The sequence below is a fragment of the Amphiura filiformis genome, chromosome 7 (assembly GCF_039555335.1).
Source record: "Amphiura filiformis chromosome 7, Afil_fr2py, whole genome shotgun sequence".
In the NCBI taxonomy this organism is placed as follows: Eukaryota; Metazoa; Echinodermata; class Ophiuroidea; order Amphilepidida; family Amphiuridae; genus Amphiura; species Amphiura filiformis.
In genome coordinates, this window is record NC_092634.1 from 66,393,424 (window position 1) to 66,465,512 (window position 72,089).

A 72,089-nucleotide genomic window follows, 5' to 3' on the forward strand; every position below is an offset into this window, starting at 1 on the left:
TTAAAACAAATAACATTGCGCATATTTTGGTTACTTTAATTGTCATTTTTTGTCAAACTAAATATTTTTAGGTATCAAAACGCTGTAATATATGCATTATTTAAGGCATATTTGACACATGATTGCTATTATAAGCGCATTATCTCAAAATTCACTTTTAAAACAATTCAAAACTAATCAAAATTAAATCATATTGGAAATATAGAGTACAATCAGTTAAAAATACCTACTGAAATAACAAACAAAAAATCATAAAACAAAACAATTGTTTCCTTTAGTTCATTGATAAATGTAAATGTAAATTGGCAACATAAAGGAAAAAAAAAAAAAAAAAAGAAAGAAAGAAAGAAAGAAAGAAAAAGAAAGAAAAAAGAAAGAAAGAAAGAAAGAAAGACAAAAAGAATTAAAAAAAAGAAAGAAAAATAGCATTACATGGATTCGAACTCGAGATCTCGGGGTCGAGAAGCAAAGCCAGTAACTATATGCCACCGGGAGACTGATGACAATTGCACTCGATTTCAGCGTATTTAATCCTATCATTGCAATGCTACTGTATTGTGTTATCGAGCTTCGATCCAATGGAATCATTCATTAAAACTCATGTTTTGGTCGTATTCAGCATTTATCTAACGTATATTTTGAATATACACGGTCACATTATACATACCTTCCTAACTTTGATATGTTTATTGGTAATTATTCCTCCATTTAAGCCAAATGAGCACGGTCTACCATAATGTTAAATAAATATATATTACTTTTTAAGTTATATTATTCTGGTAGACCGTTATTGCGTCATTAATTCTTGTTATCCTTGTTATAAATAAATTCGCATGAATAACAACAGCTCAACCATAGTGTAGTGGTTTGCTTACTGCCTTCTGATCATGAGGGCTACGGTTCGAAGCTCATTGTCGCCGATATGTTTACTTTTAAATCCTGCTCTTTATCTCTTTTTTATTTTTGAATACCAATAATAAGCACATTTAAAATGTGTAGTAAATTGTATATAATTGTATATACACTTTTTGGCATGGCATTGTTACGTTGAATTAGCGTTTCTGTGATGGGTAGTTGAAGGCCTATATTAAAGAGTTTAACGTGCATTCCGACAATAGCATTTGAAATAGGGTAATGAGTTTGAAAGATCAATGATGAGACAAACATCATGATTCTGTTCTATTTATTTCTATATTTTCTTAATTTCTTATTTGGTTTGCTTTTATTATGTTTGTAAATTCTACCAAAGGAGAATTTATATGTCCACTCTAATATAAGCAATCAATGTGTCAAATATTCCTTGAAAAATGCATGCATTGCAGGGTTAGATATTCAAAAAAATGTTTATTTTAATAAATTTTTTAAAAATTGGCTTATCATGTAATGCATAATGAAATTAACTTGACATCACTGAAAAAATTATGAAAATCGAGCAACGCGTTCGAGAGTTATGGCGATTTTATTGATATTAATAGATTATTTTTTCGCATCCCTATACAATCAAGTGCAAATTTGCTGGGACACTTTCATAGTTCAATGACCTCCCGCACCCCTTATTCAATGTTGTATACCAAACGCCTCATTTTTTAAATGGCCTATATTTTTGCTCCAACATTGGTTGGTGGGGGAGGGAGGGGATTCGAAATAGGTTGGAAACTATACAAATAAAATATCACATGGTGAACTTTATATGACCGGTTTTATTGAACAGAGGGCGCGAAATATGAACAAGTGTCCCAGGGAAATTTGCACTTGATTGTAGTTCGATTACTACCCAGCAAACACAAATATATTACAGAAAACGTTAAATGTCGGCTTAAAGGTTATGTGAGGGTCAAGGGCATTAAAAGTTTTAATAACATTAAAAAACCCTTTGTTCTAAACTTGCTGATAAACGTTCTAACACCAACACTTAAATATGTTTGCCAAATGATATTTTACTATAGCATTTCGAATTTTGGCTTAAAATGTTGTTGTATTATTATTTCAGTATAACACGAGTTTTCATGATTTTTATATAAACATACATCGATATGTTATCAAAACGTTTTAACTAAAACCAAAAACACATGCATTATCATGTTTTAAAAACATTTCAATGGAGTTTGCTGAATAGTATCCATAAGCAAAACACTTTGACAGCTGTTTAATGCACAACGAAAAAGCAAGGCGAAAAATAGCGTTGCACGAACTTCTGTTCCCCGTCCCAAACAGACAATCAGTTATACCGCATTTATGCCGTAACACGACACAATCTTGCCTAAAACGCTCTTCGCAAGCTGATTTTTGGACGGCATTTTCCACACACAAATGAATAGGCAATCTGCCCGTTCGAATTCGCGTCGAAAAAAATCGAAATTTGTTCACTTCTTCTTGTCTATACGAGATCAAATTTTAACTCCCAAAATGGATTTTATTACATGTCGGACTCTACTTGTTCTATTAGGATAATTTGATTCGTTTCATAACATGATAAACATAACATTTTTCTGCATTTTATAATGCGGTTTTTTTGTCATTTTGGAACGTCATTTTTTGCTACCAACCGCAACGTAATCGCCTTACGGTAATTCCACGATTGACCAATTCACAATAGATTTCACCCTCTAGAGGGCATAATAACAGATTTTCGACTAATGTAGCTTGCCGTTCGCGTTCCCGTGTCACGTTTCACGTAAATTTCGCAATCTCTCTACTACCTATATCTGCACGTGCTAAGCAAATTAAATTCTGTGATGTAAAGCTATGTAACTGGACTTGGGCCTAATTGAAGGATTCCCGAGTATAGGAACTTTTGGGGAGGGTAGAGAATTTTCACTTAAGGCAAGCGCAAGGCTCGAACCCTCGTCGATCGTATCATAATTATTATAACGTAGTATTATAATTATTATAACATCTTGATCATTTGAGTTATTCCAATTACAAGATTGCTTGGTTCCCCGCTTGGTTCCTTTGCAAGATCGACCAATCCTGATATGGTTTGATGATCCCAGACAACATGGTTGGGTATAGATTATTTCTCCCTCGAGTGGTATTTGAGTTTTTAAGTGTCACTTTTTAGAAATAATACATCATGGTCAGAACCTAAAGAGTATACACCTTCTTCATCAACAATAAGTTCATTAACATATTCTAATCCATTATCAGATGACAGCTTTAGTTCCTCTTCTCCAAGTAAATTTACCTTATTCATGTTATTAGCTAATTTGCAAGCTCAACCACGAATAAAGCATTTTCAATCCCGCCATCACCTACCTTTTTGCATAGGCCTACCTGAAATACAAACAACAACATAAGACAGCGTTCATGATTTGACTTACGTTTGGCGGACACACGTGTGAAAAAAGTATTTAGGGGTGAAAAGAACCAAAATTCTTGAATGTTTATATGTTTCCAAGGGTAAAATGTCATCTAGTTTCAGATTTTGGCACTTAAAACTCCCTATCTTTTATAAAAAAAAAAAAAAAATCATTTTTGGTCCGATTTTGGCAGAAAATGGCCATTTTGGGGTGACAAAAATTTTGACTTGCAGATTTCCTGTGAGTATATGAACATGAAAACTATCAAATAGTGCCTAATTTTCTATTCTAATTGTGTAACAAGGGTACAATTGTCATATTAAAAGCATTGAATGGGATCTATATATTTCTTTATTTTTGTAGCAGGGGTAGAAACTTGAGGGTTCGGGTGACAATTGATATAGAAAAATATACAATATTCACATCATTTTCAATTTGAAAACGCCATATCCCCACAATGGTATGAGCTATAGGGATGCTTTAAGTGTTTATTTGCTAAGTATTTCATTAGCTAAATGGTGATATAACAAACAAGTAAGCTAGATCTACAGAAAATAAAATAACTTGCAAAATGCTACCCCCACCCCTAAGGATTTGGAGGGCGTGAAAAAAGTCACAGATTTTGCAAAAAAAATAAGTCCTTCAAAATTGGGAGGTTTGAGGCTAAACAAAAGACATGTTGCCCTTACCAATGCCTCCCTCTAGAGCAACATGTTTTTGTTTAGCCCTGAGTATCCCCATTTTGAAGGACTTATTTTTTTGCTCCAATTTTTGCTCCAATTTGGGGATTTCGGGCAGAAATATGCCTGTACAGTGCTATGGGGAAAATTTTCAAGTTGATAATTATGCATTTTTATGTCAGATTCAGTTTCTACACAAAATTTCACCCTAGAAAATGTTCCTTTAAGTAGGATATCTTTCACTTTAAGTTTCCACCATTCTGTCCGCCAAACGCAAGTCAAAGCTTGAACGCTGTCATAAATACACATATTTTGGGGAGCACCAAGCTTTGAGTGCCAGACACGATCCCCATAATCCTCCGATCCGCGTTAAAAATCAGCGATCATGGCTTAATATCAGAAAAGCGCGCATTGTAATTACGAACATAATCATGATAATAAAAATACCGATCCATTGTCTACTCGTTACCTATTCATACAACCTTCCCTCAATTGGTTCTACTCAACAAGAAGTAATACTTGCCTCATTTATCGGATCTCTACAAATAATCGTCAGATTATCTTGAATATGAAATCGATTGTAAAGTTGCACGCCCGTGCCTTGGCTATCAAACTTAGTCAGTGATCGAATCATCCCATCAGACATCAGAAAAGTAACCCAAGTCAAAGACATCTTGCAAAAGATTAAAGAAACTAAATGGAGATGGGCAGGTCACTTATCAAGAACTGACGATAACAGGTGGACGAAGAGACTTACAGAATGGCAGTCAAGGACTGGAAAGAGGAGAAGAGGAAGGCAAAAAAGACGATGGAGAGATGACATCACCACCTTCATGAGTACAACAGCTTGGGCATCAGCAGCTAGGAACAGAAGGAGATGGAAAATGCTGGAGGAGGGCTTCACACATCAGTGGGTGAAACAGCCTGATGAGTGAGTGAGTGAGTGAGTGAATCATCCCATGGATGTATTCGCCCAATACACTCCTTGCTCACCAGAGCATATCCTGCACATTATTATGCAAATACGCTAGCTTTAGCTACTATTGAAAATATATTTTACAAAGCTTTGTACAGTTAGGAGTGAATCATCCCTGAAGTTTAACATTAGATAACAAGCATTCACCGTGTTTTTAGTGGCCACGTACAGACTTTTTATTCGACGTAGAATATTGTATGCAACATATCTACGTTATTTAATCTATTCCCATTCTATTTCCAATAATGTTTAAATTCTAACGAATGTTTGATCATGGAGGTATGGTTTGATGACATAAATCGATAATATATTTTTACTAGATTCTACGTATATACGTCATCAAAGATTCGTTAGAACCCCGGGGGCTCACTCACATGTAAGGTGGTACGGGTATGTGCGGCGGTCAAGGGTCCCTTTTTCAGGCTCTCTGACAGTTCCTTAAGACCTACATTTGCATCATGATCCAGTTCATTGAGCCTCAAACTCTTACAATTGTAACTCTTTAGTTCAAATTTGGAATTTTTTTTAATTTTTTAGTTCCAAAACCTCCAATTTGGCCCAATTTTCATAATATTTCACAGAAAAATGTTGTAATTTCAGCTCATCAAGTCCCTATTTTGCCTAAAAATCAGTTCTTAGTTCCCAAAGTTCGGCGCTCCGCACCGTACACCCCTACCAAGTTGAGTGCCCCCCCCCCGGGGGTTAGAACTTAAAATATTACTGGAAATCGGAATCAAATATTCTACGTGGAATACTTGGAGTCTGTATCAGCCCTTGATCCAAATTTAATAGGCCTATTTCAGCCGATTTGGGTAAAGAAAAATAAATTCAAATTTGATGGAATCGTACATTATAGGGCCTACATGGCTTTGAAGACTTTTGTATATAATAAGCACACTATCTATTCAATCTATGAGCATACCTAAGGGTATACCGGTACGATGCATGTATTGTTGGTCGAAGCAGCCTAAAAAAAGTAGTTCGCAGCATCTTGTGAATGGTAGTGAGCTTTAGAAAAAAATTGCATTGCTCAATTCATAGCGAGCGTGTAGAAGAATTCAAATATCACAGACATACTTTTGTAGGTCCAGTGGTTCTTGAGTTATGTTGAAAAGAGGGTTGAAACAACAACACTTTTGTAAAACGTATACTCATTAACAACAATAAATTAAGCAAGTTTTCAAAGTATATGGTTTGTAGAATGAACTTTTGCAAAACACCAAAGTGTTATTTTTCAATAATATATTGATTCAGATAATGAATTTTTTTTTTTTTTTGGCAGCTTCGACCAACAATACCTCATATATCCTTAAAGCACTTTTGCCAGCATTTTTTTAATGTCGAGTACACTTACCAACTCAGTGATAATAAATCATAATAACAATATAGCCTAAATTAAAAGAATTTTTTGACTTCCTCAGCCGGATGTTATGGCTCTGATGGTTTATAACATTATAGCCTATCGTATAAATATGACAATAATAAACTGCATTTATATAGCGCATTGTGAATGTAAAATAATGAAATATGAAGGCCCTGGATTTCCAAGAAATGAATAGGCTTAAAATACTACACAAAGGCCTATACATGATAATATAGGCCTATTAAAAAATATCATAATAATAATAATACTGAAAGGACATTCACTGTTAGAGATCAGGTTGATGACTTTATATCTGGCATTGTTAGTTAGAGAGCCTTCCCCTATTCACACGCTTCATAAATATATTGTGCCTCTGGTGGAACTGTCTCTTTTGACAGACTGCTAAATTTCTAAATATTTTACAAACTTTGCTATGGCGACAATGTTGAAATTCTTGCGAGGAAATCTTGTTTTTGGAAGGAGTGTTGGCAAACGTTTCATGCATTCATCAGCGGTATGCATGCAGGATATGGGGATTCCGTACAGGTAAGTCAGTTTAAGGGGGTACTACACCCCTGTCCAATTTTGTGCATAGTTTTGCATTTTTCTCAAAAATTTTAACGCATTGGTGACAAGTAAAATATGTATATTATAGGGGCAAGGACTACAACTACTGCACTGAAAATTCAGCAACTCAAGGCAAGTAGTTATTGATTTATTGATCAAATACTGGTTTTCCCTCATTTTTGACTGTAACTCCACAACTGTTGTCTGTGCTGAAATAAAATTTCCAGTGCTGTAGTTGTAGTCCTTGCCCCTATAATATACATATCTTACTTGTCACCAATGCGCTATAATATTTGAGAAAAATGCAAAAATAGGCCCCAAATTGGGCAGGGGTGTAGTACCCCCTTAATGCTCTGTGAGTGCGAGCCAAAAGTACTAATTCTGAGATATCGAGGGTTGACAAACAGAAAGCCTTAACTCAAAAAGTGCCTTTTTGAGAAAAATGAGTTAAATAATATTTTACATTGAAATGTGACCAAGTATTATTGTGCTATAGATGCAATAGGAAGTTGATTGAGTTAAGGCTTTATGATTTTAAGAATCTGTGGGTATTACAGATTATTTTGGTACCAAAATCTCAAAAAAATTTGGCCAAAAATGAGTTAAGGCCTTCTGTTTGTTAACCCTCGATATTTACTCTTTCTCAAAATATCTCGAGCTATCTTAAGAATAATTGAACCAATACCAGGCTTGACTCATTTTAATGCATTTGTCATGCTTTTCAATATGGTCTTAAAAATTAAACATTCTGAAATTTTTGAATTGAAAAAAAAAATTGAAACTTGTTCGCAGTCGAAGCGCAATCGCGGCCGTATAGGGGCCTACATAAAGGTGCAGTATTGGTCTTTTTTTAAATATCGTCACAAAATATCGGCGATATTATCGTTTTAAGGGAAGGGGTATGAACGTTTGGACAGTATTTATTGTGGGACATTAGAGCACATCAGACATATCGAATTGCATTCTGAATACGAAGAATGTCCTCCTGATATCAAATAATTTTGATTTTTTGAAATTCGCAATGTAATACACATTTTATGGCAAATCATTAAAAATTGATATTTTTGATATTTAACAGTACTCGAAGTAAACTTTATAAATCTGATGATTTATACTTAAAGTGTATGTAGGTGGGATGAAAAGCCGACGATTGAAAATTTTGACCTTTCGTATTGAAGATATGGATTTTTTCCCCAAAACACCAAAAAAAATGAGGTCTTTTGGGGAAAAAATCCATATCTTCAATATAAAAGGTCAAAATTTTCAATTGATCGTCAGCTTTTCCTCCCAGCTACATACACTTTATATATCATTAGATTTGTAAAATTTACTTCGATGACTATTATATATCAAAAATTTGAAAAATATCAAATTTTAGTAATTTGTCATAAAATTTGTATTATATCGTGAATTTCAAAAATGAAAATTATTTGATATCAGAAAGACATGCTTCGTATTCAGAATGCAATTCGATACGTCTGAGGTGCTCTCATGTCCCACAAAAAATACTGTCGAAACGCCATAAACGCTCATTCTAGATCCCTTAAGGGTTGGGGTATGAACGTTTGGACAGTATTTATTTTGGGACATTAGAGCACATCAGACATATCGAATTGCATTCTGAATACGAAGAATGTCATTCTGATATCAAATAATTTTGATTTTTGAAATTCGCAATTTAATACACATTTTATGGCAAATCATTAAAATTGATATTTTTGATATTTAACAGTACTTGAAGTAAACTTTATAAATCTGATGATTTATACTTAAAGTGTATGTAGGTGGGATAAAAAGCCGACGATCAATTCAAAATTTTGACCTTTCGTATTGAAGATATGGATTTTTTTTCCCAAAACACCAAACAAAAATAAGGTCTTTTGGGAAAAATCCATATCTTCAATATGAAAGGTCAAAATTTTCAATTGACCGTCGGCTTTTCCTCCCTGCTACATACACTTTAAGAATATATCATTAGATTTATATAATTTACTTCGAGGACTGTTATATATCAAAAATGTGAAAAATATCAAATTTTTATAATTTGTCATAAAATTTGTATTATATTGTGATTTTGAAAAATGAAAATTATTTGATATCAGAAAGACATGCTTCGTATTCAGAGTCTGAGGTGCTCTCATGTTCCATAAAAAATACTGTCGAAACGCAATAAACGCTCATTTTGGATCCCTTAAGGTTAACAACTATTTTAGAATGTTGGAATTTGGTTGCTTTACATTATCTTGCGAAAGATAAGGGAACAACCCAAAAGTTCGATGAAGCCCTATAAACGAAAGTCCTTTCGTTAGAAGGCTAACCCCCTCCCCCCCTCCCTTCTAACGTAAGTTTTCAAATATCGAAAATTCCAACCCGGATTCATAGGGTACAGAACCGTCGCTATGATGGATGGGGATGTGGAGGAGTACAACAATGCAATGATATTGATCACGTTTATGGAAAGACCAATATTATATTTTATTTTAAAATATTTTTCTTCATACCTTTTTATGGGCACGAAAAAATTATGACTTGCTGGATTTTCAAATAAAAAAGAATCAAGGTGCGGTACAGCTGATTAAAAATTAACTTACAAATTGCAGGTTGCGAGTACTGCACTCTTTATTGATTTGAAATTATTTCGAAGCAACCACTGTAAAATGTCAATATCGTACTTCAGAAAATACTAAAATTTATATATTAAATCCTTAAAAAAGATCAACTTTGACCGATGTTTTAACTACTTTTTTACAAACGTAATCGGACTTTTTGACCCCTTTCCTCCTTAACGAAAGGACTTTCGTTTATAGGGCTTCGTCGAATTTTTGGGTTGTTCCCTTAAGGGCTGGGGTATGAACGTTTGGACAGTATTTATTGTAGGACATTAGAGCACATCAGACATATCGAATTGCATTCTGAATACGAAGAATGTCATTCTGATATCAAATAATTTTGATTTTTGAAATTCGCAATTTAATACACATTTTATGGCAAATCATTAAAATTGATATTTTGATATTTAACAGTACTTGAAGTAAACTTTATAAATCTGATGATTTATACTTAAAGTGTATGTAGGTGGGATGAAAAGCCGACGATCAATTGAAATTTTGACCTTTCATATTGAAGATATGGATTTTTTTTCCCAAAACACCGAAACAAATTAGGTCTTTTTGGGAAAAATATCCATATCTTCAATATGAAAGGTCAAAATTTTCAATTGACCGTCGGCTTTTCCTCCCTGCTACATACACTTTAAGAATATGTCATTAGATTTATATAATTTACTTCGAGGACTGTTATATATCAAAAATTTGAACAATATCAAATTTTTATAATTTGTCGTAAAATTTGTATTATATTGTGATTTTCAAAAATGAAAATTATTTGATATCAGAAAGACATGCTTCGTATTCAGAATGCAATTCGATAGGTCTGAGGTGCTCTCATGTCCCACAAAAATACTGTCGAAACGCAATAAACGCTCATTTTAGATCCCTTAAGGATGAAACTTTTCAGCCATGAAGGTTTTATGTTTCCCGGTAATGATTACTTCAAATGCTGACATGGGAGTCAATAATTAGGATAATCAGCTTAATTTCATCTTCTGTGATTGAATGTAGGAATTCCTTGAATCTGGGAGATTATCTCACCTAACAATGACAGATATAAAATCATCGATCTGTTCGCTTTCTTAATTATGTTAAAGTCGTCTTTCATGTAGCATTATATATTTTAATATATAATTGTAAAATTTTAAAAATCCTAAAAAAGATCAACTTTGACCGATGTTTTAACTACTTTTTTACAAACGTAATCGGACTTTTTGACCCCCTCCCTCCCTAACGAAAGGACTTTCGTTTATAGGGCTTCATCGAACTTTTGGGTTGTTCCTTAAATATCACAGATATACTTTTGGGTCCTATGGTTCTTGAGTTATGTTGTAAAGAGGGCTATAAACGTGCTCTACAATACACTTCATTGAAAGGTTTTGCATGATAAAACCTAATATAATATGAGGAATGGACTCCTATTCATCACCTGCCTAAACCAGGTGGATGTCAGTTCATAAGAGCAATGTCGGTGATTATAGATCACAATTTTTCAATCGATGGGGAGAGATGAGGTCCCACCAGGTCCGACCGAGTCTCCTACACAGGTTACGCACCCTGTGGAGGGGCGGAACCAAACTGGCTGATGTGGAGACTAAGCCAGTTTGCGTCGGTCTGATACTCGTCTATCCTCGTCTTTGACCATGCGCAGATCTGGCTGGTCAGAAAGATATTTAATATCCCGAATTTATAATATGCCTACCAGTTCCACCGTATAACTGATTTGCTAGAGAATATTTGTTCCCATGTTTAATAAATTCGTATTAATCGTATGATAAATGTGGCCAAATGTATTGTGTACATAGTGTGTGGATCCACTCTTCTACGGACTTGGCTACTAAGCATGTCGGGAAGGATATGGCGGTATGCTGACCTGGGTCAATATGTTCTGGGCAGATGAGGTCCCACCAATTGCCTACGACCTTGTGTGCGATCATGTGTGACAGGCAATTCCCGATAATAATAGAGATTCCCTGCCTAAACCTTTAACTTAATCCCTAAACTGAACAATAGCCCTTGATTTAATAATCACTAATCCCAGAACGAAATACGGCACTAAAGTTTATATAGGATTTAAAAAAATGTTATCCTGTTTTGTCAAATGAAACATAGCTATGCTTTTTAGTTCTAACTGGCAATGAAAGTTAACTTTTAATATTTGGTCAAGTTTTGGAAATAAAGGCCAAAATATGCGTCCTTATGATGTTTTTCGTATGCTGTAAACAATCCAGCCCAAAAACAGCTTTTGGAAAACACATTTTCGATTCTCTTTTATAATCGATTATTGTTATGATTGGTCATGGACGTTCTTATTTAGTACGTCCATGGATAGGCCAATCAAATGTAGGAAAATCAAGGCAGGGCACCGACACTACCTCATTTGCATAGCAAAATGACCCGTCTCCTCCGCAGCCAATTTGGTTCCGCTCCATCGAAATTAAGCTGATCACGGAGGAGACTACCCTCCTTTGTGTTTGTTCATTTGTGTATGGAGAGCCCTTCTTGGAGTCCGTAATAACTTAGGGTACGCTCTCAGCTAGAGTCCGACCCTGCATTGTACTAGAAATACCTTTTCTGTTAAATCGCTATAGAGCCAACCGGGAACACGTATTCGTTTTGAAAATATAGCATTAAAATTAGTATCACCCTTGTGGCCCCCGTGCAGTAGAAAATCTTAATTCTTTCATTAAAAAGAAATGAAAATTAAAAAAAACCACGGATCTACCTGTGCACCTACATGACCTATAAAATGAGCACAGCAATTTGTCTCAAATATGAATGAATTTTAAGAAACATATAACGGATGATGAACATTGACCCCGACATTGACCTGACGTCATGATAGTAGGATCTATTAGTCGTTTTATATACAATGTAGGCCTATATACCGTATTGTCATAATACCAATATTTGTCATAATATATAATTATAATGCGTACTATTTAGCAACATAAATGTGCAGTTCATATGCACAAACGAATACTGATCTTTATGATATTCAGGTTTGTGTACATCACATAACATGTCACATAGGAGGTCATACGTGTTGACCTTCATCTATTGTATTTGTTCATCTGTGTATGGAGAGGATTAACGCCATTAAACGCCATTAAAACTCCATCAATCGATAGTGCGGACACTGTTCATTTGCAAACCACCAAAATTCGTGATCTTTTAGCGTTGGAAAAGAAACCACGTGAATAGAGTGCCCTCTCAAGAATATCTACCACGGAATAGGCCTGGAAGCGGCGCTAGAAATTAGCATGAAGCCGCATTCATATGTAAATAGCGTATTGTTATTTAAATTTGCGCCCAGACGTATTGAGGGCGACAGGCATGTTATCCAGACAGAGAATGTCTTGATGCGCCGGCATGTCAAATTGCTGAGTGAATGTGTATAAATCCCCTTTCTGTATAGGTAATAAGCTAGTTTACTTCGTGTTCCAGTTTGTTATAACAAAAAAATAAGTATTATTTTAAATATAGTAAGTGTATAAACTTTGAAATTGACGTGAATTTGAAGTGCAGAGCTCCAAATCTAGCTAAATCGTGTAGTGTGAAATTATGCTGTGTGACCCCCTCTGCGTGGTAGAATTATATTCATAAAACATTAAATTTAACATGTAATATGGGCAGCCAACCACGATTTATCAGCATTTAAAAGATATATTAATTAACAAAGATAAATAATCAATAGTACAAATGACAATTTAACTAGCAAACAAGTCTGAAATCTTAAAATGTTGCCACGTGATTTCCCGAACACATGATATGTCACCATGTGACCATTATTCAGATTTACCGAAGTATTTGGAGTATGGTGCACGGCTTGCAGGCAACTGTGTATTTCTTTACCTCCGTATAAAATCCATAATTCATGCTGGGAGCCAAGTAACATTCTGTCTGCCTAGTGCAGTTTGGATATTTTATTTTACTTGAGAGCATATAGAAATACATAAAGACGAATAAGGCGCCATGATGGAAAGCTATGGAAGGTCAGGTCGGGTATCAAAGGTTATTTTAACTTCAAATACTACTTGTGTTTCACACCTTGCCTCTGTCACGTTTTTCCTTCATATTATTGATCTCAAGTCCTAATGTTGACTTTGTTATTGCAAAATGTCATTTCATATCAAATTAGTAGACTTTCTTTGAAAAAAACATATGTGTACATCCATATCAAAACGATGCACTTGTCGGCTGCTACATGTGTCTCATTTCACATAATGGCTAGGAATAAATGCCAGACTCATCTCCGAAGTGGAGGTCACTTCAAATCATCCCAAGTCACATGGTTTAGGAATACAGAGAACATTCCTTATACAATTTGACTTGGGGATGATATGAAGTGACCTACACTTGATGTGAGTCTGGTATTTATTCCTAGTTATTATGTGAAATGAGACACATGTAGCAGCCGACAAGTGCATCGTTTTGATATGGACGTACACATATCACTGGTGCCTGATGGGAATATCCGTCCGCCATTTCATTAAACTGGATCGTTTTCGCCAGGTTTGTGCCCAGATGTATTGGGGGCGCGCTATACTCTCATTGAACAGACAAAGTTCGCAAAACTAACAACGTTGTTATTTGCCAATATCAATTAACATGATCCAAGGGGTCGAACATGAATTATTCATAACGGATCGATAACTGGCCTCACTTTCTAGTTAGTAAACCAGCAGAATTTTTCATAAGTTTTGCGTTGCTAATAGAACAACCGTGAATTTAGTGTCACCCCCTTGTATCTACTCTCTGCACACTATGTTGTGTGTATTTAACCAGAGAAGATATGATTTAATCAGTTGAGCTGTTTTCAATGAGTGTTATCTTGGTTTAATAGCTTTTAATGGGGTTTAAGTCCTGCAAAGGTCGAGTTGAATTCTACTGTAGACATGACTGCATCATGTAATAACGTGTCATACGAGGTAATTCGTGATATTTTAGCGTTGGAAAAGAAACCACGTGAATAGAGTGCCCTCTCAAGAATATCTACGCTTCCATGCTCTGATCAAGGCTTAACCATTTAATCACCATTCAATCATTCAGTAAAGCAAATATCAAAAGTCCCCAAAAGTCCACGTAGTGGACATAGACAGTGCCTAATTTGCATAAATCCAAAATGGTCGCTTATGCAGGGGTGAAATTTCATCTTTTGTACGGTTACATTAATGACTTTCTCCACCCCGCGGGGATAGATTGAGGGTATCTTAATACCCACTAATGTGACGTATAGACCCAAACACACATCACACAGACAAACCCATCTCAATATGTAACTTGACCTTGAACGTGGTGACGAAAAATGGCTTAAAAATCTAAAATTTGGCCTCCATTTTATTCCTTCTCCTCACGATGTGGGTGATGCGGATATTATTTTGTAATGAGTGAATTTTGTCTGCAGCAGTAGAGAACAAGTGATGTAATGAAAGATCAAGCAGAATGATATTGATATATCCTATGTTTTGATAATAACACAGCGATGTGTTTAAAATTGACTTCATTTATACGCGATGTTCACACGCAGATCCGAGATTGTCCATTGAAATGTGTGTGATACTTTTCGTATAAAAAATGACATTGCGTTTTCACATTTTGGATACCTACGTCATATAAAACGCCGCGTGACGTGTTACGTGGAAATAACCTGATTTTACGAAATGTCGAAATGCATGCAATTAACGCGCCTAATTTTCAGCACGAAAAAGTCTCATTTTGAAAGTAAAATCATGCTATCTACCAATTACTGTTTTGGGGCAGCTATGAAATTTGGGGAGCATAAAAATAAAAGTTTAAGCAGCATTGGTTTTAAGTCAAAATCAAAAGCATGGTGTATTGAATTAGGCCGAGACACGGTAACCTGCGGGTTCAATATATATATCACGATGCCCTCCATCGACCAGATCAGATAAGCTCAGATCATACTGCAGTTACTGTCCGTTTTCCTATACACAATACACAGTGCTCTCACCATTGACGCGCGACCTTTACAAATAGTGTATGTTAGAAGTATATTGCGTTTGCCTAGTTAACATCACTGTGTGAAAAATAACCGGCCAATATTTAAACTATTCTCCAAACTTCTAGCAAATATATTTCTCTAACATGACCTAAAATTACAGCTAGGTTAGAAGTTCAGAAATAGTCGCACTTTCGTAGAATATGAGTGAGGGCAAAGCATAGCTAGCTCATAGCTAGCCAACTCCCCGTGTTAATTGAATGGAGATTTGACCGAAAATATTGAGCTATAATTGGTAACGGACCGCTCCGTTCTGAAGGATACCACAAAAAAACGGTACAAGCTACATTTAAACTATTCTATGAAATTCTAGAAAATATAGTTTTGTAACATGTCCTAAATTTTTAGCTAATTTAGGTGTTTGGAAATAGTCGCACTTTTGTGTTTTAGGAAGGATATGTAAACGACAGATAACACCAAAAATATGAAGAAATTATTTCCAAACCGTGTTAAGTCAACAATCATTATGTTGCTCATTTTCAAGAATGCTGGTTAACAAAAAGCAGGCCATTGTCTCATTTCGTGAACAAAGGTCCATATACCATTGTTTCCTTGCGTTTCCTTAATAATCAGTTACCCAACTGAAGCTGTATTATAGCACCTCATAGCGATACCGCACATATAAAACAGACACATGTGCACAACCAGAGAAGATCCGATTTAATCAGTTGAGCTGTTTCAATGAGTGTTATCTTGGTTTAATAGCTTTTAATGGGGTTTAAGTCCTGCAAAGGTCGAGATGAATTCTACTGTAGACATGACTGCACCATGTATTAGTCTTTGTTCAGCCGCCTTGTTTTCCTTCGTGACGAATGAGCATAATCCAGTTTGGAAAACCGAGACTAGCAATATTTAACACCGTTTTCAACGTCGTATGAACGCATGGCCCAACGTATGTAACATCGCAATCTGTCTAATAGAATAGAGAGATTGCGATGTTCCATACGCAGCACGTGGACCGTACGTTATAATGTACGTTAATACAGTGTTAAAATATTGCTAGTCTCGGTTCCAAACTGGATTTTGCTCTATCATCACGAAGGAGAACAATGTCGGCTGGAACAAAGACTATCAATATCTGATCTAGGTCGATAGCTGGCTACCGAGTCTCTGCCTAATTCAAACAGCACGCTTTTGATTTTGATTATAATTTTGACTTAACATGCTGCTTAAAACTTAATTGTATTTTTGTACTCTCCAAATATTATAGTTGCCCAAAAACATATATTTTGGTTGATTAAGGATCACTACATCCATATATCATGACTTTACTTTCAAAATGAGACTTTTTAATCCTGAAAATTAAGCAAGTTGCATGACCTTCGACATGTCGTAAAATCAGCTTATTTCTGCGTAACACCTGCGTTTTATACGACGTTGGGGTCCAAAATGTGAAATCGCAATGTCATTATTATACGCAAAGTATCACACACATTTACAATGGGCAATCTCTGCGTATGCCTGCTGTCCCATTTGTTGGATGACCATTTTCTTCTAATTTTAATAACCGTACATTAGCACTTCGTTAACAATCTGAAACAAGTAATAGTCACCCTATAATTGAAGACCGAATTAAAAAGATAAGTTTGCGTATGACGTTCTGTCGAACCAGACCAAAAATGACGTACTGAGCAGGTCAGCAACCAATCAGGTCGCGCTTTCGCCCTGACGTCAGACGCAAACTAGTCTTTTTAATTCGGTCTTCAATTATAAACAAAGAGAAACTTAAAAAATCTCGCGCACGCCGTAATAATTACTCTGTTCAACCATGTCGTTTCTTTTGTGCTTTTTTCCATAGAGGCGATTATAGTCAACAGGCAGCCGATGCCAGACGTCAATGGGTTGAAAGTGTTACCAAAACTTCTCTTAGTAGCCTAGATGGTTGGTGGGAACCAAACGACCCATTTGACGAAGAGCATCTTATTGCTAACATAGAAAACTCCATCGGTGTTATTCGCATACCTGTTGGTGTCGTTGGTCCGATTGACATTCATGGGAAGTACGCTAGTGGTACATTTTTTGTTCCAGCGTCTACGACAGAAGGTACTCTTCTTGCTTCTGCAACAAGAGGAGCCGCTCTTTTGAATAAAGCCGGTGGAGTTAAAGCACATGCGTATCGACAGCGGATCACTAGAGCTCCAACGTTATATTGCAACAGTGCAGAAGATGCAGAACGAGTTGGAGGATGGATTCAGAGCTCTTTACCAATCCTTCACGAAGTCGTGGCATCGGTATCTAAGAGAGCTCAGTTAAAATCTGTGGATTTCTTCATCGAAGAAGAGGTATGGCTATTGTACATTAATTTGTTTGTATGGTCGATTTTTAACAAGTTAAAGTAACAATAATTGTGAAGTTACGTTAATTTTCACTAATCTTTATTACAAATATTGAAGCGACTTTTCAAAAGTTTACAAAGCGCACAAACAAACAGCAGGCAAAACATTTGCCATAAAATCATTTGAAAAAAAAGAGAAATTAAGGAAAAAAGATGTGTTTTAAATGGTTCTTAAATTATATGATGGAATTAAAGTTCTTTAAATGATTTGGTGAAAAGTTCCAGCTAAGGAGGATGCTCTATTACCTACCTGTTTATAGACCACTTAACATCATTGTTTATCAACAAAGCCGAGGGACTGGTCTATCGATATGCTTAAACGAACCGCTACACTGTTCAATTGCTTTCTTGTACTACAATGTATGAAATGTGGTGGGCGATTTCAAATACACGTGCCCTGATCAAACTACGGCGCGTACGCACACTACGGGGCAAAGAACAATGGAAATTGCCATAATTCGCGCGCATCGGGCAATGACATCACATGTCAAATGGTCTATAGGAACAAAGACTGTCTTGTTTTGAGAACAAAAATCTTAGACTGCTTTGCTTTCCCTTTTTGATAAACAATTCACACCAGTTGTGCCATTCCATAAAATATAACATCCCCAGTGACCGCTCTGCCCAGTTCATAGTTCATTGTATTCTCTAAAGGCGGAAGTTCTGAACTTTCAATCATTGTGAGATAAGTTGATATGAATTTCCAAAAGGCGCTATGAAGTAGACTAGTGTAATCTGAGACAGAACTAAAAAGACTAGTTTGCATCTGATGTTAATGTAAATCAAACTCCTCACGACCCTTGATTGATTAGTAGCACGTAAAAGGAAGGACGATTCGTCTGGTGCCTTCATCGGAGAAAAGGAATCGCAGAAAATAGCAAAAATGACGGTACTTTTACAAGGGAAAAAGCAACTTTTGTAGGCATTGTTGACATGGTGGCTTCAGAAAAGAGTCCTATTATAAAGATTTAACCTTTGAGACGGTTTGTAGGTTTTAAGGTGCAAAATTAACCACAACGCTGTTTTACATGTACCTCCAGGTTCAAAAACTCAACCATAACGACAATTCTGAGTTAAATCAACAGGTGACGACAGACGCAAACTGGTCTTTCTTTAATTCTGCCTTCTAGGTATTTACATCTTTCTTTGTAGTTTGCAAACGGATCGTGACTGCGAGTTATACAGGTTGCATGCGCGTATTTGGGGAGGGGGGCTTTGGGGGCGCCAGCCCCCCCGGGGTCAAAGCAGGGGGCGGCAAAATCGAAGGGGCAGCGGGAAGAAGAAGGGGCGGCAAAAAGAGGGGCGGCGGAAGAAGAAGGGGCGGCAAAAAGAATTAGTAAAGAATAAAGGGCGGAAAATGTGAAAAAATTGTACTATACATTGTACTATACATCAAAATGTGTTGCTTTTGGGGCGGTAGCGCCTATAATTCCTTCCATAGATTCAAATATCAATCGATGATCTGTATTCGGAGTACTGATCACTGCGCATTATCAGTGCATGAGGCGTCTATGGTCATTGACACATTGTTTGAATCCGTTGAACAGTCTATAATATCGAATTGATTAATTCGAATTAAACAATTCATCGAGTGGCCATGGGCAGCGCCATAAGACATGTTACAAGACTACCAGGTGACAGGTGGTGGAGCATACACACACAAATGAATAGGCACTTTTTTGACAATTTTCATGAAAGTTACTCAAAACTTACCTAGCAAGTTTATTATACAGCAGGGGTCTCTGCCCGTTCAATATGTTATGACAGACTTAATTTTAAAAATATTTACCGACGAAAAAAAATCTATCGAGACGGAAAGTCTTGTTATGCTCTTACAAACTTTGAAAAAAATCAAACATTTTGGTGAAAAAATTGGCTATGCTTACTGTTGCCCCATTTCAAAAGTACAGGAAGACCACCACAGTCATGACAGTGTGGAGGTCACCTTTCCAGACATCCTGTCTAGCAGCAGTAATGGATGCCACCAGTGCTAAAGTCAATGAATTGTTTAAAACGAATTAAGGGCTGGGGTATGAACGTTTGGACAGTATTTATTTTGGGACATTAGAGCACATCAGACATATCGAATTGCATTCTGAATACGAAGAATGTCATTCTGATATCAAACAATTTTGATTTTTTGAAATTCGCAATTTAATACACATTTTATGGCAAATCATTAAAAATTGATATTTTTGATATTTAACAGTATACTTGAAGTAAACTTTATAAATCTGATGATTTATACTTAAAGTGTATGTAGGTGGGATGAAAAGCCGACGATCAATTGAAAATTTTGACCTTTCGTATTGAAGATATGGATTTTTTTCCCAAAACACCCAAAAAATTAGGTCTTTTGGGGAAAAAAATCCATATCTTCAATATGAAAGGTCAAAATTTTCAATTGACCGTCGGCTTTTCCTCCCTGCTTCATACACTTTAAGAATATATCATTAGATTTATATAATTTACTTCGAGGACTGTTATATATCAAAAATTTGAAAAATATCCAATTTTTATAATTTGTCATCAAATTTGTATTATATTGTGACTTTTAAAAATGAAAATTATTTGATATCAGAAAGACATGCTTCGTATTCAGAATGCAATTCGATAGGTCTGAGGTGCTCTCATGTCCCACAAAAAATACTGTCGAAACGCAATAAACGCTCATTTTGGATCCCTTAATCAATTCGATATTATAGATTGCTGAACGGGCTGAAAATGAGGTAGTTTCGTAAAATTCTTTTATTAAAAATAAATGGATTGGTCAATTGTCAAAATTCAAAAAGTATAATATTATGATAGCTGATCTGCATCTGTTATTTAGTTATAGTTTGTTTGTGTGTTAAAATACCCAAAAAAAATCAATTTCCGACGATTCAGTTCTAGCAGGGACACCCTGTAAGATTCCGGATAACGAAAAATCCAGTAATTAACAAAAAACAAACCAATGCTTGTGGAATGCTCTCAGGTATTTTTAAATATTCAGAAAGGTCAATATGTGGGGCATGTAGATGTTGAATTGAAAATGCCCAGTCTTGCCATAGGAACTGTACGGGGTGGCACAGCATTGCCGACACAATCGCAATGTTTAGCGATGGTGGGTTGTCAAGGGGAACCAAATTCAAGCCGCAAATTGGCTGAGATTATCGCCAGTGTGTGTCTAGGGGCAGAGTTGTCTCTGTTGGCTTCGTTGGTTTCAAAACATCAAATATCAAGGGTTGAGAACAAGAAAGCCTTAGGGGCTGTTAGGCAAAAAAATGACTAAAATGAGCATATGTGTAATTTGAGTTTTGCTACTTATTAAATTTGGCAGAGTTTTAGCTTTAAAATATTTTTTACCCCATTAAAATCGGATGTTGCATTGCCAAGTTTCGGCTATTTGAACTTGAGTGAACAAGGTGTCGAGAAATATGGTAACATTCGTTCGTTTCCTATTCTTATCCATGCATTTGAATTTAAATGTATTTTATTGTTTTTCAAGGTGCGATATGTAAAAAAATTACTAACAAAAATATTTACCTGGTAATTACAATCATAATTTAACATTTATTTACTTTATTATTATTTATATATACTTTATTATTATTTTTGCTTCAACACATTTATATTCTAGTATATTTATACTATATAATAATAAATATTTTGTTATGTTATTTATTAATTACTGTTTTGTGGTGTGTGGGGGTGTGTGTATATGGAGGGCTGATAGTTTGGGTGTGAGTGTATGTAAGGTGTGTGTGGAGAATGTAGGGGTGTGTGAGCTGTGTGACAGAGATTTTGCCTCAACAAGTGCAATTAATTTCTTTGAATAATTTATGGTGTTTTCATGTATATTTTATATGGTTTTTTTATGTCTTTTAATGTAAACATTGCAAATGTAATATTTCATGTAATTTGGCCCACGGGCCACGAATTTGAAATAAATTTAATCTGAATCTGAATCTGAATCTGAATTCCTCACCTGGCTATTATTAGTCATTTTTAAAATGCGTTTATTTCAAAATGGTAATTTTATCAGTAATTCAAGTTTTTTTCAGCCATTATAAGTCCAAATGACTTGAAACTTTGCAGAAAGGTGTATTTTAAATATAGATCTAGAGAAGTACAGAGCCCCCTTTTAACAAAACCCCTCCAAATGTGAAATATGGTGATTTTTTTCCCAAAAATGGCCAAATTTTGAACTTTTCGCATGAACACAATCTTAAAACTTGAATAACTAAGTGTATAAAAATCCAATATGGCCGCCGTTACTATGGCAACGGTGGATGCGGCGAAGAAAAAAATAGATTTTTGAGTTGAGAATTGTTATAGATATACACACCAGTGATGATTGTTTATCCAAAAAGTCCAAAATAGCCAAAAATGCCTTCTTGGCTACAATGAAAAGCTTTATGGTTCTCAACCCCCGATATATTTTTAGTATAGGCCCATGTAGTCATTTTGCCAGCAAAATTAAGTCTATATGGCCGCCGTTACCATGGCAACGGTGGATGCGGCGAAGAAAAAAATAGATTTTTGAGTTGAGAATTGTTATAGGTATACACACCAGTGATGATTGTTTATCCAAAAAGTCCAAAATAGCCAAAAATGCCTTCTTGGCTACAATGAAAAGCTTTATGGTTCTCAACCCCCGATATATTTTTAGTATAGGCCCATGTAGTCATTTTGACAGCAAAATTAAGTCTATATGGCCGCCGTTACCATGGCAACGGTGGATGCGGCGAAGAAAAAAATAGATTTTTGAGTTGAGAATTGTTATAGGTATACACACCAGTGATGATTGTTTATCCAAAAAGTCCAAAATAGCCAAAAATGCCTTCTTGGCTACAATGAAAAGCTTTATGGTTCTCAACCCCCGATATATTTTTAGTACAGGCCCATGTAGTCATTTTGCCAGCAAAATTAAGTCTATATGGCCGCCGTTACCATGGCAACGGTGGATGCGGCGAAGAAAAAAATAGATTTTTGAGTTGAGAATTGTTATAGGTATACACACCAGTGATGATTGTTTATCCAAAAAGTCCAAAATAGCCAAAAATGCCTTCTTGGCTACAATGAAAAGCTTTATGGTTCTCAACCCCCGATATAGTTTTAGTATAGGCCCATGCAGTCATTTTGCCAGCAAAATTAAGTCTATATGGCCGCCGTTACCATGGCAACGGTGGATGCGGCGAAGAAAAAAATAGATTTTTGAGTTGAGAATTGTTATAGGTATACACACCAGTGATGATTGTTTATCCAAAAAGTCCAAAATAGCCAAAAATGCCTTCTTGGCTACAATGAAAAGCTTTATGGTTCTCAACCCCCGATATATTTTTAGTATAGGCCCATGCAGTCATTTTGCCAGCAAAATTAAGTCTATATGGCCGCCGTTACCATGGCAACGGTGGATGCGGCGAAGAAAAAAATAGATTTTTGAGTTGAGAATTGTTATAGGTATACACACCAGTGATGATTGTTTATCCAAAAGTCCAAAATAGCCAAAAATGCCTTCTTGGCTACAATGAAAAGCTTTATGGTTCTCAACCCCCGATATAGTTTTAGTATAGGCCCATGCAGTCATTTTGCCAGCAAAATTAAGTCTATATGGCCGCCGTTACCATGGCAACGGTGGATGCGGCGAAGAAAAAAAAATAGATTTTTGAGTTGAGAATTGTTATAGGTATACACACCAGTGATGATTGTTTATCCAAAAAGTCCAAAATAGCCAAAAATGCCTTCTTGGCTACAATGAAAAGCTTTACCAAAACAGTAAAATGCCCTTGATTTTGATAAATCCAAGACTCCTTAATTGCTCATTCCTAACATTTCTGGGTATTATTTTTCAAGCGATTTTCAACCAGACCCTTGATTTTGATGAAAGATCCCCTTTTACCGCTACGGTTTGGGAGCTGACGGCATGCAGTACGCCTTCAGTTCCTAAAAGACCCACCTCCTCAAAATTACGAGGGAGCATACACACCAAAAACAAATTATGGTGTGCCCCCAGGTAATTTCCCAAAGAATAGGACGTGTGTAAATGTCAATTTGTTTGGAGTATATTTGTTTCGCCTTTTAGGCCTCTTTACGTATTAAAGTGATTGATCATGATTGTGGTGTAGCGCCACCTTGTGTTTAGAATCAGACAGGAAACAGAAAAATGGCAGCGAACCTGTGGTGTTTATCATACTTAATCAACCATCGTAATATCATCGTAAAATCCTGAGACGTATATTCGTCTCAGGTAAAATCATCGTTTAACTCAATCAAGTTTAACTACTATATTCTGAGTCCTTGTGTGATAATTGTTGCGTTTTGGGGTCGTTATGGTCTCTGCCCGTTCAATATGTTATGACAGACTTAATTTAAAAAATATTTACCGACGAAAAAAATCTATCGACGGGAAGTCTTGTTATGCTCTTACAAACTTTGAAAAAATCAAACATTTTGGTGAACAAAATTGGCTATGCTTACTGTTGCCCCATTTCAAAAGTACAGGAAGACCACCACAGTCATGACAGTGTGGAGGTCACCTTTCCAGATATCCTGTCTAGAAGTAGTAATGGATGCCACCAGTGCTAAAGTCAATGAATTGTTTAAAACGAATTAATCAATTCGATATTATAGATAACGGGCTGAAAATGAGGTAGTTTCGTAAAATTCTTTTATTTAAAAAAAAAAACGGATTGGTCAATTGTCAAAATTCAAAAAGTATAATATTATGATAGCTGATCTGCATCTCTTATTTATTTATAGTTTGTTTTTGTGTTAAAATACCCAAAAAAAATCAATTTCCGACGATTCAGTTCTAGCAGGGACACCCTGTAAGATTCCGGATAACGAAAAATCCAGTAATTAACAAAAAACAAACCAAAAAACCAAAACACAAAAAAGGCAACAAGAAACGAAAAGCCCACATCAATGATAATTATTATTATACTGTTCTAAGAATTAATATTTGAACCTTTTGCTCGTAAAAATAGACACTAGGATCCACAACATGCTCATCTATCAGGGGCATAGTCAGGGGCGTAGCAAGAGCATCAGGGGCCCATGGACAAGGAGCAGTACGGGCCCTTTTAACCAGGGCAGGATTTAGCCTACCTTATATTTATTGGAGGCCCCGAACTCACGTGCCAAGGAAGGTATGTGCACTCAAGTCAGGGGCCAAGTTTTGGTTTAACTAAATGGGGGACCAAGGGAAGGGGGACTAACATATTTTGTTCAATTCACTTTCAGACTATTTTGGCCCCAGATCAACATAAATTTTGGTATTTGAATGCGCGTGAAGCGCGGAAAATTTTACAATTTTGCCATATTTTGACCAAAAAACATGCTGTTATTGGGGTTAAAAGAAAGATGCATAGGGCAATTTTGGGCCCCCAAAATTTGGGGGCCCAAAATTGCCCCTGACCCGGGCCCATCTGGTATGGTTTAAAAATCCAGCCCTGCTCTCCATTATCAGCCCTTATTTAATTTTCGCTTTTGTGCTCGGGGCCCCTGAACCCTCGGGGCCCATGGACTTCGTCCACCCTGTCCCCCCCGCTTGCTACGCGCCTGGGCACAGTTGTTTAACCCCAATACATTTGTACATTCATTGAATGACCTTTGAAAATTTGGGTACTAAAACTCATACTCTGCAACTTGAGGTCAAATGTTGCACTATGATTGTTTATTGAGGTTATTGAACTATGTCATTGGGATAAATCCATTGTGATCCATAGTGAGACTTATCTTGCCTTTCCTCATATTTCACAGAAGCTGAATTTGGTTTTCGCCTACGACTCAGCAGAGGCGGCAGGACAAGACATGTCTAGCACCTGCACCAAAGCTTGCTGTGATTGGATCGTAGACAACGTCAAGGAACTGGATACCAAGATCAATGGTGTCATGATAGAGAACGGTCTTTCTGGAGACAAGCACACGTCTACCATCAATGCTCTCTTTGGGCGTGGTGTTTCAGTTGTTGCCAGAGCCTCAATACCCAATAGCTTAATTGAATCGGTATTGAAACTCAAGGCTGAGAAGCTGATAGGTGGAATAGGTCGAGATCACCAACTCAAAGCCATGCCGTCTTCGGTTGTAATCGGTAATGTTCCCAATATGATAGCCGCCATGTTTGCCGCTTTTGGTCAAGACTTGGGCTCCGTTGTGGAATGCTCTCAGGTATTTTTAAATATTCAAAAAGGTCAATATGTGGGGTATGTAGATGTTGAATTGAAAATGCCCAGTCTTGCCATTGGAACTGTAGGAGGCGGTACAGCATTGCCGACACAATCGCAATGTTTAGCGATGGTTGGTTGTCAAGGGGAACCAAATTCAAGCCGCAAATTGGCTGAGATTATCGCCAGTGTGTGTCTAGGGGCAGAGTTGTCTCTGTTGGCATCAAACATCAAATATCGAGGGTTGAGAACAAGAAAGCCTTAGGGGGCTGTTAGGCCAAAAAAATGACTAAAATGAGCATATGTGTAATTTGAGTTTTGCTACTTATTAAATTCGGCAGAGTTTTAGCTTTAAAATATTTTTTACCCCATTAAAATCGGATGTTGCATTGCCAAGTTTCGGCTATTTGAACTTGAGTGAACAAGGTGTCGAGAAATGTGGTAACATTCGTTCTTTTCCTATTCTTATCCATGCATTTGAATTTAAATGTATTTTATTGTTTTTCAAGGTGCGATATGTAAAAAAATTACTAACAAAAATATTTACCTGGTAATTACAATCATAATTTAACATTTATTTACTTTATTATTATTTATATATACTTTATTATTATTTTTGCTTCAACACATTTATATTCTAGTATATTTATACTATATAATAATAAATATTTTGTTATGTTATTTATTAATTACTGTTTTATTAAATTAAATTCTTTAGTGCATCTGTGGTGTGTGGGGGTGTGTGTATATGGAGGGCTGATAGTTTGGGTGTGAGTGTATGTAAGGTGTGTGTGGAGAATGTAGGGGTGTGTGAGCTGTGTGACAGAGATTTTGCCTCAACAAGTGCAATTAATTTCTTTGAGTAATTTATGGTGTTTTCATGTATATTTTATATGTTTGTTTTGATGTCTTTTAATGTAAACATTGCAAATGTAATATTTCATGTAATTTGGCCCACGGGCCACGAATTTGAAATAAATTTAATCTGAATCTGAAACTGAATCTGAATTCCTCACCTGGCTATTATTAGTCATTTTTAAAATGCGTTTATTTCAAAATGGTAATTTTATCAGTAATTCAAGTTTTTTTCAGCCATTATAAGTCCAAATGACTTGAAACTTGGCAGAAAGGTGTATTTTAAGTATATAGATCTAGAGAAGTACAGAGCCCTTTTTTAACAAAACCCCTCCAAATGTGAAATATGGTGATTTTTTCCCAAAAATGGCCAAATTTTGAACTTTTCGCATGAACACAATCTTAAAACGTCTCAAAAACAAAAACGGAGCAAATTTTGTGAAAAAGGGGCTCTGTAATTCTCTTTATTATGCTTCAAACAGTTAAATATTGGTGGTTTCAGACTCATTGTTGTTTTAATTTTCCTTAAAAACTTGAATAACTAAGTGTATAAAAATCCAATATGGCCGCCGTTACCATGGCAACGGTGGATGCGGCGAAGAAAAAAGTAGATTTTTGAGTTGAGAATTGTTATAGGTATACACACCAGTGATGATTGTTTATCCAAAAAGTCCAAAATAGCCAAAAATGCCTTCTTGGCTACAATGAAAAGCTTTATGGTTCTCAACCCCCGATATATTTTTAGTATAGGCCCATGTAGTCATTTTGCCAGCAAAATTAAGTCTATATGGCCGCCGTTACCATGGCAACGGTGGATGCGGCGAAGAAAAAATATAGATTTTTGAGTTGAGACACCAGTGATGATTGTTTATCCAAAAAGTCCAAAATAGCCAAAAATGCCTTCTTGGCTACAATGAAAAGCTTTATGGTTCTCAACCCCCGATATATTTTTAGTATAGGCCCATGTAGTCATTTTGCCAGCAAAATTAAGTCTATATGGCCGCTGTTACCATGGCAACGGTGGATGCGGCGAAGAAAAAAAATAGATTTTTGAGTTGAGAATTGTTATAGGTATACACACCAGTGATGATTGTTTATCCAAAAAGTCCAAAATAGCCAAAAATGCCTTCTTGGCTACAATGAAAAGCTTTATGGTTCTCAACCCCCATTATATTTTTAGTATAGGCCCATGTAGTCATTTTGCCAGCAAAATTAAGTCTGCACAAAGAGTAACGCAGCTGTTACAAATGCGTCTATAGCTAGCTATAGCAGTCAAGTTAGCTCAATCGATAAGGCGTTCGACTATGGTGCGAGAGGTTGCGGGTTCGAACCCTGGTGGTGCCTAGTACGCTCTCGTGGAAAATAATTGAGTTAGCTTGAAATTCCCCTGGACAAGGAACTTACTGCTAATTTGTATCGTTGTAACCCGTACGAAACTCGGGGAGCTGATCCTGGTTGCGATGGTTATTTGTGGAATGTCTAGGGTGTGCGCTCTTGAAGCAGCAAAGTCCCTGATTTGTTGTTTAATGGTTTATGGAATGATGTGGGGCCGTAGTGGTCAGCGACAACCTGTAAAGTGTGCTGAGGCTTGTGGATCAATGTCTAGGCGTTGTGCCTGTGCGTAGCGCACTATAAATCACTTCGCTTTTTTTTTCAAAACTATTAAAAATATGTGAACATAGAAAGATGAGTGGTTCATGTACGCGAATTTTGATACCTTATTCGTCCAATTTCGTTCAATATTAACAATAATTGAATGTAATAGTTTCCTGTTGCCACCCGCTTATATTTGCCAATTTATTAAGGTTTCTGAAAAATCACAGTGTATTGATTTTAAAAGATTTGTCTTATCTTTCTGATGATTTACACAGTTTCTTGCCAATACAGGTAAGATTTATGGTAAATAATGAATTGTAAGCATTTCCTTCTCATTGTCTTCGACCGATTTTGTATTTCTTATACACAATAGCCAAACACTCTTTTGACTGTTTTAGGGTAAGAAAATACACATTTTCTCACTGATACGACCTATCTAACATTTCAAAACAGTGCACAAATGAAATTGTAGCTTATCAAAATAATGAATAATAAAAAGTGATTGCCTCCCATATTTTGAAGCAATTTAGTTTTATTTCTCAGCCTCATGAACTATAGAGGAATCACACTGATGTCAGTTGCAGCTAAGGTGTACAATAGGATCCTACTGAATAGAATCAGGGACCATGTTGATCATGTAATAAAAGTAACCAGGCCGGATTTAGACCAGGCAGAAGCTGGGCACAGCAAACGCATATCCTCAGTAGAATCATGGAGGCTTTCCATAGTTACCAACTTCCACTAACTATAACATTCATTGACTTCAAGAAAGCCTTTGATTCAATCAACAGGAAGATGATGTTTTCTGTTTTGCGGCACTATGGTATCCCTGAGAGCATCGTAAAGGCAATACGTGTACTGTATACTAATTCGCAAAGTGCCGTATTGGTAGATGGCAACATCTCGGATCCCTTCCTAGTGACTACTGGAGTATTGCAGGGGGCTGTTCTGGCCCCATTCCTATTCATTGTTCTCATCGATTATTTGATGACGATGGCTATCGAGGGGAATAACAGCGGTGTTGAAACACACCCGCGTCGCTCCAGGCGTTATCCTGCCAAGGTTTTGAACGACTTGGATTTCGCTGATGATATTGCCTTGCTTGAATCTTCCATCCCGCGGGCACAGGCACAGCTGACCAGAACAGCGGCTGCAGCAGAAAGCCTGGGTCTCATCATCAGTGTTCCCAAAACTGAGTACATGACCATCAACTGCAATCCTCAGCCACCACTCCAAGTATACGGAGAACCCATCAAGTATGTCACTGATTTTAAATATCTTGGTTCCATGATGGGCTCTAGCACCAGTGACCTCTCCCGACGGAAGGCGCTTGCTTGGTATGCATTTTGGAAACTGGAGCATCTGTGGAGAAGTCCAACAATCACTGTTGCAACAAAAGTCAAGCTGTTTAACACCACTTGTGTTACAGTATTGCTCTATGGCTGTGAGTCCTGGGTGATATCTACTGATATGGAAAATAAGATCAACGCTTTTGGTACATCATGTTACAGGATAATGCTGAACATCAAGCGCACCGACCATGTTAGTAATGAAAGGGTCTATGCCATCACCAACACTGTGCCTCTTATCAACTCTGTCAGATCACGACAACTACGATTCCTGGGACATATCCTGAGGATGCAGGAAGATGAACCATGCAGAAGATATGCTCTCTACACCCCATTACATGGTAAAAGAAGACCTGGAAGGCAAAGAACATCCTACTTGTCTTATGTGCAAAAACTGTTGGGGGATTTCGACAACTTTCTACTGCCAGATGCCATTGCCACTTTGGCTTCAGATCGTAGTACATGGAGAAACTTTGTAGTCGCCTGCTTCGCAGCCGAATGAAATGAAGTTTTATTTCGTATTTAGAAAATATATATATCATAAGCTTTAAAATGATATATTATTTGTGACCATCCCGGCATCTCAAACCGCTCGTAAAGTCGGCAAATTGTATTTCGAGTTACAGTCCAAAATGTGCATAAAACTTGTATTCATAATATACCTAATAATTCTCCTACAAGTTTCTCATTTTAGTCCAGTCAAACACCAATCTTTAATCCTATTGTTGAAGAGGATAATAAGCTTATACTTATAGTAAATAGCTTTAGTCTTTGTTTGCTTTGGCTAAATCCTGTTCAAGTGGTGGGTTAACCAACAATTAACAATGAGAGGACATTCCTGAACCTCGTTGACTTGGGAATGATTTGAAGTGACCGCCAATTATGACCATTTGATATTTGATACCAGCAATGTAGAAAAAGAGAAATATTGTAGCACCAAAATAATGTACACTTTTACTGAAGGAGCAAAGTTTAACAAGCCATAACTCCATAACTTGGATATCGTTTGAAGTCAAATGATATATCATTGTAAAGCTTATGATATATATTTTTTAAACACGGAAGAAAACAAAATTGACCAGGGGCCGACTTAACGAGTGTTTCGACGTGGATGGTCACATTTGACTTCACACGATATCCAGAAGCAGGGTTATGGTTTGTTGAACTTTTCTCCTTCAACAAAATGGAACTTTTTTCGGTTCTACGTGTGTCTCTTTTTCCACATTGCTGGTAATGGTAATAAATATCAAACAGTTATAATTGGCGGTCATTTTAAATCATCCCCAAGTCAACGAGGTTCAGGAATGTCCTCTCATTGTTAATGTTGGTTATACATACCTAGATAAAATACAATGCTTTGTAACCCACCACTTGAACAGGATTCGGCCAAAGCAAGCAAAGACCAGAGCTATTTAAGAATTCTATAGAAATAGATAGAAGCTTATTATCCTCTTCAACAATAGGATTATTGATTGGTTTAAAAAGTGTTTGACTAGCGCTATCAAAATGAGGTACATGTCGCACCAACTTGAGGTACCTATGAATACGACCTTCATGCACATTTTACACTGTAACTCAGAATACAAATTAGGACATTTACGGCTCATTCGTCGTGTACGGTTACATATTATTGATAGCCAGCTTATGCATGTTATGAAACACACCGGGCCAAATCCTGAATGGAAATCAAAACGCGTTTTGCAAGGGTTTATCGTGTAAATCACAACTAGTCATGACTATGCAGGACTTCACCAGCAACTTTGAAAGCCAGATTACTACAGATATTGCAGTTTTGGACTTTCCGAAGCATTTGACGTGGTACCGCATCAAAGGTTAATCCATAAGAGGCTCATAAGCTTGGTCATGGCATGAGGGGGAACGTACAGAAGTGGGTTAATGCTCTGCGTGCTAGCCATGCACTTCAACGGAAAAAGGTCAAGTTTTGAAATATTGTCTCAAAATATCAAGAGCTATCTTAAGAAATACTGAACCAATACTAGGCTTGCTTGTACTCATTTTAATGCATTTTTCATGCTGATTCCAAATATGGTCATAAAAATTTACATTTCTGAAATTTTTGAATTTTGATTTTTTTTTGTCGTCTGCAGTCGACACCCGCGTGAAGAGAGTTAATTAATTGCTCATTCCTAACATTTCTGGGTATTTTTTTCAAGCGATTTTCAACCAGACCCTTGATTTTGATGAAAGATCCCCTTTTACCGCTACGGTTTGGGAGCTGACGGCATGCAGTACGCCTTCAGTTCCTAAAAGACCCACCTCCTCAAAATTACGAGGGAGCATACACACCAAAAACAAATTATGGTGTGCCCCCAGGTAATTTCCCAAAGAATAGGACGTGTGTAAATGTCAATTTGTTTGGAGTATATTTGTTTCGCCTTTAAAGTTTTAGGCCTCTTTACGTATTGTGGTGTAGCGCCACCTTGTGTTTAGAATCAGACAGGAAACAGAAAAATGGCAGCGAACCTGAGGTGTTTAGGGTGCATACCACTAAATCCGCCTGTGAAGCGGTTTCCGGTAAAAGTTTATCACGACTATAGTCCCAACTTTACATAAAAATTGTGCAAAATCGGTACAATATTAACAATTTTAGTGTTGCAAATCGTGTTTTGCTAGAACTTGTGAATGTGATCTCTACTAATTTGAACAAAAACGCGAAAATTTGAGTGATGTTTACGATGATGAGCGCATGAACACACGAGGTCAAAACGCGGTTAGCAGTCGGACGTAAACACGGGAAAATCGGGCCTTTTTATATAGCGCTATTTTTCTCAAAAAGTAGACCTAAAATATGGTGTCATTTTCAGATATGTTATGCAGAATTTTGTTCTGATTAAGATGATATCAAATATATATTTCAAAGTAAGACGTAACTCGACTTATAGCCTAAAACGAAACCCCTATTTTGCACGTAAAGTCTATGGAAAGCTATTTTGTGGCATGTACCCTTTATACTTAATCAACCATCGTAATATGTGACGTGTCATGTCATAAGGAGACACTTTTGGGCAGGCTATCAATTTTGAGGTTTTTACATATCTTAAATAAAGAGATATTTTGCTCCACAACGCCGTTTTTCCCAATAAAATTGGACATTCCAAAGCGAAGATATTGAGTTCGTAAGTTATGGTATTAAAAATTGGAAATTGAGATATCGGCCTTTAAAAATATTATTGACAATGTTGAGAGTAGGAATTACCTCGAAAAATGTCTCGAGAAATACAAGATGCCAGCATGGACTGTAGTTATATTCCGGTCTGAAACTATCAGACAATATTTTAAACAATAATAACATCACAAATTCGCAACAAACCCAAATTGTGAAATAATCAGCCTGGGCAGATTTTTGGCTATTTCTCCATTTACGATCCTGCCCAAAAGTGTCTCCTTTTGACATGACACGTCACATATCATCGTAAAATCATCGTTTAACTCAATCAAGTTTAACTACTATATTCTGAATCCTTGTGTGATAATTGTTGCGTTTTGGGGTCTTTATGGTGCGTTATTTTAAGTCCCAGGTTTTGGCTGCATTTTATACTGATAGGGAAAGTCCTGTCTCACGGCATCTACAGAATTTGGCGAGTTTCGTGATGAAAAGTAGGCCTACCCTACAGAACGGTTGTTCATAAAAACTTTTTGTTCCGCAGGAACTATATTTTCAGATTGATCAAAACACCCAGTACCAGTTCTCATCATATCCTGTTTGTAAAACTTACTTGAAGCGTGAATTATATGTGTGAGAAAGAGACTGTTAAGAGGTAAAATGATGTCTCTTGTACACTAGGTTGTCAAATAGTTGATTGGTTTTATACGCCGTAGAAGTGACGTAGTTAATCGGATTAACTACCATAGCAATAGATTAATACAATTTTGACTATACCGCCCTGCACTACAACGTTAACGCGTTACCGATGCATTGAACCATAGATGTCAAAGAAAGACTGATCACTTGCACCTGTAAGATTAGTATCTTTAAAAGGAGCGGTATTGTATTCAATCTATGTGTGCTGACCTACACAGGTGATTAGTGTAATCTGCTTGTAGTGCGGAGCGATCTGTTCAAAAATTGTATTCATCTATTGCTATGGTAGTTGATCCGATTATGACGTCACTTCTACAGCGTGTAGTCATGAAAGTGCATGGAGGTCAGGAGATGTAACCGAGACAATTATCTTCTGTTTATTAGGTAACAAGGCATCTCATTGGTCCTGCTGTTTTACATCACAATGGCCGAGTTCACAGTTCATTGACTTTTATCTGTATTAGCTATTGGATCTTGGGATGTGACAGCAAAGTAATGACAGAAATACAATACTCTCATACCCAAAGCCAACAAACATTTTTTACCATTTAAATTTTGTAACTTTGCCTTGCAGAGATTCGGCTCAAATTTATAAACTGGCAATGATTAATGTGTACTCACTTTCACGTATTTGCCCTAAAATGAACAGTGAGGGCACTGCCCTTCGGTGGGAGTTCACCAAGGAAATCAGGTCCACAACTAGCATCTATGCATACTAAACTGCATACATGCACTATAGTATTTTTGTGAATGATGATTGAAGTAAACAAATACTTGGTTTCACTTGTCAATAGATTTTTTATTCATGATAATTATGCATGATGGTTTAAAGTATAACATAATTTCCCTGTGCATCATTTAAACCATGATATATCAAACATTATCAAAAGTGTTTCATTAGCACCGTGCACTATAAGATAAATCTTGAAAGTTTCACATGATTTTAAGTCTTCCACAGAAGCTCACAGTATTATATAAAATTGTCCCAGCCAGTGTGAGACGTATTGGAATACACCAATTTTGGCTAATAAGGTCAAAATGTCGGTGTCTGAACTGAATTAAGTACGTTTTCAGTACAACTAATGGATTTTACCACTTGTTTTGTTGATGTTTTAGACCTTTTTAGCATACTAGTTTAATACAATTATTACGCGAGTACACCGGTCCCATGCAAGCCATTTAACAACTGCTTTATTATGTGTTTCTACACCCCATAAGTAGTTCGACTAATTCAGCTAAATTATATCAATGTTAATCGTTTCAAGCAAACACAAATGATTCATTTCATCCTTATTTGTTTGTTTTTTTGATACATTTATACATTTTTTCAACAACATTACAAAGAAACCAGCAATTGAGCCAATCACTGGTTCCAATAGTGTCATTTCTCGGATGACTTTTAACAACCATGACAACTAATGCTGCACATACACAGCAGCAAATGAAACAAAGTTTTCTATGTGTGTTAAAAAATACTGTCTGGTTTAATAGGAAGATTAAACGAGAACTTACCTTAGTTCGAAGTTTGATCCTTATTTTATGAAGATATGGTGAGTGGAGGAATAAAATGAGAATAGAAACACCGCGTGCGAATCAGCCTTGAAAGTAATGAGGCTAGCTTGATAATAATAATATAAAAACCAAACAGGTAACCTCACAAAAGGTGTGTTGTCTTGCTTATTGCATATTTATGAAGACTTGGGTATGGGAGGGAGGGCATTTTATTCCTCCACTCACCATATCTTCATAAAATAAGGATCAAACTTCGAACTAAGGTAAGTTCTCGTTTAATCTTCCTATTTTATTTCGATATACGTGTCGAAATAAAAGGAGACTTTAAAGCAAGTCTAGCCTCATAGCACAACAACAAACTGAAAACAATGGTAAGTTTTCACCAACAAGAAGTCTTTAATCATACATGCAAAAGTACATCAGAGTATTGTCCTTCTTGGACAACTTGTCTTGTAATATCAACCATTACCAATTTTTTGCTTGTTTATACACAATACATGTTTACTTTTTAATAAACATAGTAAGAGCCTTGGGCTACTTGTAGAATGTAGAGTTTCTTTGTTTTCTTTACGTGTTTTACTCCAACACAGCATTAGCAAATTCACTTTGTTTCACAACAGGCTTATTGTAATGTTGCTGGAAAGTTTTTTCCCCAGACCATCCTGCTGCAGCTAGTATATCTGTAATAGGTACATGTCTAGAGTTTGCCGCAGAACAAGATGCTGCTCGTGTTGAATGTGACTTGAATACCTCTATATTGACACCTGCTGCTTTCATAGTACGTTTTATCCAGCCTGAAATAGTGTCCTTAGTAACTTTACCATGTGGCTTTCTAAAACTAATCAGCAATTGCTGCTCATCTCCTCTTAAACTTTTAGTAACCTTAATATAGTGCTGAAGCACTGAAAGCACACATACACGTTTATCTACATTATATGATTTGAACTCAATTTTCATTCCTACATTACCAGGCCTAGACTGTTTAAGCAATTTTGAGCAATAAAATGTTATGTCGTTACTGTGAACCACCATGTCTTCTAAATTTAACATGTGAAGTGTCTGTACTCTTTGCCCTGTAGTCAATGCCATCAGCATTGTAAGTTTGAATGTCAAATCTCTCAAACGCAATTGATTGGTTGGATGTAGAGATTTCAAATAATTCAACACAATTGTGACATCCCAAACTTCACTGTATCTTGGTAATGTAGGACGAATTTGAAATACACCCTTAATAAATCTTGTTATTAAGGGATGAGTAACAGCTGTGTGAGCTCCTGGTATAATAAGAAATGTAGATAGTGCACACCTACATGTATTCATAGCACTATAACTTAAATTGAAATTGCTGAACTGTTCAGTAAGAAAACTGAGAACAGGGCCTACATCCGATTGCATAGGATTTATAGTGCCCCATCTACTGCAAAAGTCAAGCCATCTTGTAATATACACATGGTACTGTTTAGCTGTTGAGGGTCGCCATGATTGCTCAATAATGAGCAACGCCTCCTGCGGAACTCCTTGCTCTTGCAGTGATCTCCGGACAATCTGCAACACAAAAGGCGTAATTTATGAGTGAGTGGGTGTTTTACCCCTGATATGGGCTGAGAGATGACACCTTTGGGCAAGAGAATGGGCTGGGCAACCAGCATGTGCAATACTTTAGCAAACCATGGCTGAGTAGGCCATTTAGGGAGTATAATAATGCCTTCTGCTTTTTCCATTTCTATTTTCTGGAGGCAAGTATAGATCAAACAGAATGGAGGGCAAGCATAAAAGAAAAAATTTCCCCAATTGACTGTAAATGCATCAGTCGCTTCAGCATCTGGGTCAGGTTTCCATGATATGTACTTGGTTACCTGCTTGTTCAGTCTAGATGCAAATAGGTCAATATCTGGCTGACCTAGCCGACTGCACAGTTCATCAAAAACACCCTTGTCCAGCATCCATTCCGTTTGATCTTGGAATTTGCGGGACCTTTGATCTGCGATTACATTATACTCTCCGGGTAAATAAGATGCGGACAGCCACATATCATGCTCAATGCACCACTGCCATAGCTCCTTTGCCAAAGCATTGCACCCAGTTGAACGAGTACCCCCCATATTATTGATGTAAGTCACCGCTGTTTGGTTGTCACATTTAACATGAACATGTTTGTTTTTCATTTGTTTACAAAATGCTCGCACCGTAAAAAATGCAGCTAGCAACTCCATGGTGTTAATGCCTGATGACTCAAACAACTGCTGTTCCTGGGCATTCCATTTACCACCAATCTCATCAATACCATTTGTACCACCCCATCCTAAGCCACTGGCATCACTTTCAATCTGTATATCTGCATTAGGTACCTGAACCTGTGCCCTAGTTGTTTCCTGATCAATGTTGCAAATCCACCAATCCAGATCATTTCTAGCAGATTGTCCCAAAACAGTTTTTGCCTCAAAATTACCAGCATTATGCTTGAGAGATACAATTTTTGTAATTTCCAAAGCTCTGTAATGCAGTTGGGCATATTGAACTGCAGGGGATGCTGCGACTATTTTCCCAACAACTTCAGCTATTTGTCTAATGCTTGGTTTTTGTTTACGCAAGAGTTCAATACACCTGTTCTTAATATCAAGTCTCTTGTCTCCTGTTAATGACACTGTCATGTCACATGAGTTTATCACAAAGCCTAGGAATTTAATTTGTTGTGTTGGCTCAAATATTGATTTTCTTGGGTGAATAATAAACCCCAGCTTAGACAAGACATTGGCTGTGTGGTGCACTGCCTGTTCTGCTTCCTGTTTTGATGGAGCAATAATGAGGGTATCATCTATGTACCCAACAATACAGTAACCTAGGCTCCTCAATTTGGAAAAAGGTGGTTTTAACACTTTGGTAAATAGCCTTGGAGCTGAGGAAAGTCCATTTGGTAGAGCTTTATACTGATATAAAACACCATTCCAAAGAAATTTCAGATATTTCCTATGCTGTTTTGATATGGGAACTGAATAATAGGCATCTTTGAGGTCGATTGAAGCCATGTAGCAATCATGAGAAATTAGCTTTCTTGCAACTTCAAATGTATCCATTTTAAAGTGCTGATAGGTCAAGTATTTATTTAATTGGGATAGATCTAGTATCATACGTCTACCTCCGTCCTTTTTGGGACGTGAAAAAATATTTGACCAAAAATCACCCTCTTCTGGTTGAGTACGTTCAATCACATCCTTCCGTAATAAGGATTTCACTTCCTCATCAATTGCATTTGTTTCCATTTCTGACAAATTATATGGATGTGGCTTAACAGTTTGATAAGGGGCAATTCTTTAAAATCTAATCTATAGCCTTTAACTGCCTCTATAATCGAAGGATCCGATGTATATTTATACCATTCAGATACACATGACTTCAATCGACCACCTACTATACTTGCATCACTGCACTCACCTACCTCTGCAGGTTTTACTACTGGCTTGGTCTGGTTTGAGTAGAGGGTGCTTTCCCTCTGTTGTACAGTTTCTGGGGAGGCAATGTCTGGCGCCACTGCGGTTGCTGATATCCCTGACGGTACAGCGGTTGCTGGCGGTAGGGTGCCTGCATCTGGGGTGATCTGTTCCCTAAAAAAGGTCCAGGGCGATACTGTCCCTTCTCTGATGAAAGTTGGATTGGGGCATGCCTTGAGAAGAATAGGGGTGGAACCTTGATTCTTCCCGAAAGCCTTATATGGCTTCCCCTGTTTTGTGCACATCATGACAGCTTTTTTCTCCTCTGTAATATCTTTCACATTACGTTGGAGATCATCTCCAAACAGGAAATCTGACCCAGTTTGAGTCTGGCACAAGTGGCCATAGGCCGGGTTTAGTTGAGGTTTAATGTGGTCCTTCCGAGCATTGCTCAGTTCATAGTTTGCATTGCACAGCAGTGCAACCACCTCTTCCAGCTCTGATGTAAGCTTGTCATCCCCAATGAAGCGCATAAGAGCACACATTCCACCAGTTAAAGAATTCTGGATTCTTTGTAAGCGTATGTCAAATGCACGTGTCTTAGGAGTCATTGATGCCCAAATGGGCGGATTTACCTTGGGCGATTTAAGCCGAGACAGGTTGGAGGGTGCGATATGTTTTGCAAGTAACTCTGCGATCTTGTTTTCTTTCAGTTTCATCTCCAACATGGTATTGATCTCTGTTGTCAATTCCCCATTAAGAGGAGGCCCCACCTCCGCAACATCGGCAAATTTCCTTGCAAAGCCCGTGGGCTTTGCTGCTGGAGGGGGTGTATCTTTAGACACGTTTTGTTTCTCAGACTCTTTCACCAAGTCACTAATAGTGCTCAGCACCTGCTCATTTAGTTCCTCTGGGGCAGCAATAGCACCAGTGCTATCATCATAAGCATGAGTTTCACTCATAGCGTCACTGGTCATATCCATGACATCATGTTCACCCCCGCCATAATATCCATAATTTGGATAAGCATTTTCACACTGTTCACCGCTCATTGAGTCGGAGTCATGGTACATATACTGCATATTACTATTGCTAGCATATTCTTTCTCTATCTTGTCAATTCTGGCTGTAAATTCAGCCTTTTGCTCACGTGAATCTCTATGCATCTGGATCAAGAGTTTCTCAATTGAACCCAGTCTATCAGTTTCAGTATCACCAGTCTTAGAACTAGTATTGCCCTGGGGCTGCTGTTTGCCTGGCTTCTTCTTAGGCACAGCCGAAGGAACTGGCAAATCTTTTTTGCTTGTTTTGCCCTCACCACGTGTAGAGCTATGCTTGTTGGCAGCTGCCGATTGTATCGACGCTGACTTAGGCGACATACCTGTCGAATTCTGCTCCGCCATTCTCACGTGCGATAAAAGTGGATGAAAATGATCCTATTTCGCCGTGATAGCGTAAACTATATAAATAGCGGCTCTCCGACAATGTCAAATAAAACGACAAAACTGTTTTTGTCAAAGAAATGTGATTTTGGACCGCAAAAATCGTCAAATTATTCGGAGCTCACAGCTTCCGACGCGGTCCCAATGCACAGCAAATGTTTCTCTGATTCGCACGCGGTGTTTCTATTCTCCTTTTATTTCGACACGTATATCGAAATAAAATCACTACTGCATGTATATAATTATATAGTTAGTTAGCTTTGCATCAAAATGTTCTTGTATAGTACTGGATGGACTGGACTAATACATATCATATGTGACCGTACAGCACGAATGAGCCGTAAATGTCCTCAATTGTTTTCTGAGTTACAGTGTAAAATGGGCATGAAGGACTGAAGGTCGTATTCATAGGTACTTCAATTTGGTGCTACGTGTACCTCATTTAATGAGATACACGTAGCACCAAATTGAAATACCTATGAATATGACCTTCATGCCCATTTTACACTGTAACTCAGAATACAATTGAGGACATTTACGGCTCATTCGTGCTGTACGGTCACATATTACAAAAATGATTGAAAATCAATGCCGATGAGTCAAGAAAGAGTAGAGTTATTGTTTTCAATACCAGTAGCCCAGTAGCGGAACTTTGTCCTTTTTAAGGACTCTTCTTGTTTTATTTTTAGTACGGTTAAGATTATTTTATATCTGGCGAAGTAATATAAAGTCGCACACAGTCGGACTTAAATCACTTATTACCGGTCTTAAATTAGGTCGGTAATAGTATCGGATATAAGTGGCAGTGTGAATTAGCGTCGGATATATCCGACGTAATGTGCTTTAAATCCGACAATTTGTTCACACAGTCGGACTTAAATTACGTCGGTAATCGGATAGTCGGGTATCTACCAGGTTTTAATGTGCATCCCCCCAGGACTCTACCAAACCAACTTTTTAAGCTTCCTTTTATGGTCCTATAACACATTCAAGATGTTAACAAAAAATATTTCCCGGCACTCCGGCCATGTTCAAGGATAAAGGTCAACACAGTGGTCAAATTTCAAAGTTGCTCAAATCTGGTTAACAAGCACACCAAATTATTCCTCACATTGCAAGGATTCAGAAAAAGTATAATTTGACATACCTGCGACATACCGTTCTTGAGTTATAAGCAAAAAGGTCAAATTTTGGGCGGTGGTCAGTTTTTTGGCCACACAGGGGCCAAAAATTAAAAATGCTCCGATTTCAACGCAAATGGTCTCAAATTGCTCGTCATGCAAAAGAAAGTCAAAAAAGGAATCGTTTGCACTGTCTAAAATGCTTTGTTATTGATAAAATTTGCCATAAAGGTAAATCCCCCCATTACAGCCTATTGACCACAACCTATGTTGTGATGTTTCCTAGGTAACGAAACATCCTACATGGTTACAACTATTCCTTATACCATAGTGCACTCTAAGAAGGTCGTTAACAATGCCCTATTTTAATAACAATTAGAGACATGCTAATGAGGAATTGTCACTTCCAGATTTAATATTCGTTGGTATAAAGCCTACATCTCGCAACGCTTCTGGACAATGTTCCGTTTTGACGTGACGCATGACACAGAAGAACGTGAACTTTTTCACGTCGTGTTTAGGTAAATGCAGTAATTACAACGATTTTATTTATTACAACGATACCATTACAATACGATTTCGATTAAACTTAAACGGTTAATGATCACCACTATTTCTCCTTTGACAGTTAACAGTGGTTGTTCACATTTTTACACAGTTCTGTTTACAATGATTAAGCCTACACGGTTGTTTTGATAATTTACATAATTTTTAATTCTAAACCTTACAATACCAACAGCCATCCCACTTATATACACATATATTTGTTAGCTATTTTTAAGTTAGATTTTCTTTTCTGTATCAAATTTTTCATCTTTTTCTGCCTTTTTGTGGTAATTTTTATTTCATAAACTGTACATTTGTGTGCAAAGTGAAGGTGCTATTTACATAATATCTTAAATTTAATTTAGCCCAATAATGTGATTTATGTAGTAGCTTGAAAGTTTCCTTGCTATATGTTACTCATTTTATGATGTTTTAATGCCATTATACAAGTGTCTACACCTCGTAAAGATGCAAACAAGATTCAAGATAAATAGCGCCATCAGTGTTCAACTTTGCTTTAAAATGAATACAGTTCTACATATCATTAAACAACAGTGTCTAGCGCATAGCATCTGTTGTTTACAAAATGACGGCAAAATGCGCAACCTTTTGCAAACCTTGAAACATCTAGGGAAAACTCGAAACAATTTGTTTCATTTTCAAATTTCAAATATCAGATCATATTATAGTAAACAGCGTAAACAGCGTAAACAACATTATTGCAGCGTAATCAAACAAACCAAATATGACCAAGTTATCAAGTTATAAATTATTTTCAAGAAGAAAGAAACCCTTGTCCATGAAGTAGCTTAAAGGAATAATGTACGATTTGCATTAAAAATAGATCTTTATTTTCCCCCAAAATATTGTTGGTTTTCACTATCAGATATCTATTTAAGCCAGTAATGTGTGATTTTCTCCACAGCTACGCCATCGATTTTTCTCGAATTTCTACTTTTTGCATTATCATAACGCCCAGTGGTGAACTAATATACCACGTGAAAGACTAAACCTGAAGTGCTTTACAGTAAAATTTAAGTTTTCATATTAAGGTGGTACTACACCCCTTGATAAATGTGACTATTTTTGCATTTTTCTCAAAAAATAATAACAAACTGGTAACAAAGGTTATGTATATTACAGGGGCAAGGAATCCAGTAAATACTACACTGGAATTTAAGTGACTCAAGACAAGCGGTACGTTATTTATGATAAGAAAAGAGGTACATGTACCGCTAGAATGTACATCATTTCTTAACATTATATAATGAACCATTTGTCTTGAATCACTGAAATTTCATGAGTGAAGTAATTGCATTCCTTGTCTCTATTGGCCTACATAACTTTTGTTACCAGTGCGTAGTTATTTTTGAGAAAAATACAAAATTAGTCACAACATTTATCATGGGGTGTAGTACCACCTTAATCCGGAGATCTCCAGGCAAGTTTTATTCCGAGTTCACCGATCATAGAACCATTCAGTTCAGAAAAACATATTTGATAACACATCAAAATCCAAGTAGTGGAACATTGCCTAATTTACACAAATCCAAAATGGCCGCCTATGTAGGGGTGAAATTTTTAAGTTTGTCAAAACTTGTTTAAAAAAAAAAGAATTCAGAAAAAGTATAGTTTGACCAGTCTCCGACTTATAGTTCTTGAGTTATAGGCAAAAAAGTCAAAGGTCACATAATTTTTGGGGCCCAGGTGCAGGTGTTTTATAATTAAGGGGGTACTACACCCCTGGCCAATTTTGTGCCTATTTTTGCATTTTTCTCAAAAATCATAGCGCATTGGTGACAAAAGATATGTATATTATAGGGGCACGGAATACAACTACTGCACTGAAAATTCAGCAACTCAAGGCAAGTAGTTATTGATTTATTGATCAAATATTGGTTTTCCCTCATTTTTGACTGTAACTCCACAACTGATGAGTGTGATGAAATAAAATTTCCAGTGCAGTAGTTGTAGTCCTTGCACATAATTATCTTACTTGTCACCAATGCGGTATAATTTTGGAGAAAAATGCAAAAATAGGCATAAAATTGGGCAGGGGTGTAGTACCCCCTTAAAATATGCTCCAATTTTAATCCAACTGGTCTCAAATTGTTCCTTTGGCAAATATAAATCAAAATGAGAAAAGATGCATTGTTTTGGATGTTTTGTTACATAGGTAACATCACAAAATAGGTCAAGGTCAACACGGTTCAATGGAATTAGATCTACTTTGCCATGATACGAAGGTAACAAACCACCTGAGATATGGCAAACTATTCTTTTTATCAAATGTTTTTGCAAGCGGAACAATATGAGACCATTTTATCATAATCAGAGAATTTTTCAGCCTTATTTACAACATAACTCAAGAACCACAGGACCTTCAAAAGTGTATCTGTGATATTTGAATCCTTCTACAGTGTGTAGAAGGATTCAAATATGAAATGATCAATGCAATTTTTGCCAAAACTCACTACCATTCCCGGGATACTGCTGTAAACGACCCAATTGCAACAGTTGAAAAAAGTTACTAACTTTTGGGATATTATATCAATTGAAATCTATTTTGCTGCAAAAATGACTGCATGGGCTCCTAGAATATATTGAATGTTGGGAACCAGAAAGCATTAACTAACAATTGTTTTCATTGTGAGTTCAGCCTTTGTTGGTCTCAGCCCTCGATATTTTTATGTTATTATCCTGTTATGGGGCGATTGCGACCAAATCTGTCATGGGAGCTAGCATGTGAATTTGAAACCAATGAAGCCAACAGAGACAACTCTGCTCCCAGACACACACTGGCGATAATCTCAGCCAATTTTCGGCTTGAATTTGGATCCCCTTGACAACCAACCATCGCTAAACATTGCGATTGTGTCGGCAATGCTGTACCGCCCCCTACAGTTCCTATGGTAAGACTGGGCATTTTCAATTCAACATCTACATACCCCAAATCTTGACCTTTCTGAATATCTAAAAATACCTGCGAACATTCCCCAACGGAGCCCAAATCTTGACCAAAAGCGGCAAACATGGCGGCTATCATATTGGGAACATTACCGATTACAACCGAGGACGGCATGACTTTGAGTTGGTGATCACGAAATACTGCAAAGCCCCGTACCAACTCATCAGCTGTGAGTTTCAAACCAGATTCAATTAAGCTATCTGGTAACGAGGCTCTGGCGACAACGGAAACACCACGCCCAAAGAGAGCATTCAGGGTAGACACGTGCTTGTCTCCAGAAAGAACGTTCTCCCCTAAGACACCATTGATCTTGGTATCCAGTTCCTTGACGTTGTCTACGATCCAATCACAGCAAGCTTTGGTGCAGGTGGTAGACATATTTTGTCCTGCCGCCTCTGCTGAGTCGTAGGCGAAAAACACATTCAGCTTCTGTGAAATATGAGGAAAGACAAGACAAAGGGATAAGTCTATTTTAAGAGCAAAAAGGTTCAAATATTTAAGATCAGTATGTTTAATAATTATTGATGCAGGTTTTTTTGTCTTTTGGGTTTTTTGTTTGTTTCGTTTCTTGTTTTCTTGTGTGAAAACTACAAACAAAGATGATACAACATGCTAACATGCATAACCTTTATTTTACTTTAAAAAACCGATTTTTCATCTCAAAACTAAAACGCACTCATTCACTCTTAATGGAGAATCTTGTTTCCGGTTAAACAACGAATTATAATCGAAGGCAGAATTAAAAAGATTGGATTGCGTCTGAGGTCACCTCAGAAACGATTTGTTTACGAGATGCTGTGATGGTCGATTTTCTGAACGCGGCAGGAAAACAGCGTGCTTTGTCCTACAAACATAGAAACCATCTCAAAAAGATCTTAATAAGAAACTTTCTTTCTTGAAGGCGTTATGTCAACAATTCCTACAATGTTGCTTTTTTGCCTTGTTAAAGTACCGTAATTTTTCGCTATTTTCTGCGATACCCTTTATCCCGCCTTTTCTCCGATGAAGGCACTAGATTAATCAACCTTCCTGTTACGTGCTACTATTAAAGTTGCCAATCAAGGGTCGCACTAGTAAGTTTGATTGACGGTCACGTCAGACACAAACTAGTCTTTTTAATTCTGGTAACACACAACGTTTTAAAAACGTTTATAAAACGTTTGGTACGTTCTAAAAACGTTTTAAAACGTTTTGTGTTTACCGCCCGTACTGTACTTCGTTCTCAAAACAAGACGGTCTAAATTCCTTGTTCATATAAACCATGGAAATACAGCTATAGGTGGTATAGCATCCTCCTTAGCTGGAACTCCTCACCAAATCATTTAAGGAACTTTAATTCCACACAATTTAAGAACTATTTAAGACACATCTTTTTGCTTGATTTCTATTGTTTTCATGTTTTTTCATTATGTCTGCTGTTTGTTTCTGCGCTTTGTAAACTTTTGAAAATGCGCTTATAATGAAGATTAATGAAAATTAACATAACTTCACAATTATTGTTAACTTTTTAAAAATCTGCCATACAAACAGATTAATGTACAATAGCAATACCTCCTCTTCGATGAAGAAATCCAAAGATTTTAACTGAGCTCTCTTAGATACCGATGCCACGACTTCGTTAAGGATTGGTAAAGAGCTCTGAATCCATCCTCCAACTCGTTCCGCATCTTCTGCACTGTTGCAATAAAACGTCGGAGTTCTAGTGATCCGCTGCCGATACGCATGTGCCTCAACTCCACCGGCTTTATTCAAAAGAGCAGCACCTCTTGAAGCAGAAGCAAGAAGAGTACCTTCTGTCGTAGACGCTGGAACAAGAAATGTACCACTTGCGTACTTTCCATGAATGTCAATCGGACCAACGACACCAACAGGTATGCGAATAACACCAACGGCATTTTCTATGTTAGCAATAAGATGTTCTTCGTCAAATGGGTCGTTTGGCTCCCACCAACCATCTAGGCTACTAAGAGAAGATTTGGTAAAACGTTCAGCCCATTGACGTCTAGCATCGGCTGCCTGTTGACTATAATCGCCTCTGTGAAAAAAAAAGTACAAAAGAAACGATGTAATTTTTACATGTATAGGCTTAAAATGCATGGTTTTAGTGATTTTGGCCATTTTGGCATCTTTGGAATTGCCCAAATACGACATAAGGCACATTATACTAGTAAGATTATAAACGAGTGGAATCATGTCTTTTCATTGTCACAAAAATATACTTCGTGTTCTAAAGTGCACAAAAAGTAACGCAGCTCTTATAAATACGCAGAATAGCCTCAGAACTAATACTTGTTTTCACCATATTTCAACACAGACAGAAAGATGATTTATTTACGCGCATTTTGATACCCCATTGTCAACCGTCGTTTAATATTAACAACACAGTCAGTGGCGTAACCAGTGGGGTGCCGGGGGGGCAAGCTGCCCCCCGGGCACAAAAAAACTGGGAAGAAGAGCAAAAAATTGGGAAGGGGAAAAGGGGAGAAAGAGAGAAAAGAGGGAATAGAAAGGGAAAGAAGAGAAAAAAGAGGGAAGAAAGAGGGAAGAAAAAAAAAAGAGGGAAGAAAAAAGGGGAGAGGGAGAAGGGGAAGAAAAAAGGGAAAGAAAGAGGGAAGAAGATCTATAGGGTCCTACTACTTTCATTGTGAAATTTGTTCTCTGAAACACTGATTTTTTAGCTTCTAATATGCCAAACAACCAGGAGCTTCATACTACGATTTTTTTTTCAGAAATTGGGAAATTTTACAATCTTGCCCCCCCCCGGAAGGTCAGGTCTGGTTACGCCCCTGAACACAGTAGTGCTTTTAAAGTAATAAACCCGAATTTAAAAGTTGCGGTTTTACAGCGATCAATGGTTATTACGCAAGCATTGTGGCACGCATAACCCATTGGGCGCAGGTTAGGATTTCGACGTTGTATCAAAGTTGAAACAACGTCGAAGTTTCAACCTGATTTCAACCTAAAGAATAGTTTAAATCAGGTTGAAAAAATGTTGATACAACGTTGAAATTTCAACCTGATTTCAACGGTGATTTCAACCTGATTTCGACCAGTCGACGTCGAAATTTCAACCTGATAGAGGTTATCCACTTTACTCATGCGTAACTTCTAACAAAAGGCGCTGGTTCCCGTAGTATTCCTCATTCAAACCAATTCAATGCATGACCTCGGAGTTACCTGCACACAGTGTCATCGCCCGATATCTTCATGGCAGAAATCGCCATGGTAGGTTGAATCCACATGGAGCTATTAAAGATGGAGAAGCAATATAATATGTAACGCATTGTTCACTTATGCCGATTTGAAATCTGACAAGCTATTCATCGAAAGGTGCCTTTTGTTTGGGACAAAGGGCTTCCGCCATTAAATCGGTAAGCTGACCCGACAGTGTATTAACGCTTTACCTAGCAGGCCACTGTCAATAAGTGATCAAACGAAAGTCGCGTGAAAGCGCCTACTGGAACGAAAAGTACCCTTTGTTAGCATAAAACCCAAGGGTGTGATTGAGTAGCCGTAAGCACAAAGGGCACACATTAGCCGCTGATGTACAGTTCGTTGTCACCCCACTGACTTTAGGTGCTTCATTTAAATAAATTGAATGCGCTTGCTGAATGATTACACATCAAGGCTGCCATGTATGCATGTCTAAAGTACCGGTACTGTATAATGGTAATAGCTACATGTAACATATAATAAGTATACCGGTATAGGCCTATATAAAAGTTGTTTCACAAATTGACATTTTATTTTATTTTAAGAAGGAGAATGTCATAAACAGTGGCGTACTGAAGGGGGCAGCTCTTCTGTGAGAGGTCTTGGGAGGGGATGAGGGAGGAAGAGGTGGAGGAGGGGATATGAAGAATGAGAGGGGGACTAGAGGAAGAGAGAAAGCGGAAGAAATGAAGAGAAATAAATAAATAGAAGTAAATAAATAGAAAGCTAAGGAAAATGATAGGAATGAGAGGGGACAAAAACAAGAGAGGATGGAGAAGGGAAGGGAGATAAGAAGAGGGAGTGATACTTTAGCAAGGAAAGAATAAGTACAGATAAAGGAAAAGAAAGGAATGACAAATAAATGTAGGCCTTATAATAATTATTATAGAAACTAAACATAGCCCCCCCCCCCCACAGGCCTAACACTAACAGCACTATTGGCAGCCATTCGATGATGTCAATGCCTTTATGCGTTACGTATTTAAAACGCCCAGATGTATTTTACACCTGTCAAGCACAAGTCACCCAATTTCAAAAATTCGACGTTGAATGTACACTCTCATGAATATTGATTGGCAACATTTTCCAATATGTCAGCGCTCAAATCGGACACAATAGAACAATAGACCATTCAGTGCGTTGGAATCCACAGCCACGCATGGCCATTGTGTTCCGACCTGTTTAATAGTTTTGAAACGCATAATGGGCTGAAGGACATCTGACTAAGGCTAATGACAATAGCCTGTTACTGACCTATGTACGGTCAGTGACCATACATACGCCATGGTCATCTTCTTTTAGACTGCCTCCACGATAGTCTCCTACACAGCCAGTTTGTGTTGGTCGGACACTCGTCGATCCTGTATGTTCGTGATAGCCACATACAGTCTGGCCCGAGACTACCTCCACGATGGCCTACGATGCGCATATAAAATCAGAATTTTGGTCAGTTTTTGAGCTCAAGACGTACGCTTCTTTCTCAATACGCAAGCTAACGACTATCATATCCTTTCAACACATATGTTCAAGTGCAAGGAAATAAATATGGCTTCTTTAGAACAAAAAAAATTACGGGAGATATTCATCATTTTCTACCCCGGTATCCAAATTTTATCGCCTGAATATCAAATCGTGCATAGCACATTCACGTGTGTCGATCCCGTGTATTCATTTCAGTGTCTCTGCTATACAATGGAATTATTAACCAGGCGATGTCGGTGTGCTGCATGACTTTGGCGGGCTATTTTGAAACAGTTATGGTTGCACATGCAGATACTTCTTTTGAAAGTCCTAAACAAGGTCGCTGATAGGATATGCAGCTTATAGACACGGATAACCTCTATTTCAACGTGATTTCAACGTCAGGTGTGCCCATAACCCTCCATTATCTTCGCGCCGATTTCAAATCATTCACGTAACCAACTTTTAAATTCGTGTATTTTCTTTCAAAACAATAATGTGTTGTTAATATTGAACATAATTGGACAAATGGGGTATCAAAATGCGCGTAAATAAATCATCCTTCTTTTTATGTTGAAATATTGTGAAAACAATGATTAGTTCTGAAGCTTTAGGCGTATTTATAACAGCTGCGTTACTTTTTTAGTACATGTAGGCCTACATGCATGTAGGCCCTACTAGTATACCTAGTAGTTTTATGGTCTGCTACGGTGCCTATTGTTTTCACCTACCTATACGGAACTCCCGCCTCGGACGATATGGTTGGCATGGTTGGCTTAGGTCTAGGCATATCCTGCATGCATACCGCTGATGAATGCATGAAACGTTTGCCAACCCTCCTTCCAAAAACACGATTTCCTCGCAAGAATGTCAACATTGTCGATAGCAAAGTTCACAGGTTGCACCATGGAAGAAAAGGAACCACAACGATCTCACTCCCTGACAACTGACTGACAAAGTGGGATATTTCGATCGATCTATTATTATATTAAACCACTTGAGGGGCTTTTATCAGGCTCCAGATTCTTTTTCTTCCATTTATTTGCACCGTCTCACCTAAACAATGACATTATAAAATATAAAAGATATAAAATCATCTCTTTTTCTTAAATACTTTCACATCGTCCTTCATGGAGTATTCTTACACATATTCAGCTTTATTAATATTATTATAAATTATATTGGAAAAAACCCAAATACTAATAGGCCTACCGTCTCATCTAAACAATGACACATAGGCCTATAAAATATAAAAGATATACAAAAAGCATCTATTTTTCTTAAATACATTCACCTCGTCCTTCACGGAGTATTCTTACATTATTTTCAGCATCATTAATATGTGACGTGTCATGTCAAAAGGAGACACTTTTGGGCAGGTTATGAAAATTGAGTTTTTTACATATATTCAATATAGAGATATTTTGCTCTACAACACCGTTTTCCCCAATGAAATCGGACATTCCTAATCGAAGATATTGAGTTCAAAAGTTATGGTATTATAAAATTGGAAATTGAGATATCGGCCTTTAAAAATATTATTGACAATGTTGAGAGTAGGAATTAACTTGAAAAGTGTCTCAAAAACTACAAGATGCCAGTTATATTCCGGTCTGAAACTATCAGACAATATTCTTAGCATTATAACATCACAAATTCGCAACAAACCCAAATTGTGAAAAAATCACCCACCGGCAGATTTTTGGCTATTTCTCCATTTATGATCCTGCCCAAAAGTGTCTCCTTTTGACATGACACGTCACATATTATTATAGGCCTATAATATTACTATTACTTTCTGGCAGCCGTTTTTTCCTTTTTTTGTTTTGTTGTTTGTTTTGGGTTTTGTTGTTGTAATATTTGTGTTCAAAAATCATTAAAACCAGGAAAAAAGGAACGAAATGGTGAGAATGAAGCTAGTAATAATTTACGATCAGCAGTTTAACCAGGAACTACTGTTACAATTTGTAAATCAAACATTTGAATTTTCTGTTTTATCATTACGCTTTTTCTGTTTTATTTTGAATATTAAATAATACAAGATTGCGCATTGCCCTTTTCTGTTATATTTTCTTAATAAATGTTAAAAGGATAACAATGGTGTGATTTACGTGTTATTCCTTCCTGTATTATTGTTCAAATATTTAAAAATAAATACCGCATTGAGCGTTGCATTTTTTGTATTCAAAAATAATATAAATAAAAAACAACATTGCGCAACTTTTTTTTTGCCTTATAATATTGTTATTATGATTTATTATCACTAAGCCGGTAAGGGACTGTATGAGCCCGGGGGAGGGTTAAATGGGGTGGGCGGATTTTGGCCACCCGAAAAGGGAGGAGGCAATCATTGGCACACATTCATGAGGCGCGCGCCTTTTAAATAAAACGCTCTATAAAGTTCAGGAAAACAGTATACCCAGGGAGCAGAGATGGTCCACCTGCATTGGGAAGATATAAAAACCTCATGGGTGTCAAACGGTTTAGTGGGGTCAAATAAACACCCCTAGGGTGGACACGTAAAAAAATCTTCTGCACGGGGCCTACAACAGGGGGGGTCACGTGTGTGGGGGGTCCATTTTAGTAAATTTTGCTCAAAGTATATTGTGTTTGGTGTCAAATGAAAGGAAATTTAATTTTAAACACTGGAGGTGGTGTTGGTTTGGTCAATTTATCATCCTCCAAAGAGTGACACTTAATTTAAGGTGCACATGTAGGCCTATAGGCCTACTATATAGTGACGAATGATTGAAACGTTAACATGGTTAATGAGGCTATATTTTGTGTCCCGCAGTGGAATGTTTAATTCTTATAGGAACTATTTTCTGCCATGGTACCTAATACCCCATTGGATGTCTTCTTCAGATCCACTTTCTTTTTCATCACTTGGACTCCAGTTTACCTGCCAGATCCCTTTCCGAGTCTTCTTGCAGCTTCGCTCGACTACAAGTATCAGGATGTCCTCTGCAGATACAGCCAGTATTGCAGCGTCTGGATACTTTTGAACACTTGCAGTTTCTTTGGTACCCTTTCCTGCAAGAGCAGTTGGTTCCTTTTGACACATTTGGTGGCCATGGTGGATTTCTCATTGCTTGTGGAACTACGATGTCCCCTCTAAAGTCCATCCGCATTCCTTGGGATCTGGGGGGGAAGGACTTAGTGATGTGTGCTGTTTTGTCTATGATGCATGCATATGATGCTCTCTCCAGGTGAAGGCGAAGTGCATCCTCAGTTGGCGGTAATCTCTTTAAGTTAGTAGTATCACTCTTCAGAAATTTGTGAGCCCTGAGCTCTGTAAGATTATTACACTGGGCGATGTCATTGCTAGAAGAGTAGAATGAAATGAACAACTGCCGCGCCTGGTCAATGTCGTCATCTGTCAGGTTGTGGTCAGCCTCTGCAAAACTAGCAAGATGATCCAGTGGAACAGTCTTGCTTTTCTCTAACCATGTAGGTTTTCCGATGAAGAAAGGGTAGCTGGTAATGTCTCGTCTACTGATTAAGTCCAAGGATGTTTTAGGAGTACCAGGAAAGGGGTTAGGTGTAACAAGGACAGGGTAGCGGGTAACGAGGGTCACGGGATCAACAGTTTATGGGTCCAGGTGAAGGGGTTTAGAGATCCAGGGTGGGATTATGGGTACCAGCAATGGGGTTTGGGGTACCAAGGTTAGGGGTTCAGTGGACGGAGTTAGGGGTTCCAGGAATGGGGAGAGTCCCATAGTCGGTGTTAGGGGACCCAGGGATAAGGTTAGGGGTACTAAGGATGGAGTAAGAGGTCTCAGGGTTTGGGTAATGGGTACCGGGACAGAGTTATGTGTACTGGGGATGGAGTTGGGAGTACGAAAGGCATGTTTAGGGGTACCGGAGAGGGGCTATAGGGGACACTGGACAGGGCAAAGGGTACAACAGGTTATGGGTTAAAGGGGTTAGGGGTTTCAGGGATGACCGGCCATGGGATGTGGGGTACCAGGGACAAGGTTAGGGGACACAGCAGTTAGTTCCAGGAATAAGGTTAGAGGTCACAATTGTGTTAAAGGTCCCGTGGATAGGGTAAGGGGTACTGAGAATGGAGTTATTGCTCCCATGGTCGGGGTAAGGGGGTACCGGGCATTCGGTAAGGGAAACCGGATATGGGGTTACAGGTACCAAAGATGGGCTTAGGGTCCCAGGGACGTGCCATGGGTCTCGGGGACGTAGTTGGGGGTTCCAGGAATGGAGGTAAAGGTCCCATAGTTGGTGTTATAGGTCCCAGGAATATATAAGGTAAGGGCCTAGGGTACAGGGGATGGAGTTAGGGGTCCCAGGGTTGGTGTAATGGGTACCAGGAATGGGGTAAGGGGTATCGAGCATTGGAAAAGGGGAACCGGATATGTGTTTACATGTACTGAAGATGGGGTAATGATACCAGGGACGGTTACCCAGCTACCAAAGATGGGCTTAGGGTCCCAGTGACATGTCATGGGTCTCAGGAATAGTTAGGGGTTTCAGGAATGGAGTTAAAGGTCCCACAGTTGGTGTTACAGCTAGGTGCCAGATATATAGTGTAAGGGGTACAGGGGTACTAGGAATGGTGTAAGGGGTACCGGCATTGGATAAGAGGAACCGGGTGTGGGGTTGCAGGTAATGAAGATGGGGTTAGGGTCCCAGGAACGGGTCATGGGTATCGGGGACGGAATTAGGGATTCCTGAAATGGAGTTAAAGTTTGAATAGTTAGTGTTAGAGGTCCCAGGGAATAGGGTAAGGGATGGGGATGGAGTTAGGGGTCCCAGGATTGGGTACCAGGAACAGGGTAAGGGGTACCGTGGGCATTGGGTAAGGGGAATCGGATATGGGTTTACAGGTACTGAAGATGACCCCAGGGACGGTCATGGGTCTCGGGGACGGAGTTAGAGGTTCCAGGAATGCAGTTACAGGTCTTTCTGTTAGGGGTCCCGGGGATATGATTAGGAGTATGGAGTTTGGGGAGTCCCAGGGGGGCGTTAGGGGTACTGTACTGAGGACTGAGTAAGGGATCAAACTCAGGGTCCATGCTCTTGCTTGTGGTCAGAGAGAGAGAGAGAGGTGAGCAATACTGAGAGACGCAGATATGATGCTGCATTGCTACATTAGGCTCTATGGCTATAGCTGGGTCAAGGACTAGTTTTGGTAAGTCGGGTCTCTGTTACTAGGCAGAGGGTATTCAGGATAGAAAAAGGTGGGCAATTCTATAAGTAGGAGTGGGTCTACAGGAACCTAAATCGTGAAGATTAAGAGGGTCTAGCTACTTGTTATATATACATGTATCCAATATAAGAATGTGAAACAGCACATCAGAGTAGTTAAGTGACTGCAAAATTTAACGAAATATGATACCACACGTGCCATATGCGCAGCTCTACTTCATCTGATACCCCCCATTATCCAGCCCCCACCACACACACACCCCCACACCCCCCCAACATGGTGGCACAGTCCAATCAAATGTATGGCATAATTTTAAGCATTAATTTAATCATCTTTGTGTAAATAAAAGGTGATTTTGTCACATTTAGTGTATTACATTAAGTATTACGCTGCAAATAGGGGTTTCGGGGGGCAAACTTTGACCCCCCCATAACACCCCCTGTGCAGTTGATTTCAAAACGTGTCCACCCTAGGGATGTAGCCTATAGTCCATAGAATCCATCTATATAGGACACGTTTTTATATCTTACCAAGTCAGTTTGCATCAAAATATGGGGGTTTGCTCCCTGGGTAGTACGGAAACGCTATGCTGCGGCAAATTTTCCTGCTCGCTGGGCTCGCAATAGTATATAGTTATGTGGGCGAATCCACGGTAGCACGGCGTTGTACGTTTTTTCGCATGCTCCTTTATCCTCCATGCACACTCTGGCTGTGAAATGAAGTTAATTTGAATTTGGCGTTCATCTTTTGTATTTGAACACCCAAAAGTCAAGGTTAGGTCTCCATGTTCACAAGAAGATGAAAGATCAACTCATGCAAATGAAAGAGCACTGCGAAAATCGGTAACACGCGTTTCACTCGGTGGAACTGCCAAAAAATTATAAAACTTTATCTCAACTTTGCCCTAAAACTAACCAATCTAAAACATATTGATTTCTACATGTAATCAAGTACTATGCCAAGGTTTATAATACATGAATAATAACAATAATTCAAGTTATACTTTTTTTGGTAAGCTGCGAAAAAGTTGGTAACACGCGTTACGGTAACACGCGTTATCCGGCCATAAATAACAAGCCATTGTTGATAGAAGAGAATCAATTTTTTTAAATCAATAATTATTTTTATGATTTATCATGAGGGTGAAACAAAAACATTTGCAATAAACCCTTATTGAAAAAAAAAAAAGGCACAAAATTGGGCAGGGGTGTAGTACCCCCTTAATAATAAAACAAAAGCAATGAATTTGCAAACCCTAATAAAGCAAAGTCAAACATGAGAAAAATTTAAAAAGCATAAAAATCTATTTCCTTTTGTTTTTTATTGTAGGCCTATTATGATTTCTAAAAGTTTAAACTGACATTCAGCACAGAAATCCAACTAACCTTGAATTTTCGATGTGTGACACACATCTTCATCAGAAGAAGTCCTAGGATGTTGTGATGGACTTATGAGGAAAATTATGAGAATTGAAAATAAGCATAAGCATCTAAAAAAAATCTTATTTTTTACTCTGTTTTATTAGGCTTTGTAAATATATTTCTTAATTGTATTGAAAATTGTGAGAATTGAAGATAAGCATCTAGAAATATTTTTTATTCTTATGTTTGACGTTATTTTATTAGGCTCTGTATACATTTTTCTTTTGTTTTTCATATGAGTGCAGTTTGACTGAAATCGCATTTTAGGAATGTCAGCCTTCTGCATAAGAAACAGGTATAAAACATAAACAAGGTCTGAAGGTCAAAATGGCGATAGATGGAAGAGACAGTAAGATTTGGATTGTGGTAAATCGCCTGGATTCTGGTGGTAAGACATGATTTATCTGTCGTGGAGTTTCATGTAATTTATACTTTATTAAAGCCAGAAGCTTTGTGCCCTTGTAAAATTTGACCTTAATCCTTCTGTGTGAAAAAAAACACGTTCGATTGTTTAATTTTGTGTTTTGCAATCATCACTGATCATCATCATCATGGCAATCGGTTGATACTGTCAGAAATTAATAATTTGTTCTGGGTCTGATTATTCGGACTAGCAATCGGTTAAGGGTGGTGCAATAATTATGTGTACCCCGGGGTGGTGAATTATAAGGGGGGCAAGCATTTTTTGGCAGGTCAAAAGGGGGGGTCAAGCGATTTTTGGTAGGTTGAAAGGGGGGGCAAGCAATTTTTGCCACAGATAGGCCCCTATTTTGGGTACCATTTTATATTACGCCCTAAAAGGCGTAGGAAAACGTTAGGAACATGTTCAAATATGCAAAATTTCCTGCTCGCTGCGCTCGCATTATATGATCAGACAATTTAAGCTTTTAAATTAGGGTTCCCAAAAATCTTGCATGTGTAAGGGGGGCAAAGATTTTTGGCACACCAAAAGGGGGGCAAAGGTTTTTGGCACGTTGAAAGGGGGGGGCAAAGATTTTTGGCATGGCCAAAGGGGGGGCAAGCGATTTTGGCAGACCATTTTGAGAATTCACCACCCGGGGTACACATAATTATTGCACCACCCTTTATAGCCCTAGTCTAGAACTCTGGCCATCATGGCCATAGTATCCGTTTTTACTTCCACTAGGGCCATAGGCACTTACATGACTTACATTGAAAAATTTGTTGGACATACTTGAACGATCCAGTACAAAAAATTAAATCATTTCAATGCTTGATCGAACCAATACAAATGTGTGTCGGTCACTAATTAACATGATAAACCCCACTTGAGAACACACAATCGCCGGTCCAGATGCATTTATACTCAGTCGCTTTTGCAGAAACCTGAATCGCACGCATGGTCATGGTCAGTGTACTAAATCGCCGTCATATTTGCCTGCTGAGCATGCGCACGATTCGCTGTTTTTCAAAAGCGACACGTAGGCTATTATTGACACCCTCTGTCAGTCAACGTTCTCTAGAATTGCACACATAACTTGTGCAGTTAACGACAATGATTCAGTCTGATGATGAGCAACCCATGGGTATAAACACAGCTTTACAATACACAATGACTAATTTACATAGGCACAAAAGACCGTGTTCGAGTACCGTTACTCAGCCAAACATGGCAGAGTAGGTGCCGCATGTTCGGTACATGTTCCTATCTCCTCAACGTTATACCTTTCCAACAAGGAAAGAGATATGTACGAAAAGCGAACATCTACAATCGGTCAATGATAAATGATGGCCATGATTTGATTTGATTTGTTCAGGTTTCAACAACCCTGGATAACCCAAGAAAGCCTCTATTGAAGCTTATTTCCATTGGGGTCCGAACACCGGAACAGGTTGGGAACAGTCAGGGGTTAACACCCTACTCTTTTCGAAACTGGCTGCGAGATACATACATGTACAGGTATGGCTCTCTGCACACGGGACCGACGGCTTAATGCCCCCTCCGAAGGACGGAGTACTTTCATGATTCATTTACCCAATTCTAAATGAACCATGGGGAGAGCGGAAGTCTGAATTTAAGTTGCCAGTTAATTTCAGACTTTTTTTCCCCAAGTCAATATCCCAGCAAATCACCACCGCTGGGAATCGAACCCGGGACCTCATGCACTAAAGGCAAGTACCCTAACCATTGCACCACACTCTCCCCTAGCTCCCATCAACCTGTTTGACCCATGATATCATTTTTTGCTCGAGAAGTCGAGCCACGAATTTCCTCACTGATAGCTTCACATTCGAACATTCAAGACTAGCTTTGAATTCAGAATCTAATAGTCGGATTTGCTGAAGCATGACACCATGATCATCACCATGTTGGCAGTTCAGAAGTAAACACAGCCGATCACGACGGACAATCGATTAAGAAATGTTGCTAGAATTGCACTTCAATAAAATTTTAGACATTGTTTTGGAGGAAGCAGCTAAACTGTAAATGTAGCCATTAACTTAAGTTTTATTGCAGATACAGAAAAGTTGTTGATCTTATCTGTTGCTTTTTTTTTTATTTCATAGGGATTCCCTCAACAGAAAAGCAGTCTACCATTCCATTGCTCCTACCGGAAGGGAAGCAGGGAGATGAGATCCAACAACTCTTCAGAGACACCCTGGAAATAACAGATAATAACCTGGTACTAAAAGTAAGTTTAATGCTCTGCATGCTAGCCATGTGCTTCAACGGAAAAAGTTCAAGTTTTGAAATATTTTCTCAAAATATCAAGAGCTGTCTTAAGAACTACTAAACCAATACTAGGCTTGTTTGTACTCATTTTAATGCATTTTTCATGCTGATTCCAAATATGGTCATGAAAATTTACATTTATGAAATTTTTGAATTTTTAAAAAAATTTGAAACATGTCATTTGCAGTCGACGTGCCCGCGTGAAAAGAGTTAATATCTCATCATTGGGCAGAAAAAAACCTCGATAATTATGTGTCATTGGCCCCTGAATATGGATAAAGCTAAACTTTGTATACCTCTTGGTAGTTTTGTTTTAAACATGTTCAAGGGCCAAATACTGTAGAAGGTTTTTCCTGCCCAACGACATGAAATCAAAACTATCCTATTCAGGCTGCAAAATAAGGCAAAAAAAAAAATATTGTTGTGTTGCCCTCGAGTGGGAAAATGGGAAAGTTGGGTAGGACGGTCGGATTTTTTTTTTAAATTTTTTTGTTTTAAATCTTAAATTTTTTTAAATCCCCTCAAATATTAAATAATACTTCTTCAATTAGGAGACATTTGTCAATTTTGACTTCTGGATACCTGTTAGACATCAATTAAAGACTACATGTAGTCTCTCAATAAAATATTAATTTAAAGTGAAAACTTCGATTTTTGAACAAATCTGTAAAAATCATCATTCAAAAAAAAAAAAAAAAAAAAAAAAAAAAATTAGTGCACCCTGATTTTCCAGGATTTAGGGTCGGGCGATTGAGGCAACACAACAATTTTTTTTTTTTTGCCTAAGCCGAAGGCACATTGAGGCCCTATTAATTGCTGCTATTCTTTAACATGTACCGTATTCGTCCGAGTATAGTCCCACGCTCGAGTATAATCCCACCCCCATTTTTGAAAAATTTCAGAAATTGTAAAAAAAAAAAAAGTTGTTTTAAGTTGTTGTTTTTTTTCGGTTTTGAGTGTCCCTAGACCTAGATGTTAGGATCATTCATGGTTGACCTAAAAAAAAAAAAAAAAAAAAAATGTCAAGATATTTTGTATTTTTAATATGAAAATTGATACTTTGTTTTCATGTCATACTCTATTAATGATTTCAAAATGCATTCAAATTCAATGCATTTTGAAATCATGAATAGAGTATGACATGAATACAAATTATCAATTTTCATATTAAAAATACAAAATATCTTGAAATTTTTTTAATTTTTTTTTTTTAGGTCAACCATGAATGATCCTAGCATCTAGGTCTAGGTCCAGGGACACTCTAAAACCGAAAAAAAACTAAAAAAAAAAAAAAAAAATTGTTTTTTTAAATTGAGTATAATCCCACCCCCAATTGTGAAAAATGTTCACATAAAAAACGGGTGGGACTATACTCGGACCAATACGGTAATTGCCTTGTAAAATAGATGTGCCCTTTAAAAATTGCCTTGAAATGGGTGCCCTTCAGAATCCTTATTTTAGCCTGATCCTATTTTACAGTGTTCACACGGGTGTCTGCGGTAGAAGTCAAGTTCCAAATTTCTTTAAAATAAATATTCAATTTTCAGAATTGTACATTTTCATTACCATCCATATTTGGAATCAGCATGAAGAATACATTAAAATGAGTACACACAAGCTTAGTATTGGTTCAGTGGTTCTGAAGTGAAAATTTTCACTTAAATATCACATTTAAGTAAAATTTTACGGTTGAAAAAATACCCAAGAGCAAGATTTTCATCTTATTGACATTTGTGTTGATTTTGTTTTTCAGTTAAGGAATACTCGTGGTTCACTAATTCCAATCAATAGCTACATCACACCAAACTCAAAATTCATGTAAGTATATAATGAGTAAAATAATTAAAGGAGGATTTCGTGATCCTAGCATCCTCTTTTTATGACATTTTTTTTTTTTTCCACGAAAAAAGCTTATTTCCAAAATTTCAGTTGATTCCGATTTTGCGTTTGCGAGTTATGCATGATTATGTGTATTACACTGCTCTATAGACAATGTGTTGTAATTTCGTTCTGGTGCACCAGAACTAAATTCAAATTTAGCGATATTTTTGCTAAATGAATTAATCTGCAAGAAATATTTGGTACATAAACATTATGTAGCCAGAGGTATCCAGTGGTGTAAAAATCTCAACTTTTTTTGGGAAAAGTGGGGGGATGAGGCTGTGGATCACGAAATGCCCCTTTAATAAATTGAATCAAGTTAAAGTATTTTAATGATTATGGCCAAAACAAACATAATGCTTATCTCCGAAATCTGTGTGCATTTACATGTAAGCAAAATCAATTGCCAAAAGCAGTATCCTATGCTATGTGTACATACATTTGGCCCATTTTTAGTACATTGTGTTTAGTTTAAAAGGGAAAGCTAGCCTCAGTTGAGAAGGGGTTGTACATACATTTTAAAGAGACCTTGATCATACAAAACTTATCATCAAACTAGGAAATTAATCAGAAACTATAAATGTTATATCGAGATTATTGGTACCGGTTATGTATATTTCCTTGTAGATTTCTATAATTTTTGGTCAACTTTAGCAACAGTTTTCTCCAAAATATACAATGGTGTCATCTTAAAACTAGTAAAAAATTGAAGGTATGAAAGTGTTATTTAAGTGAAATGATCAAGGGGAATGAGTCGCATGTCGACCCTGGTCTAAAATGAGTTTTACATATGTTTGTAAAGAGGACATTTCAGAAACTGAAAACCCCATGAACGACTTGCCGTTGCGAAGTTACGTCAATTTATCAATCGCTAAAAACAATATAAAACAAGAATTTTAAAACTTTTTTTGCCAAGATCACAAAATCAATATTAGTGAAATCCGACTCATTTCCCTTGATCATGTCACATATTAAAAAGTGATGTGTAAAATTTCAGGCAAAATAAGCGAGAGATAGATGTTTATAGACCTTAAAGATCCGTTTATAGACCTTAAAGATACTACCACCGCATTTGCGATGCGTTGCTTTGCGATGCCGATATATCGATTACTTATGCCGCAACTCAACACAACTCATCGCATTTCCAAGTTAAAATGTATTTAACTTTATTGCGATATCACAATGCAGTAGTTTGCAGTACGATGCAGTGCGGCAACGCATCGCAAAGCAACGCATCACAAATGCGGTGGTAGTATGAACGGACCTTTATACTTGATAGTGGTCGGTTAAACTTGTGCTCATGCCCTGCTCATCTTTTCTCTGAAGCTGTAATTTATTTTTTAAACTATTTTTTATTCTTTGCAGGCCATACACCCTAGAAGTTGTCCAACAGTATCAAAACTGTAAGTTGTTTATTCAGTTTATGCATTTAAAATTTGATTTACATGTATTAGTTATTTACCGTACTGACGCGAGTATAGTCCCACCTTCGAGTAAAGTCCCACCCCAAATTTCGAAAAATTTCAGAAATTTAAAAAAAAAAAATATTTTAAGTTATTTATTTTTTTCAAATTTGGAGTATCAAAAGTCCAAAAAATAAAAATAAAAGATAAAATAAATAAAAAAAAAAATAAAAAAAAAAAAAATTTCAAGATGTTTTGTATTTTTAATATGAAAATTGATAATTTGTATTCATGTCATAGATACTCTATTAATGATTTCAAAATGCATTCAAATTCAAATTCAAAAAAAAAAAAAAAAAGTTTTTTTTTTGAAATTGGGTATAGTCCCACCCTCCAATTTTGAAAAACGGGGTGGGACTATACTCGTGTCAGTACGGTAATATTGTACATGTGTGCCAGGAATTAATTACAATAGAAATTAAACAGATAAGAAAGTCTGTTAACATATATACACTTGCAGGACTTTACATCAACAGGTGAGTAGTCATCCAGTGGTGACACCAGAGGGGGCATGAGGGGAGCACCCCAAACTTGATTGATACCGCCACTGGTTCAACCCCTATCCATGGCTAGTAATTGTTAATACCATATTATATATGACAATTTTTGAATAGAGACATACCCCCCTGCAAAAAAAAATGTTTCTATAAATGGGAAGGGTGTTCTGTGGTACAAAGTACAAGGCCTAAAACTGTTTAAACAAGTGCTAGATCTGAAATCATGTGTTGGACTACAGAATCCAGTTTGTAGAATTCACAGTGATAGAGCGATCACACAGGTACAGTGATGAATCGCTCACTGTAAATCAACTCTGGGGCTGGGGAGCAATGGGTAGTGAAGCAAGTGCTTGCCCTAAAGGCCTGCACTAACTGGTAGGCTATTATGAAATCATTTATTGTTGTAATACCATATGCCAGGAATGCGCTATTTTAGTTGATATCCACACTACCCCTGTTGAAGATTTTGGAAATACCTTCCACAGGGGGAGTAAGTTTTTCAAATGTAATTGGTCAGGGTTAATCATTTTGAAACCCATACTACCCTGTATTATTATGGTTTTTCCTAAATCTTCCACAACTGGAGTGAGTATTTCTAATGGAAGTTACCCAATTGTCTATTCTATTTGAAACTTATACTCCCTCTGTATAAGACTTTAGCTAAATCTTCCACAGGGGAGTGCGGATTTTAAATGGAATAGCCCAATTGATGAGAGAGAAATGTAAGAGATAAGAAAGCTTTATGTTAAAATGTAATACACTTACTTGCTTGTTTTTCATTTGGATGTTTCATTAGAAATATTCATATCCTAGAAATTTATCAAATCATTGATTCACTTCGTCGAATTGTTAGGATATTTAATGAAAACAATATTTGTGCATGAATTCTGTTTGTTTTCTTTTTTCAGATAAACCAATGGCACGGACAGTAAAATTAAATGGTTACAATGAAATGCTTAAGAAAAGACTACAGCAGATTGTAAGGAGGGTAGGTATTGGTTAATTAAATGATGTAATCATCTGAGTGACCAATCAGAATAGAGCTTTTATATCTCTTTAAGCTAATCCCTCAGTCCTATTAACGATTCTTATCTTATCTCTGATTGGTTCAATACATGATATAGCCTTCTTTGTAACCAATCAAAATAGTCCTTAGAGGTCGGTAGTGTCCATGGGGTCTGAAGCAGATTGTAAGGAGGGTAGGTATTGGTTAATTACACATAACCATCTGAGTAACCAATCAAAATACAGCTTTTATATCTCTGCAAGCTAATCCCTCAGCCCTACTAACTATTCTTACCTTATCTCTGATTGGCTCAATATATGATATAGCCTTCTTTGTAACCAATCAAAATAGCCCTTAGAGGCCAGTAGTGTGGGGTTAGTAAAGACTAAAGCAGACTGTAAAGAGGGAAGTATTCTTGTTGATGGTAAATGAAACTTCAATGGACAAGTGTCACACAGCTAGGTTCTCATCATTTTAGGAAACTGTGGATACTTTTAAAAGTCAGCAATCATGTGGTTACCTTAACAGATTTCTACTGTTTGTTATTTTTTACTCCACAGTTAGAGAACCTGGAGAAGCTAGAACCAGAACTCAGAACAAAAAGAGAAGAAAAAATTAGAAAGGTTTGTAATATGTTACTGAAATTACTCACAAAATTCTAAGTTAATGTTGTTTACAATAGCTCACTTTTTTACAGTGAGGTTTGATACAAATATGATAAAAGTGGAAAAGGAAGCAGTACCGGTGGAAAGCATGACCTTAATCTCCCACACAGGGGGTGTAGATTTCAAATGGAGTCTACCATTCAGGTAACCCCATTTGAAATTCTCAAAGTTGTGACAGATGTGGTGCCTTTGTTTTTGGCATCCAGATTATTTTTCCACAGCCTTATGTGGTCAAAGTCAGAATTAGTGATGTACCAGGATTAGTTACCATAGCAATGGGTTTACACTATTTTTTCTACTTCAAAAATGGTGATAGCATATGATGGCTTCATGTGCTGTATAGTTTTGTGTCATGTTATTGTGCAAATTTGTATATATTTATAAACGTTTCGGGTGGGGCCACCTTAATTACGAATCCCGTAATTCTAGTTGAATTTGTTGCCCTGCACTAGACGTTATGCTGTTCCTCTGCATTGTACCATAGATTATCAAAGAAGAGGGATAAAGAACTGGATCGTCATTCTATTGAAATATCACATTATGCTGAGTCCATGTATATTTCACTCGTACCTGTAAGATTAGTGTGTTTGATAAGAGAGGTATCCTATTCAATCTATTAACTGCACACATAGGTGATGAGTGCAGCCTGCTTATAGTACAGGGCAATATGTTGAGTGTACATTGTTACATGAGATTGTTGCATTAGATCAAGAGTGGAGTGTGGATATCAGACATTCTTCGTATTCAGAATGCAATTCAACATGTCTGATGTGCTCTAATGTCCCACAAAATACTGTGCAAATGTTGTTACCATAGCCCTTAAATTAAAAAATCAGCAACCCTGGTTCTGTACAAATTCTTATCATAGTTTTTCTGATGATATTTACAGGAAATGGAGGAACTGAATGAGAAGATGACGTTTCTGAACAAACGCATGCAGGATGCGGAGTCTCACAAATGGCAAGGGATGTTTAAGAAACATCCGTTATGGTGACAGTCATCTTTATGAGATAACCTGTTTATACATAAATGTTGTAGAGTATTTATCAATGACCCAGCAAACACAAAACGTTTTCGACATCATTCGCAAAAGGTTATAAAAGGTTGTCAGAAAACGTTTAAATGTTGGGTTATATAAAGGGTATATGTAGAGTATAAAATGGTTTCATAACCTTAAAAAACATTTTTTGATAATCTACTGCTCAGGAAACAAAAATGTTTCACAGAAAACGTTTAAATGTCGGGTTATAAAAACGTTTTAATAACATCCCAAAAACATTCTTGAAAACTTTATACAAAACATTCTAAACAGAAAGTTATTTTGGGGTTGAAAAAATATTTTGCGAAAAATGTTTGCCCAAAATATTTGCAATAACGTTTTAAAAACATTTTCATGACCTTTATATAACCCAACATTTAAATGTTAGTAAAATGTTTCGAAAAAAACATTTTAAGAACATTTCTGTGTTTGCTGGGTTCAAATATTTTAACATAATGTAATAAGTATTGACAAAATATTTGGCAAAAATGTTTGCAAAAATAGTTTACAATAACATTTTTTGAAAACATTTAAAAATATTGTTGTAGTTTGTTTTCATACAAAACGTTTTAAAATGTTATCGTGACCTTTATAATAACCCGACATTTTAATGTTATTAAAACATTTTACCTAAACCAAAAGCCAAAATATAACTTATTTAAAACGTTTTTAAAACATTTTTGTGTTTGCTGGGGACACACTTTGGCAAGATAAGGCCGATTCTTAGTCCAAATATTTGTTCAACAGGTATTCATTATTCAATGTGTTCAATACATAATTTTTATCTTCTGATGAATGTTTGTTGACGAAAAATAGTTCTATTTGTCATCAAATATCTGTTAGAAATATATGATAAATAGTATTGCTGTTTACTGCTGATACACGCATGGATGACACACTAGTATTACTATCTACTGCTGATAGATGCATGGGTGACATACTAGTATTACAGTACTATCTATGCATGTATGGCTAAAAGAGGCATGGATGACATACTAGTATTACTATCTATGGCTGATAAGAGGCATGGATGACATACTAGTATTACTATCTATGGCTGATAAGAGGCATGGATGACATACTAGTATTTCTATCTACTGCTGATAGAGGCATGGATGACATACTGGTATTGATATCTACTGCTGATAGAGGCATAGATGACATACTAGTATTGTTATCTACTGCTGATAGAGGCATGGATGACATACTAGTATTTCTATCTACTGCTGATAGAGGCATTGATGACATACTGGTATTGCTATCTACTGCTGATAGAGGCATGGATGACATACTAGTATTGCTATCTGCTGCTGATAGATGCATGGGTGACATAATAATATTGCTATCTACTGCTGATAGAGGCATGGATGACATACTAGTATTATTATCTACTGCTGATAGAGGCATGGATGACATACTAGTATTACTATCTATGGCTGATGGATGTATGGGTGATATACTAGTATTACTATCTACTGCTGATAGATGCATGGATGACATACTAGTATTGCTATCTACTGCTGATAGAGGCATGGGTGGCATACTGGTATTGCTATCTACTGCTGATAGAGGCATGGATGACATACTAGTATTGCTATCTACTGCTGATAGAGGTATGGATGACATACTAGTACTACAGTACTATCTATGCATGTATGGCTGATAAAGGCATGGATGACATACTAGTGTTACTATCTACTGCTGATAGAGGCATGGATGACATACTAGTATTGCTATCTACTGCTGATAGAGGCATGGATGACATACTAGTATTGCTATCTACTGCTGATAGAGGCATGGATGATATACTAGTATTGCTATCTACTGCTGAGAGAGGCATGGGTGGCATACTGGTATTGCTATCTACTGCTGCTAGGCATGGGTGGCATACTGGTATTGCTATCTACTGCTGATATAGGCATGGGTGGCATACTGGTATTGCTATCTACTACTGATAGAGGCATGGATGACATACTAGTATTGCTATCTACTGCTGATGGATGCATGGGTGATATACTAGTATTACTATCTACTGCTGATAGAGACATGGATGATAGTGCTGAGAGAGGCATAGATGACATAATAGTATTGCTATCTACTGCTGATATAGTCATGGATGCATTACTTGTATTGCTACATGTATCTACTGCTGATAGAGGCATACTAGTATTGCTATCTACCGCTGATAGAGGTATGGATGGCATACTGAGGACAATGTCATTTGTAAGAGCGAGCATGCATAAAAAGCACACCACCAATTAAAGATCATAATTTTTAATGCACTCAATGTACATGTAGTTACGTCCACAAAATGAAAATAATATAATCTAGGGAAATTTATGTAGTTTACAACGTTAAACCTGCAATGCCTGGAACCTGTGCAGCAGTCGCAGCTCATCTGTCAATGAATTATTACAGGGCAGGCATATTGCAAGATTTATGGCCAGGTCCAAGAAGATATCTAATCTTACCCTTCCCAGAATCCTTTGCAACATGATACATTACCTCGTCTCATCAAGTGATACTCCCGTTACATTTGTACATGTTCCCCTCGTTTTCATCTTGAGGAAAGACTAGCTAAACATGGGTCGATATTCAAGAAATAAACATATTTTGCAGGCTTTGGATGTGCCATATGTTTATTTTCTTCGCTATCACCCCATGTTGCACCAGATAGCAAATAAATGCAGAAAATTGAAATGGGAGAAATGCATTATGGGAAGTGTTAGATATCTTCTCTAGTCAGGCCGATTTCTGGGAATTGTTTTGGCGAATTCAAAATTGTCTGGAGCAAGAAAAACCTATGTACTTGTGGCCCTTGAACATGTTTAAAACAAACCTGCCAAGAGGTTACATGGGAGGTTTTGCTTAAAACATGTTCAGGGGCCAATGACATATTGGAGGTTTTACCTGCCAAAGGATGTTTTTCCAGCCTAACGACAAAATGGTGATGTGCATTAAAAGCTTTGTAACTTGGGACCAAATTCACAAACCATTCATTATTGTGATTTTTTTGTTGATTTAGTCATAGATAGTTGCATTCTCCAGTAGCTAGAAACTTCCCATTAGGGCTTACATATTGTATAACATTCTGCAAATTGTAAAAATCATCCAAAATGGCTCCAAAGGAGTTGTTGGTGAATTCACTTGGACATGTCCTTTACAGAATAGTCGACTACAGATCCATCGGATAACGCATTTTCAATGGGAAATGAACTTTGCTGCTTGGATGATGTCACAATGAGGTTAGCATTTATTCCGTATATTGAAAAGCGTGTTCCGACAGATCTGCACTAGACCAGCCTCTTATATGTGGTGTGATCAAGCAAAATCAGTCTGATGTAGGGTATATTCAATTTTCTATATGATTGCATAAAACGTTTACAAAGGTACATTTTGCAGAAAGCCCCATTGAAATTGAACATTTAGTTCCAATGATTTGAACAATTGAAGCGTTTCCAAAGCAGTAGACAACAAAAGAAATGTTTTTCCTTTGTTTGTCTATATCTGGCAATCAATATTTCTGAATTCTGACTGATTTTGCTTGATCACGTTACATCGGGGACTGCCTTTTGAGGAGAGCGAGAGCAATCACTTTCTACTGTTCCACTCAAATCCGATTTAGGAGAGTGATTTTTAGCTCTCCTTAGTTGACCATTCTCTCCTTACATTCTATTGTAAATATGTAAACAGCTCTTCTTGAATGCTCCAGAAGAGCTATTTAATGCTCACCAGTAAATTCCAAGAGACAGTCCCTGTCATATATGGTCATTTACTATTTATTTTTACTTGTTTAATATAGGACTACCGTATTTCGTCAAATAAACGCCCCCGGGGGCGTTACATTTTCCCAAGGGGGAGGCGCCCCCGTTAAAATCATTAGGTCAAATAAAAATACACGCTAAAATGACGAACTATGAACTAGAAACACCGACTTCTGGCTCACTTCCGGGTTTCTGATCCAGATTTTCGCCAATTATTGACGCTATTCTCGACCATGTGCGCAACTTGGTAAGCTTACTACACTATGCATGGAAATATCGGCATTTTTGAAACATCTTGGTTGAAAAAAGTGGTGGGGGCGTTTATTTGAGGGGGTGACTATTTGACTAAATACGGTAGTGAAATGTCATTTGTGTGCTTTATACCATAAGTTTAGGCAAGAGAGCCCCATCTGTAAAAAGCTGCCAGGTGTTATATAATGTTAGAATGGGTATGTTGAGCATGTGGTAAAGACTTACGTAGCAAAGGGCAGCTATTGGAGATGTGCCCTTGTCCTAGGCTAAACCCTTGATGTATATCAGTGTGTGGACCAATTATATAGCTTTTAAGTATTCATAGTACATGTATGTATGTTTAGTGGGGGAATAACTGAAAATATCGATGACGTCTTATGAACAAAGCCAGTTGCTAGGGAGGCGTTTAAAATGTTGATTAGTTTTTCTTTTGCAAATAGAGCCCTACTATAGGGCTTTTTAAACACACTATATCCGAGAACCGCTATTTAACCGCTCTACCCGAATTTTTCTGGGGAATAGCATTCACAGGGTTTAGCAGTTCTCTGGATATAGCCAGCTTTTATGATATAGCATGGTTTTGGATCACCACAGTCAAAAGGCCCTATACTAGTAGGTCTATGCTAATAAGGAACATTGGATGTTATTTTGACATATTTCTGGTTTTATTACAGATGGGGAGGGGGCTATGAAACAAACTGGTCATGATTAACCCCTCCAGACAAGTTCCAAATTTTCTTAAAAATTCAAAAATTTCAGAATTGTACATTCTCATGCCCATATTTAGTATCAGCATGAAAAATGCATTAAAACGAGTACAAACAAGCCCAGAATTGGTTCAGTGGATCTTTAGATAGCTCTTGATATTTTGAGAAAATATCTCAAAACTTGTACTCTTTATGTTGAATCAGCCTATGACCAGCATGTATAGAATCACAGGACGTCATCGATCTTCTGGGTTGTTCCCTTATGAATCACTGTCATAAATTTATGAATTTATTTAACCTTATATTATTTATAAATTATAGTATATTGTACAGTTAATCAGTTATATTAGTATTATGATTGTAAACTGTGATATTTAATTATATTGTATGAATGTGCAATAAAGAATGAGATATATGTAGGGAAATATTTTTTGTGTAAAGTGGAAATATCCATCTCCCCTTCACAAGAAAAATGGTACCAATGACCTCGGAAGCAGACCCGTGTGGGTTGGGTTCTCATGCAGGGAGAGGGTAGCCCCTTCTTGAATTATTTCTGATAGGTAAGGTCAGTGCTGCTCAAGGTTCAAAATCCTACCATATTTCAAGGGGTCATTTTAAAACCTACCTCTATTTGGACGAGCAATTTTGAGACCATTTTCGTTGAAATCGGAGCGTTTTTAATTGTTAACCCGTGTGTGGCCAAATCAATTAACCACCCCAGTTTTGACCTTTTTACTTAAACCGTAAAAGCTCGATAGTTAGCATATGTGCTTACTATCGAGAGCATTTTAAACATGAAAACCCCTATCCACAAAAGTGTAAAGGATTTTGAGCAAATCATCAATACACATGGTTATATACGAACAAGTAAACCTGCAAATGTGTGTCTCAACCTCATTGGCTCAGTTGGTAAAGCGCCGGACAATTTCATGTTTTCAAATGTGCTCGATAGTAAGTGCATCAAGTTTTTACGGTAATAACTCAAGAACAATATATCTCAGGTAGGTCAAACTCCCGGGTCAAACTATACTTTTTTTTAAACCTTCGGATGAGACAATTGTAACACTTTTGTATGGTTTATAACAAAAGTTGAGCAAGTTCGAAATTTGACCCATGTGTTGACCTTTAATTGACCCTTGCGTCCACGGAGCCACTTAATTTTGTGGGAATAACATGTCAAATCGGTAATGGACACCCTTGGCATAGGGGAGCTGGGGGTAGGGGTACAAGGGCCACAGGCCCCAGTCCCCTTTGGCTATCGTTATGCACCACTGGCCCAGTGATTTTAGAACTTTTTAAGAGAAAGCAGGTCCGTATTCACTTTGGATTTTGTGGGAACATGTGAAATCTGGTATTAAATAGACACCCTCAGCACGGGGAGGTGCACAAACAGGCCTCAGTCCCCTTTGGCTATGATTATGCACAACTGGCCCAGTGATTTTACAACTTTTTATGAGAGGCAGGTACATATTCACTTTGGATACTTTTGATAACCCACAGTGATAAACAGAAAAAAGTACTACAGGCGAACTATTTTTTTGTGAATTATTTAATTTTGCCTCAGTATTTCATCCTCCAAATAAATGGTAGAAAACCTTCCTGGTAGTTACTTTATATGTAAAGAAAGAAAAATAGCGTCCCCTTCAGCTTCCTTTTTTAGGGATTTTCCCTTTAATTCGGGCACAATTGTATTGTAGGTCTGTGTTTCAGAAGTTAACATTATTAGCAATTAATAGATAGGCCTAGTCTACCCAAATTAACATTTAAAGCAGGTTTTGTGTTAATCAATTTCAACCCCTCAGAACCACCAAATAAAAAGACTTCATAAGAGTACGTTTTGATATATTATGAATACACAACTGGTATGACAATGGGCGATATCGTATTGCGATTGGGGGGAGGGGGGTCTTTACGCTAAAGATTTTAGCGTAATTCCCGTCGAGCATGCCACTGTTTTTCGCCAGCCCATCGGGCTGGTACCTATTTCTGGGATGGTGTTTGTATGCGCAAGAGATTAATTTTTATTGGTATTGGAATGACTTTTGTTTAAAACTTTTTGTGGTTGAATTTTTTTTTAAATATTTTAATTCGATTTGTAAGGAAAAGTAAGTATGTTTTGCCGTTTCAACGAACGAAAACGAGTGAGTATTACCAAAGTTATGTTTGAACTAATTATGACTTTAAAAGTTCTAGGTATAGGCCTAAATGTAACAATAATAGTTA

At 37.3% G+C, this 72,089-nt stretch overlaps 4 protein-coding genes across 5 annotated transcripts; 2 read left to right on the forward strand and 2 right to left on the reverse strand.

The window, feature by feature from the left end:
• The first annotated feature begins 6,615 nt into the window (after positions 1-6,615).
• On the forward strand, positions 6,616-27,669 carry LOC140157496 (3-hydroxy-3-methylglutaryl-coenzyme A reductase 2-like). 2 transcript variants are annotated; one of them, XM_072180700.1, is made up of 4 exons: positions 6,616-6,864; positions 17,315-17,798; positions 24,820-24,981; positions 25,595-27,669. In XM_072180700.1, the coding sequence occupies exons 1-4, from the start codon at positions 6,752-6,754 to the stop codon at positions 26,261-26,263; spliced, it is 1,428 nt and encodes a 475-aa protein (XP_072036801.1). In that variant the 5' UTR covers positions 6,616-6,751; the 3' UTR covers positions 26,264-27,669. The 2 variants fall into 2 exon arrangements, with proteins under 2 accessions (XP_072036801.1, XP_072036802.1); XM_072180701.1 differs by lacking the exon at positions 24,820-24,981.
• An 8,875-nt stretch (positions 27,670-36,544) lies between these two features.
• LOC140157497 (uncharacterized) lies at positions 36,545-40,222 on the reverse strand. Its single transcript, XM_072180702.1, has 2 exons — positions 38,566-40,222; positions 36,545-36,678 (listed from the first exon to the last, which is right to left on the reverse strand). The coding sequence occupies exons 1-2, from the start codon at positions 39,962-39,964 to the stop codon at positions 36,620-36,622; spliced, it is 1,458 nt and encodes a 485-aa protein (XP_072036803.1). The 5' UTR covers positions 39,965-40,222; the 3' UTR covers positions 36,545-36,619.
• A 1,229-nt stretch (positions 40,223-41,451) lies between these two features.
• LOC140156437 (uncharacterized) lies at positions 41,452-50,250 on the reverse strand. Its single transcript, XM_072179386.1, has 3 exons — positions 50,044-50,250; positions 46,190-46,673; positions 41,452-45,067 (listed from the first exon to the last, which is right to left on the reverse strand). Exons 1-3 carry the CDS (start codon positions 50,187-50,189, stop codon positions 44,366-44,368), a joined length of 1,332 nt encoding a protein of 443 aa, XP_072035487.1. The 5' UTR covers positions 50,190-50,250; the 3' UTR covers positions 41,452-44,365.
• A 5,971-nt stretch (positions 50,251-56,221) lies between these two features.
• On the forward strand, positions 56,222-65,324 carry LOC140157498 (uncharacterized). The gene is made up of 7 exons (XM_072180703.1): positions 56,222-56,285; positions 58,427-58,551; positions 60,346-60,410; positions 61,839-61,876; positions 63,342-63,421; positions 64,000-64,062; positions 64,994-65,324. The coding sequence occupies exons 1-7, from the start codon at positions 56,225-56,227 to the stop codon at positions 65,096-65,098; spliced, it is 537 nt and encodes a 178-aa protein (XP_072036804.1). The 5' UTR covers positions 56,222-56,224; the 3' UTR covers positions 65,099-65,324.
• Positions 65,325-72,089: the final 6,765 nt, after the last annotated feature.

Excerpts from the sequence above, each read along its gene's own strand:
- LOC140157496 (XM_072180700.1), top strand. The coding sequence starts at position 6,752 with ATGGCGACAATGTTGAAATTCTTGCGAGGAAATCTTGTTTTTGGAAGG. Across the intron at positions 6,865-17,314 it reads GATATGGGGATTCCGTACAG|AGGCGATTATAGTCAACAGG; the intron begins GTAAGTCAGTTT and ends TTTTTTCCATAG. Across the intron at positions 24,982-25,594 it reads GAACTCACGTGCCAAGGAAG|AAGCTGAATTTGGTTTTCGC; the intron begins GTATGTGCACTC and ends CATATTTCACAG.
- LOC140157497 (XM_072180702.1), bottom strand. The coding sequence starts at position 39,964 with ATGGCGGAGCAGAATTCGACAGGTATGTCGCCTAAGTCAGCGTCGATA. Across the intron at positions 36,679-38,565 it reads AGTAAAACCTGCAGAGGTAG|ATTGTCCGGAGATCACTGCA; the intron begins GTGAGTGCAGTG and ends TTTGTGTTGCAG.
- LOC140156437 (XM_072179386.1), bottom strand. The coding sequence starts at position 50,189 with ATGTTGACATTCTTGCGAGGAAATCGTGTTTTTGGAAGGAGGGTTGGC. Across the intron at positions 46,674-50,043 it reads GAGGCGGGAGTTCCGTATAG|AGGCGATTATAGTCAACAGG; the intron begins GTAGGTGAAAAC and ends TTTTTTTCACAG. Across the intron at positions 45,068-46,189 it reads ATTTCTTCATCGAAGAGGAG|AAGCTGAATGTGTTTTTCGC; the intron begins GTATTGCTATTG and ends CATATTTCACAG.
- LOC140157498 (XM_072180703.1), top strand. The coding sequence starts at position 56,225 with ATGGCGATAGATGGAAGAGACAGTAAGATTTGGATTGTGGTAAATCGC. Across the intron at positions 58,552-60,345 it reads ATAATAACCTGGTACTAAAA|TTAAGGAATACTCGTGGTTC; the intron begins GTAAGTTTAATG and ends TTTGTTTTTCAG. Across the intron at positions 61,877-63,341 it reads TGTCCAACAGTATCAAAACT|ATAAACCAATGGCACGGACA; the intron begins GTAAGTTGTTTA and ends TTCTTTTTTCAG.